Source organism: Medicago sativa, chromosome 5 (assembly GCF_051527215.1).
Source record: "Medicago sativa cultivar Bolivia chromosome 5, Bolivia_mono, whole genome shotgun sequence".
Lineage (NCBI taxonomy): Eukaryota > Viridiplantae > Streptophyta > Magnoliopsida > Fabales > Fabaceae > Medicago > Medicago sativa.
In genome coordinates this window covers 28,776,266-28,834,588 of record NC_140753.1, presented here as the reverse complement: position 1 = coordinate 28,834,588, position 58,323 = coordinate 28,776,266, and the positions used below count along the sequence as shown (strand labels likewise).

Below are 58,323 nucleotides of genomic sequence, written 5' to 3'. Positions count from 1 at the left end.
ATTGTTAAGCGTGCTTGACTTGGAGCAATTTTGAGATGGGTGACCTTCTGGGAAGTTTCCCAAAAAGCATGCGAGTGATGGCAAAACATGCTGAAAAGACTCGTGTTGGTATGTGGGGTCAGTCGGCAATCCTGAAAGCAGTGGGAAGTTTCCCAAAAAGCATGCGAGTGATGGCAAAACATGCTGAAAAGACTCGTGTTGGTTTGTGGGGTCAGTCGGCAATCCTGAAAGCAGTCTGTGATGTTACAACTGGTGTCAGAGCAGACTTCTCCCAGTACGATGTGGTTCGGGGACGAACCAAGTCAAAGCTTGTGGGCATGTAACGCCTCCGCTTGGTGGTAATGTAATGCCCAGGGCTGAAGAGGGCGAGCAGTGGTCCGGCTCCTGGTAGCTTCTAGGAAAACTGAATCACATCGGAATGAGAGGGATCCTAAAGTCGTGCAGGTATGAGACTATATGGTAGAAGGAAGGCTTATAAGAATTGTTTGATACTACCTATATCAACAAGATGCATCTTCTTTTCAGTAGCACGAACCATAATAACTCCACAGTTCAACGTGCTTGACCTGGAGCAATTTTGGGATGGGTGACCAATTCTGGGAAGTTTCCCTGAAAGCATGTGAGTGAAGACAAAACAAGCAGAAAAGACTCGTGTTGGTTTGTGGGGTCATTCGGCAAACCTGAAGGCAATATGGGATGTTACATCACCCCTTCTTGAATTTCCATACACCTGGTCTCCCCCCCTTCAATAATGAGCAGGGTAGAGAGAAATAAGGTGTTTCTTCTGATGCCACTTAGACAAGGTTTACACTTGAGAAGAACCTGAGAAAAATGAGAAGGGATATTCTAAAGATGTTCATAGGATAAGAGATCATCCAAAGGCTTATGCTTTGGGTCATCGAAAAGGATGAAGACTAGAAGGCATCGGTAACCAAAGAGGTTCTACCAAACTTGCCATACCAGATTAATCTTCTTGCTCTGACGTGCATGGAGACTTTGTCCAAATGCCAAAACCTTCTACTTAAACTTCGGCAGATAATTTATCTCCTTTCGAGTAGCTTTACTGCTTGTTGACAATTGTTTTCTTATGACAAACGGGGGATAACTTAAAGAGTATAAGGGAAAGATCAGGATTAGTTTTCTAACTCTGGTTAACTAATATCTTAGGATTTAAGCATAGTATGGTCTTATCTTGCTCTTCTTCAGCAAGTAACATAATACCTTGTTAACGATATTGATATTTGATCCGTGTACATTTATGAGAATACTCAAATATGTAATGGTTCCATTTTTTTATTAATTAGAATTACAATTACTAGAACCATGACCCGTGCTGACGCACGGATCTTATTTTCATGTAGAAACTCACAATGTTACCTAAGCCAATATTATACCATAGCAGAATAAGTCATAATAATTATAACAATAAGTCGTAAAACATATAGAGTACAAAATTTATGATACATTCCAACCCATGAATCATAGGAATAGAAGAACTTTAATTCTGTTAAATAATAGAAAGTGCACAACCTAGGGAAAATTGTCAGGCATAAATAATTAACAATGAAGAAGTTTAATTTCGGTCAATCCTTCCAAGTACACAATTTAGGATATATTGCGAAAAACTTCGTGATAAACTACATTAGAAGTTACATCAGTGTCTTCACCATCATCATCAGATATTAATATCTTCAAACCTTCTCTTGAAGTAACCCTTGACAACGCCACGTACAATTTACCATGGGAGAAGATAGGCGATGGCAAATATACGCCAACATGTTTCCGAATTCATGTGAATCTGAAATTACTTGCTAAGGTTTTTATTGTAATATATATAACAACAATGAGAGAAGGATGCAAGGTAAAATATGAAAAGATCTCTTTAATTTAAATTAGCGTATATAAGAAGGCAAGATGATACTTCGTCACAATGATAGTCAAGAACTAAAGCATCATAATTTTTGATTGACAAAATAAAAAGAAAGCATAAAAGATGAATCAAACTACACTCCATAAAAAGAAAACGTAAAGGAAAAAAACAGAAAGGGAAAACATAAAAATAAACTGGAAAATTCCATCAAAAATAAACCATCCGCACCCTCCAATCCTAACCAGCAATGATAGTTAAATAGATTGTATCATTCTCTCCAGCCATTGGCACACCAATTCTGATCTGAACCCCTTCACGAAGTCTGCGAGCATCCACAAAACGCTCCCACTGCCCACCAATCATGGCGTATTGGTATGGAGTAGATCCAAAAATCAACACGCATTCCCTGCCATTTCCGCAATCATCCACCAACTTGATAGAAGTAGTTCTGATATCCATCATCTGCGCAACTTCTCCTTCATAAATCAGCACCTAACACGGAAAATAAATCAACATGTCAACAACCTAACAAAAAAAGACAGGCGTTGGTAAATATAAATATTCTCACAACAAACATTTTCCATACCAAAAAACCCTTGGATACATCAAATTCAGTTAACTTCTTCACACACTCTATCTGAAAGTTGTTGACATCGTGATGATAAGAAATCAAAGGAGTGAAAGAAGGGAGATTAGGATCAAAAGTTGTCTGGACATTTGTTTTGTCAATCATAAAATGCATAGGAGGATCAAATACGGGAGGCTTAATCACTTTGCCAAACCTATCTTTTAGTTTAATCACGAAGTTCATTTGATCCACAAATATAAGAGAAACCCAAGCACCCAAGTTGATCCCATAAAAATCACGCAAGGATTTCCATCCCTTGGAGAAAAACACAGATCCATCAATTCTTTCAACCAACACCTCGAACTGATTGCTCTTTGCATCAATCAAAGTCGCAAATCATTGAACTTTGTCCCCAAAGTCGTTCGTGAACATGTTCAGTAGCATAACAACCCCCTGATTCAACAAAAAAAAACGATTAGACCCATTACAGATAACGAAAAAAAATATGAAACATGTCAGACAAAATCATCTTCACCTCTTCAACATCATACTCGACTATGTACGTCCTAAACTTCACACAATACTTGTTGACAGCACTTTCAAAGGATGAAGCTGGATTTTTGAGCAAAGGACCTGCAACATCATAAAGGTTTAAAAAATAGGAAAAGATATTAAAACACGTCGTAATTGTGAGAAAAAATAACCGCAACAGCTGTCAAGCAGTGATCGGACAGCAGAGTTTCAATATCACGACCCTCCATTGGAATCAACGATAGAAAAATGGAAGGAGAAAGGAGGCTGATTTTATAGACTGATTTTAATATGCAAACCGTATGGTTTTTTTTTAACTTGCAAACGGTGCTGTTTTTTTTTAATATGCAATCGTGTGACCTTGTTTTTTAAAGAAAATTTCAACCTTGTGGTTTTAATGCTAGTTAATGTACAATTGATTGGGTGTGATTTTATTTCCATTATGCAAACCGTGTGGTTTTCTTTTAATATGCAAAAGGTTCTGTTTTTTTTATATGCAACCGTGTCGCCTCCTTATTTTTATAAAAAAAAAAATTCAACCATGTGGTTTTAATGCTAGTTAACATACAATTGATTGTGTGTGTTTTATCTTGGTTTTTCGGGTGTCAAACATTGATGAAGTTTGAACCTTTTTAACCTTTGATATCTCATTTTTTCTTGGGAAGGGAAAAATAAGAAAAAACCCTTGAGAATCGAGGTCCGGGAGTTGTTTTCGTTACGAGAAGGTGTTAGGCACCCATAACGACTATAGTATCATATAGGAACCGTCTTTACTTTCTACGCGCGCGCCTTATTTTTAAATGCTATTTGAAAGTGTTATTTACACCTTAGGTTAAGAATTGGAGGGAAAGGAATGTGTTTGAATTTTTGTTTTATTAGACTTGGAGAAGTTTTGACTTCTTGCCTACATACCCTTTTAAGGGATCAAACTCCATGTAGTTCTCTTCCAAAAAAATGTTTTTGTTTTTGTTGGTTGATTTTAATTTTGAAAATGGAGTTTTGAAGAATGAGAGAGAGAGGCCTCAAGGGCATAAGACTTGGAAAATGTGAGGTGGAATTAGTTATTTTGCAAAGAAAGTCTTAAGTATGATTAACGTTCATTAAGGTTTTTGTTTAAGAAAATAAAGGGAAAATTAAATGGGATTTTGATCCCAAGGTTTCTTTGGAAAATTATTTGAATGAAGTTGTTCATGTTTTTTTTGAAAAGAGAATTTTTCTAAGTATCGTGATTCCTAAGCATACATCTAAAGCATGCATTCCCTAAACATACATCTAAAGTATCCATGTGATGTGTGTGCATGTGTCGGTGCTTGTGTCGGTGTACATCATTAGAGTCCATTGTCCTTTACATTGGCCCTAGTTTACATTCTATGGTCTTGCAAGGAATTAAAAGCATAAAGTAAAGTACAAAAATCCCTAGGTTTTTTACATGCTAAGTCTTGGCATGAAAATTAAAGTGCAAGAAGTAAAACTAGAGCTAAAGGATGAAATATGCTTATGGAATGTATGAAACATGAGATGAAAATGTTAGTAGAATAAGATGTAATCGGGTAAAGAGATAAGGCAAGAAAGTGCTAAACAAAAGTGGTAAAATCAACAAGAATAAAGTGTCAAAATACACTAAGAATTTACCATAACTTCTCAATATGCATATGGCCTATAATTCTTTCATCATAGCAATTTTCAAAAGACTTTATTGCAGCCACAATGTGGAAATTATAGGAACATATTCAAGCCAAGAGTTATGACACACTTTTAGACACATTTGACACTTTATTTTCACAAACAATTGTTTATATAACTTGTAAAACAAGTAACTCACAATAACACTTTCACAAATAGTAAAACACACATCAAAACAGAGATAAACTCATCACAAATTCACATATCACAATTCATTATCATACATCAAGATTAGAGATCAAGAACATGCAAGTTTCACAAATTTTCACACAAAACATCACAAATAAGGCAACAAATTATCACACAAATTTTTTTATCACTTTCCAACGGGTAAAAATCATCACAAAACTTCACAACTGTATCAAGAAACATGTAAGAAATTATTTAGAATTTTTTCACAAAATTTTGGCATCACAGAGGTGCAAATATCAAAACACAGTGTTGAAATAGTAAGAAAACAAATAAAACGAAGTCTATATACAAACAAAGCCCAAGCCCAAAGTCACTGATGGATCTGGACTATCCAAACGCCTCAGAGACGTTGGATTGATCCAGCTCCATCAAAGCCCTAGATCTGATGGTTACAAACGAAAGGTGTATGGTAAACACAAACAGGCACATAGAAACGTTGCATCTCAGCCGTACACATCAGCGAATCCCAGATCAGACGGTTAGGATTATGACAAGTGAAGACGAACCGGACCGGTGTGGTTCAGGTGAACCAATCGGTTCAAAAGTGTCTATAAAAGGACGAAGGGACCGGTTCGCTTCATTCCTCACTCTCCACTCTCTCTCTAGGTTTTTCTAGAGAGAGGTGCTCTGCAATTCTCTCATCTTCTCCGATCTTCTTCTCCGGTGACCTCAACGGCGCCGGTACGGTGGTTCGCCGGTGGCGCCACCGTACCGGAGTGGTTTTCAAAGCTTTTTACATCGTTGAGTTCGCCTCTTCTTCCTCTTTACGATTTTGAAATTATTTTTCAGAGGAGAAGCTTAGATCGGAGTAGATCTACGATTCTTTGATTCGGCCAAAACTTGAAACGAAATAGAAAAGACAGAAGGAAAGAGTTCTTACCTCGGTTTTAATCGGAGATTCGAGAAGAAAACGAGAGGAATCTTCACTGCTTCTCTTGATTCCGAAAATAAATCGGAGAAATCTTTTCTTCTTCTTCGTTTTCTGCTTCTTCTCTGTGAATTTGTCGAACCGGTTCTTCTCACTTCGATTCCTCTTCTTCTCACCTCTTCTCTGTGATCGTACGATTCGTCACTTCGGTGGCGAATTTATGCTATAATTGCATAGGCTAGGGTTTGATGATGATGATTCCTCGGTGAATCTCTGAGAACCACTTTGAATTCGTTGAAATTATTGAATTCTGTTGCTGGAGAATTAGGGTTTATGTGTGATGAAGATGAATCTTCATCTCTGTTTTTGAGAATGCACATTTAGATTCGGTTAGAAGAGAGAGAAAATGTGGAACGGTGTTTGTGATGATTTGGCTCGTAATGAGTGGTGTTGTTACTGTGCAATTGGTGATGTGGCCTTTTTATAGGTGACATGTGACTTGTAAGCCAGTGAGATGTTGACACCTGGACTGGATTGAAAATGGCTCGGCCTTGGACTGATTTGGACATAGGGACCTTTCTGCAATTTTAAAAACTAAAGGGACCAATCTGCAATTTTAAGAAAGGACTAAAGAAACAATTTTAACCAATTAGGGGACCTTTCTGCCCATTTTATGAATTTTTGCAAATAACATTGAAATAAAATGCAAAGAAAGATGCAATTGATTAGAGACAACTTCAAATGACTTGGAATGCAAGAAAACCCTTTTGGATGGCTTGAAATGCAAGAAAACCACAGACAAAATCACAATTGAAAATATTTTCAAAACAAAGACAGTAACATATGCAGATAAAGCATGGTGAAATATCAGGGTAAAACAAAATCAAGTTGGCAATCTCTCAAGAGTAATAGACATATATCAAAGATGGAAAAACATTTTGAACAAGTATTTTTAGGTCCAAAATTAGGGTATGACAGTGTGTTATTTTATTTTCATTATACAATAATGCTAGTTAATGTACAATTGATTGGGTGTTATTTTATTTTCATTATGCAAACCGTGTGGTTTTCTTTTAATAGGCAAAAGGTGCTGTTTTTTTTTTTTTATATGCAACCGTGTGACCTCCCTTTTTTTTTAAAGAAATTTTCAACCATGTGGTTTTAATGCTAGTTAATATACAATTTATTGTGTGTTATTTTATTTCCATTATACAATAATGCTAGTTAATGTACAATTGATTGTGTGTTATTTTAGTTCCATTATGCAAACCTTGTGGTTTTCTTTTAATATACAAAAGGTGCTGTTTTTTTATATGCAACCGTGTGGCCTCTTTTGTTTTTAAAAGAAATTTTCAACCGTGTGGTTTTAATGCTAATCAATATACAATTGATTGTGTCTTATTTTATTTCCATTATACAATCTCCATTATGCAAACCATGTGGTTTTCTTTTAATATGAAAAGGTGCTGTTTTTTTTAATATGCAACCGTGTGGCCTGTTTTGTTTTTAAAAGAAATTTTCAACCGTGTGGTTTTAATGTTAATCAATACACAATTGATTGTGTCTTATTTTATTTCCATTATACAATCTCCATTATGCAAACCGTGTGGTTTTCTTTTAATATGCAAAAGGTGCTGTTTTATTAATATGCAACCGTGTGGCCTCTTTTGTTTTTAAAAGAAATTTTCAACCGTGTTGTTTTAATGCTAATCAATATACAATTGATTGTGTCTTATTTTATTTCCATTATACAATCTCCATTATGCAAACCGTGTGGTTTTCTTTTAATATGCAAAAGGTGCTGTTTTATTAATATGCAACCGTGTGGCCTCTTTTGTTTTTAAAAGAAATTTTCAACCGTGTTGTTTTAATGCTAATCAATATACAATTGATTGTGTCTTATTTTATTTCCATTATACAATTTTGTACGTAATTCACGGGTCTAATTTGGGATGACAATTAATACAGCAATCGTGTGTTATTCTATTTCAAAAATTAAAATAATATGCAATCGTGTTATAAATGGCAGTTACTACAACCTGTAATGAAATGACTTTATGGCGTGTATTAAAGGTGAGGAGGTCAAGCGTCGATATAAATGCTTTAGAATGAGCGGGGAAATGCTAGCTTTAGGGTTAGGGTTAGGGTTAGCTTGACCTGACAAGCTTTAGTAAGTAGGATGGTTCAAACATTCTTAACTTTGCATCATTTTTTTCTCAATAATTATGTTTCAAATATTCTCAAGTTATGGGGGAAATTTTAAATTTTTAAAATTCCCTAAATATTGAATAAATTGAGGGGGAGTAAATTCATCGCATATTGCTGCATTATGTTATTCAGAATAAAAATCTTGATCATAAATTCAATAAGTTTTTCATCATAAAAATGGGGAAATTGTTGAGATAAATTTCAAAATCCTTCTTAAGTTGATGTTTTAAAGACAACAAACTTATTCGAATGAAAGAGGTCAATATGATTTTGATCCGTGTTAAATTCTAACAAGTTTTTTTTTAACAAGTTTTTTTAAGAAGTTTTATTATTTGGTAAACGGTTTGGTACACTTGCCTGATTCAACCATCATGTTTTTGGCGCTGCTTCCGGGGATTGTTGATATTTTCGACTAAACAATTCAAATTACTTATTTCTATCTTTATTTTTCTGTCATTTAATTTTCAGTCATTTATTTTTCCGCATTTTATTTTTCCGTTTTCAAAATTAAAAAAAAAACAAAAAAAAATCAAAAAAATAAAAAATACCAAAAAAAAAATTAGTGCTAGTTGAGTCATTTATTTTAGAGTCTAGTCTATCATTGATTTTATCATTACTAACATAGTTTATTTTTCTGTTTTGCATTTAGTTTATTTTTATCCATAGTGGTACTAACCATTTTCTTTTCTTTTCATTTAGGAACTAACCCATTTTAATTTATTTTTATTTCTTAGAGTCTTAGTGTAGGTTATAATTAGTTGCATTGCATTTTATAGAGTCGTAGTAAAAATAACGGTTGCTATAATACATATATTAGGACGAGTCTAGAAAAATTAGGTGATAAGAGTCGGCCCATTTAATTTGCATTTAGGATTAGGATTAGCATCTAGTAATAATAGTCTTATAGTCATGAGTAGTGTTAGGTTTTATTAGTAGTAATAATATGTCATAATAGTTAGTTTAGATCGAGTCTGCATAACATTTAACTATTAGGAGTAAATCGAATCTAGAACTTATTGAAATAATCCTAGGATTAATAATCATCTAATCAGCAACTAAAATCCAGTCAATAAATAATTATCATAATATTTGGCTAGAATACGAACTCGTTGTTTTATTGTAGCAGGATATCAGTTGTTGTTGAAGATGTCAATGGAGAACATTTCATCTCACGTAGGGGACTATCCTTGGGATCTTGATCAAATGGGAACACCAGAATATCATCCTGGACCTGAGGAGAATGTCTTTACAAAGAGAAAAGTTGCCATTCCATCGATTTTCTCTATGCATATGATTTACCTGACTAACCGGCAACCGCAAGCATCAGAGGCGACAGTGAATCAGCCCAGTACAACAAATAACACTCAATATGGAATTGTGAAGACTTTGACCATGAACAGGGACGAAGTCGAGGAAGACCCAAGTGAAGAAAAAGGTACTGAAGCTTTCGCAGCTGAAGGTACTGAAGCCTTCAAAGTAGGGATGGGAATAGGCCAGGCCGGTCTACAGGGGCCTACGGCCTGGCCTACGACAGGCCAGGCCAGGCCAGACTTTTTTCTTAAACAGAGAAGGCATAGGCTTTTTTAGAAGCCAATTTAGTTTAAAAGGCCAGGCCACATGCCATTCAAAAAGCCTCTTAGGCCTATTAGGTCGGCCTATTTATGTAAATATGAATATTATTTCTTATTATTATATTATATTTTGTACTTTGAATTAAAATAAAAATTTGATAACTTTTTCAGTAATTTAAGCTTATTAGTAAAGACTAATTTTTTGCATATATAAACGTATTATTACAAACTAGAATTTTATATGATACAATATATAATCAAATTCCCAAAAAAATCCTGCTAATTATCAAAAGAGAGTTTGATCTAATTGATACATTGGTTCGTTAGTCTATTTAAACATAGATCACATTGCTTATTTAAAGATGTTCATATGAAATAAGCTTTTAAATAGGCTAGCAGGTCGTATCAGGCTTTCAAAAGGTCAGGCTCATGCCTAAAAAGTAAGCCTATGACAGGCCACAGGCCAGGCTTAAGCATTAAAAAAAATTGGCAGGCCAGGTTCAGGCCTTGCAAAGCCTAGCTTGGCCTAGCCTATTCCCATCCCTACTTCGAAGTCAAGGGTATTGAAGCCTTTGAAAAGGAAAGTATTGATGCTTTCCTAGGAAAATTAAAGTCCAAAGCACGAGTAGATCAAGGTCAAGGAGGAAGCTTCGAGCAATTCCTGCAAAAACTGATGAGATTAAGGGTAGAAATGCTGGAGCAGAATCTTTGTTGCATGCAGATGTTACAAGATCTTGTGAAACTTAAAAATCAGCCAATAGCATCTGAATAGATAAACTTAGCCAAAGATTACCATGCCAACACTGAAGTGGAGACGCACATCATAATCAAGGATCCTGGAAGTTACGTTATTCCAATTTCTATCAATGGTGTTTTTCTTGGAGACCCTTTATGTGACTTAAGGGCCAGCATTAATCTGATGTCGATGGAAACATTTAAAAAGATCAAAGGATTAAGGATGATACCAGCTGAGAAGCTTGTAGGGGTGGCCGGTGGAACATTATATGAACCAGAATTAGTGATATTTAATGTGCAAGTCGAGGTTGAGAATTTTAAATTCTTGACGGTCATTGTAGTGATGGACATGGCTGAGTGTCTACTGACCTTAGGCAGACCTTTCTTAGCTACTTCCAAAGCTCGAATCAACTTGGAGTATAAAGAAATGGTGCTTAGGTCAAAAGATGAATACTTGATACATCATATCTCGCAGGAAAGCATGAGGTAAGGTGCAGGTACTGAATGTCATGCGGTTGAAAATTTCAAACAAAAAGAATCTCATGGAGTCAAAGAACCGACATTGGAAGAGCCATTAAAGGGAGAAAAAGGAGTCAACATGAACACAAAAGGATAAGTGTGGAAGGAGCTACTGGGGGTTTCTAGAATTATACAGAAGAAGACTTTGATGTTGGGGACCGTGTCATGCTTTGACATCCAACAGAGTTCTATGGTTTCTTTGGGAGGAAAGCTAGGAAAGGATGGGATGGACCATTCATGATCAAGAAAGTTTGTTCTAATAGAGAGATTGTGATTTGAGATGATGTCATGTGGTACTCATATGTTGGTCCAAGTGAGATAAATATGGTGGAGTATCATGTTGGTGAAGGTGAATCTGATGAAGATAAGCCAACACCAAAAAGGCTCATGAGTGGTGCATAGACATATTCGTCAAGCTTGAGACGTAAAACACGCGTTGAATAGGAGGCAACCTATTTCATCAAACTAATGACTCAAAAAAAGCGTTGGATAGGAGGCAACCTATTTATCGTCGAGACTAAGATGTTAAACAAGCGTTGAAGGGGAGGCAACCCATTAGTTTATCTTTTCTGCATTTTTATTTCCGTTGAGATTTCTTGACTGGTCAATTTCATTTCTTAAATCTGTTACTAATCATCAAATTTATCTTATAAAATTTTATTCTTTGCATTTACATTTACAATCTTTCCTTTTATGCTTAATTTTGTTTTAGTCTTAGGTAGTCATTTCAAAGCATTTACGGTGGAGGCTAGTTTACCCTTACATTCAAGAGTATGATACTTTCTGAGGCTTGCTACTTAAGGTACTTATAGGATCACCATCTCTTTTCTGAATAGCATAACCGGTGAGATTTAGAGCCAAATATTTTCATATCCATTCTAGGTTGTTAGATACTTAAATATTTCCAATTATGAGTGTTCCATATGAATGCTATTTTTGCTCGAATTCACAGTCGTACTTTACGGACGATCGGTTAGATTATTATACACGCGAGGCAATTTTTCTTTGGTACCTTGATCCTTTCAAGCCACCTTTTTTTTATTCTTATTATCCTTTGTGAAACCACATTGAGCCTCCAGATGAAAAATTTCTTTCTTTATTAGTGATGAATCATGTCACAGTCCTACACTTTAAATGCACCCTGTTTGATTTCACTTGGAGTTAGATATGTATTATTATGACTGCACATGCTTTGAAGCTAAATTTGGGGTTGCTCTTTGGAATTAGCAACATTTTAAGTTTGGGGTGGGGTAACAGTAGAACACATTTGTCAGAAAAAAGAACGAAAAATGAAAAAATGTGGTTGACCATGGATCTACACACAAAAAATAGAAAAAAGAAAAAAAAATCAAGAGCCAAAAATTTTGGTCTCTTCAAAAAAAAATGTATCTTTCTGTAAAAAAATAAAAAGACAAATAGTTCTACTGTTTTACTCATCTTGTCTGATTCAAGGAAGAAAGGTTGGCGGATCATCAATATTTAGTAGGAATCCCTAGATTAGTGAACTAACTCTAAGTTCTTCTGTTGGCCTACTTTCCCAAATATATCCACCCTTAACCTAAGCCAAGTTATAACCCTTAAAGTCCTCAAAGTGTGTAAATAATTTTAACTTGACTGTCTATTTAGAATTGTCTCAAATTTATAGCAAGGTACATTCATGTGACGACTGGAGTGGGAAAATGTCGTGACCAGCCCTACTGGCTTTACATGATACATACGTGTATCATGGAAAAAAACATGGCTGAGAATATAGGCTACTTTCTCCTAGCCAGACCCGCTTGAATGTAACGTGGTAAGTTAGTTGATGCTCTGCTATAAATGTGATGAATGATATCCTAAGCACAACTCTCGGAAAGGTATGTTTTTCCTGAAAAATGCATCGAATAACTTATGTTTTTATTTTTGTTACTTGAGGACAAGAAACAGTTTAAGTTTGGGGTTGTAAAGACAGGTCATCTTACGTTATTCTTAGCATGTTTTTCAGTCTATTTTAATAGGTTTTACCAACAAACCAGCGGAGTATTAGAGAAATTGCCTAAGATTTTGGGATATTTGTAATGTTTTCTATATTTGAGTATGTAATTCTATTCTTCCCGAAAACATAGCAATTTTAGGGGATTCTTGAAGTAAAACACGAAGAAATCAAGCAAATCAGACAATGCAAGACCTCATAAGATTATTGGGCTTTTGGGAGATGAAGAAGAAAGATTCAAGAGGCCTTAGAAGACTTTAAAACGGGAGGACTTATGTTCCCAATTTCCAAGACAACTTAACTATGAAGAAAACACCTCAACATGCGAAGAATTCAACAAAACAGGAAGTAATGCACAAAACCATCTGGCGCACAGAATGAAGCGCCTAGGCGCATGAAACTGAAACACTAAAGCACCTGGTGCATGGAACTAGGTGTTTGGCGCCTGAAAGTCCAAGGCACATGTGTCGGGCGCATAAACCTAGGCGCCCAACGCATGTGAGTTGCGAAAAAAGTCAGTTTTTGTGACTTTTTTACCCCTGAAAGCCCATGATTTTAGCATAAGTTAGGTGGAAAATTTCCCTATAAATACCGCCTTCCACATTCACAATTTCTCGTTTAAAACTAGATCAATTCAAGAGGAAGGCGATTCTAGGAAGCCAAAGAAGAGGTCTATCTTCTCCTATCTTTTCTAGGGTATGTTTTTATCTTTTAGTATTCTTGTCTTAGTTATCAAGTGTAACTAGAAATCTATAGGTTAGGGTTCTAAAATGAACCTGTGTTTACTTTTGTTGGATAATTATTTAATTTAATGTTGTTTATGTTTTAGTTTATTTTCTATTCGTTATTAAGTTTATTTAGGATTTATATATTTCGGCTAGGTGCAACCCTATATTAGATATTTAGGTTGTGACAGGGCTTGACATTGTTATTACTATCTGGAAGCTTATATCTTGATATTTATTTCCTTATACTAGTAATTATCTGTCTAGGAAGTAAGTGATTACTAAACTAGCGAAAGACACGAAAAGAGAGTTGACCCTAGTAGTAAGTACTTAGGAGGTGACATTACTAATATTGAGTAAAATCTATTGAACATAGGATATAACTAGTTTAGTAATTAGGGAAACAAGCACCGAGGGGAGTAAACCTAAATAAGACCATTATCCTCGACCTCTAGGTAAGGTAGACGCTGATAGGGCTGCCTGTTTGTAGAACTACTTAGAGGGAAAGGAGAGTGTTCTATGAGTGTCCTAAGATTCATAGATTGGCTGACCTAATGGAACATTGGCCTTCATTGCCCTTGGAGAAACTGGAACGACAATTTAAATCTATGTTTCAATTACCTTTGAATTTACAAGACCCCGCATGTAAGGATCACCGTGCGATCAACAGGTGCAGTTAACCATCGGAGCGATAGACCTAGATCAACCGAGATAGTATAGACCCCGCATGTAAGGATCATGGTGTGATCAACAGGTGCAGCTTGACAACCGACTAGGTTAGAACGTCCCAAAGGCCTCATCACTTGTATAGTCTACTTAAGATAACTAAACGTGACATGAATGTTATTTAATATCCAACAAAGTAAATAGGGGGATTCTTAGAGTCCTAACCGTTGTTTCCTTTTCTGCAACCAAAAACAGGTAATTTGCTCTGTTGCAAACAGATAAAAATTGCAATCTATAATCCTTAACTCTTTTATTTTATATCGTCAACTTAAAATAAGTAACGCGAGCTATTTAGATGAAACGACAATCCCTGTGGATACAATACTATACTTATCACTTTATTACTTGTTAAACGATTTGGTACACTTGCCTAATCCGACCAGCAATGCCTGGTGATCTTTTCTACAATCGAGATTGAAATCTTATAGGCCGGATTTAGAGGCAGTGGATAAGATAGGGGTCATTGTTTGCCTTCTTCTCTATTGTTATTGTGTTCAACACCGTTTGAGAGTGATCATGAAGCCATAATTAAGCAAGACATAACAAAAACACCGACTATACATGAGAACACGAAAAAGAAATCTATATATTTATAACAATATATAAAGGAAATAGAGGATTTTAGGCTGGATTTTATTCATTATTCGAATTATATTCTTTATTTAAACTATTTTATTTAAAATGCTATTTAATAATTTAAATAAACAAAACCAATTTAGTCCATTAAAATATGAACAATTCCATTGTAATAGTAACAAACATTCATAGAGTTTAATTTTATTTGCCAAAATTAATATTCCCTCTGTCCCATTATGAGTGACATATTTCAGCATTCCACATGTATTAAAAAAATTTGTATAAATGAAACAAATATAATATTAGTTTTACTAAAGTACCCTTATTATGTATTGAGGGAGTGACCATTGCAATAAATGTAAAGTCGAAGATATTGAATTGAGAGTGATGAAAATAGTATTAATTAAAGGGTACAATTGAAAAAGTGTGATTAATAATGCATTGAAAACTAAAGGGGTCATTTGATTTGGGACTATTTTTTTTACAAATGGATCACTCATTTTGTGGGACGGAAGGAGTAATAAACATATGCGACATATATATATATATATATATATATATATATATATATATATGGGGTTTGCTACAATAGACCCACTCTATTTTGTGAAGGTCTATTTTAGCAAGATGCACCTTTTGACTTGGACAAAAAACCCACATCTTTGGTTTTTGAGAGAATCAAATTTAAAGGATACAAGAGTCATTTCCACTTAAAGGTTGGTGTTTTTTTTATTTTCTAATTTTTTCTTGTCTCTTCCACTCCCCCACGTCCTGTTTCTCTTTCACCTTTTGTGATTGTCTTCCCAGCTACAACTACACAATTGATTTATGTTTAAAGCTTGCTTCTCTACATTTTCCTTCTATACGTGGAGAAATTAGTATTGGTGACTCAAACTTCATCTTCTTCTTTTTGTGTGCCATATATATATATATATATATATATATTTCTTCGTCTTTGAAAAACAAGTTCTTTAATATGTATGTTGAGAAATCATTTAACCGTGTAAAAGCAAGAAAAACAAAAAAGGAATTGTATCATAAGACAAAGATTGTATGTAGTATATCAAGATTGGAACATAGAACCTACTTCATTTTTCATAGACTTTAATTGAATAAAAATCATAATTTGCCTACTTTTGGAGTATGTTCAAAATTAGATTAATGGAAGTTTAGCAAAAGGAGAAGAAGGAGTAACAACAATATAGAGAGCTGTTAACTTACACCCACCTAAAAACACTATAAGAAAAAGCAAAATTAAAGTACTGCAGCTTGCTAACTTGCACCTTAGTGTTTTTAGGTGGGTGTAAGTTAGCAAGCTGTAATTTAAAATCATAGTTCAAAGACACGATACTTTAGACAACAACAAAAATGTATTTACTATTTCCGAACATACTCAATACTGGTTAGGAGAACCTCTTCATTATTTATCTATCACTTTAAAAAGATGGGGTGGAAGCTGAAGTGGTAGGTGTCCATGGCCGCTAGAGTTAGTTAAAATTGATGGGGTAGGTGCTTTAACTAATTTAATAGTATTACATAGTATAACCTGCTCCTTATGAAGAGACATTTCTCTTCCAACTTGTGGTTATCGTGACCGTACATGTCCTAAGCATATACAATTATGCATGTATCTACTCCCTTTGCACCCCTTTGAATAGTAATAAATTAAAGTTGGCCAGGGGTATTGACTTTGGATCTGGGAGTGTGCTCCTCCTCGAGGTCTCAGGTTTGATTCTCACCGATGTCAATTTGGGTGGGTTAATTTAGCTTCTTCAAAAAAATAATAAATTAAAGTTGTGGGATATGGTAACCTTGTAAAGTGATGATATTAAAACATGTATCTATATTAATATTAAAACACATATCTTTTTCTACATCAAAGACAGCTCATTAATCACTATAAAAAGAGATCGAAGAGAAATGATATTTGTACAACTATTTTTTAACAATTTCAGTGATAACTTTCTCTCTATTACTTACATTATGTATTTGTCTATTTCTTTGACTTTTGTATCTATACATCTTTTTCTTTGTAAATTTATTGTTATACTAAAAGTTATCATAACCATGTTTGTTTAATTAGCGCAACTCTTTTTAACATGATCTAAATTAACAAACACGAGGAGTGCTAGCAACACTCTCTTTTGAACACCCTCTCTAGCACTCACTCTTTTATTGGGTGAAATCAATGTAGGACCTACACTTTGGAAATGGAACCCACATAAAGTGGTGGGACATACATTGATTTCACCCAATAAAGGAGTGAGTGCTAAAGAGAGTGTTTAAAAAAGAGTGTTGCTAGCATTCCTCAACACAACATACTCAACTGAATTAACATATTGTTCTGGGTGATTATCTAGGTGTTGCATTCTCTAAATAACACAGGTGCACATGTGTAGAGAAAATCAGGCTTCCATGAAACATTTTTGGACCTTATAACGTCATTCCGACATTAATATGAAAATTGTCATAGTCAGTGGTGGAGCCACTTACAGTTTTGTGTGGATATGTACCTACACTATTAATTTCAATTTAGTATATAAGGGTGTTAGAACAACTATATGCCCCCATTACTAAGTAAAAGAAAATACTCATCTTACCAAACTAAAATTAGTACAATTATTCCTGACCAAAAAAAAAAAATTAGTACAATTATTTAATATCTCGTTTATTGATACATTGAACAATGAATCATAATATTTCAATGCAATTTTAATTAGTTTTTATTATTGTACATTAATAGTTGCATTATTCTCAAGTTAATAACTTCTACTTTGCATTTACGAAAATGTAAATACATTAAATATTTGATAAGATTAGTTTGTAAAAGTATATTTACTTCTCTTTCATTTATATATTCCTTCCTGTTCTTTTTGTAAGAAACAAAATACATAAACCATCAAGACCAATGAAAAATATTGAAAATAGTTATTTTTTACTTAATACTCCTGTAAATTTTAACTGATTCCATGGATACACCTATTTTTTTGGTTGATAGATGAAATGACAAGAGTCATTGCATAAACAAATAAATGAGTCGAGGTTTGAACCCCAGTCACAACATCCAGACTATCAATTTCGGCATTTTTTTTGTCAATTGACCTAAGACTTGTGGACTTTATACTACTCAATTAATTACTCTTAATTTCAATAACTAACTTACTTTTAATATTGTCTCTCCTAATAAACAATGACACAAATTAGATTAGTTTATAACACATTTGAAAGTTTGTCAATGATTTTGGTAAAAAGAACCAGAAATATTGGCACACTTGTTTTTTTTTTATAAAAACGATCGGAGGAAGTATAATTGTAAATGTTTATTTTACTTTCATCTTAAAGAAACCCAAATAATAAGCTTTTATTTTTTGGTAAAATAATAATTTTAGTGTTACAGTGTATGAATATTCCCCACAATCTTAAATTTCTGGCTCCGCCACTAGTCATAGTCATGGGCAATGCATCAATAATGTTTTTTTAGCTTTTTAATTGACTGCATTGAAGAATTAATTGTGTCCTTCAATTATGAATTTCTTAACCACTTCAAAAAAGTGTTATGAGGTGAATTTGGATATCTAAGCTAAGAAAGCATAAATGTTGAGATTCAATAAGAAAGTAGAACAAATAACAATGGCAACCAAAAACTAAAAAGTCCAAAAAAAAACTATAAATTCAACCAAAAACAAATCTTTAACTGATGTATAGAGTAAACAAACAAAAAAAATCCACAAAAAAAAAAAGATAAATGGAGTTGAGGATTCACACTAAGAGATTGTTTACTTTGTTCAACCCAAATTGACCTATGTTGAGAGAGAGCAGCTTTCCAATGCACTAGCAATAAGTCTTTACAAGAGATACAAAAGAGTTACAAAAAATTAACTTCAATAGCTCAATAAAAAAAACTTTGATTTCTACCATTTCTCTTTCTCTCGAGAGAAATTCAAATGTGACCAAGAAATTATCCCCAATTACTCACCAAGAGCAATTCCTAATTTCTTTCGTTTTGGGGTACATCTCAAAAGTCATGTATCAATTTTTTAGATCATTTGTTGTTACTTACTCCCAAAAGTTTGGGAAAGGTTGTTTTTTATTCTTGTGTTATAGGAACATTGATCGTGAGTCAAATCGAGGATGACACTCCACAATAGGCTCTTTGAAAATAAGAGGATGGCAAATAATTAACCTCACCATTGTATTATCATGTTTGGATCGTCACAAGAGACCACTCCTTGATCTTCACCCTAGAAGCACCAGAAAGAAGGAAGTAAGTTCATGGTTATAGGTAACAAATTTTCATATTGTGTCAAGGCATTCTATGTGAAATAATCTTCTCCTTACCTATTTACTTGTTAATAAGTTTCCTAGCATGTGTTCTTATCAAATTTATTTATACTTACTGGTTTGAATATTGCTTGATATCTTTCATGTCATAGTTGTTTACTTGTGCATGAGATCTTGTTATCTTGTTTGGTATCTATGTCTCTCCTTGCATGCTTATTTCTTTTCGTTGTGCCTTATCTTGCATACTTTCTTGTATCTAATTGTGATAGTATACTTGTACTTTGTTTCAACTTTATATATCATCTTTTGTCATGTTGCTTACACTGTCATATATGTTTATATATCATCTTGAATGCAAAATCAAACATTTGACTCCAAGCTAATACCCTATTCGAAATGCCAATTTAACCTCAATATTTTCAAAATTTAGAAGATTTGATTCTAATCAATTGATGCAAGTCAAAAACTTGATTCGAATCAAATGAATGGATTCATGATTTTGATGTTTCGAATCAAATGGGCCAGACTCAAAAAAACACCTTTCCATTGTGGTTGTCCATCCAAAACACCCTTTTTCAACTCCTTTTCTCTCATATTCGAACCACCCACTGTATATGAGAAATGATATTTGAACATTCATTTTGTGACAATTTTCTCTCTCTCATACTCACATTATTTTTTACTTTATCTCTTTATTGCTTTGATTTTCATGCAAATATCTACTTTTTTTGTAAATTATAGTTGTCCCATAAGTTGTCAACCAAATGATTGTTCAAATAACACTCCTCTTATATATCCACAATCATACTTAAAAAAAAAAAAAAAAAAAAAAAATCACTATCACATAACCTCCCACATCCAACCTCAACCCTTGTAAGTTTATTTTATGTTGTAAACCTTTTTCCCCAAACTATTTTAAAGATATCAATACAAGCATAACCCTTATTCCTCGAAAAATCTCTTATAGATGTTAAACTTCAACTCAATTGCTACTTGTGGTCAAAAACGTCAAACTTACGACAAAATTTGTTATGTGCAAATTTAAATTTTAAAGTTGTTAACTCAATGTCTCCTTTCTTGTAACAAACAGTTGCATTTCAATATTTTCACATCTCATTTTCGATTTAAAAAATATGATGTGTCTTATTTGTTTAGAACGTAGCAGCACTTATTAGGTCACACTGAATATCCAAGTCTGTAAAACTATGTCTAATAAGGAGACCAAAGTACATTTAGGCCAACTTTCATATAGCAAACATTCGATTACTTTTGACCTTTCTTGGCGCCAATGCAATCAAGGTTTAGTAAACCTTGTGAGCACAACATTTTCAACTAAACTGATTCAACGAATATTTTATGTGGCTCAACCATCCTCAGTTAGGAACCTTGCTTGGTTTTTTTTTCTTGTCCTACCTCTATATAGTCTATTTCAACCTATTAGATAGATTGATTGCAGAATGGTGAAGACATCAAAACAGTGAAAGGGTCCTAACTAACTAGTGTCGGTTAACTTGCTACGGACAGTGCAAGGGTCCTAGCTAACTAGCGTCGGTTAACCCGCTAGGGACTTAAACCGTTGATAGTGAGATAGTCTTTGTTGCATAAATTGTTTTTCTAATAAAAAATATTACTAAAATATAAAATTAAAAATAATTGCTAATAACTTTTTAAAAAATCGCAAAAAATTTGTTTTAAGCCTTAATAGATGCTCGTCAATCCTCTAATCTTATTGGTTTTGAAAATTAGTTTCAACAGGTATAATTTATTCCTAGCCCAAATGATGTTTTGGTCCCAGCATTCTAGAGAAAAATGGGTGAAATAATTAATAAAAATAAAGCATTAGATATTTACACAAACTGTGATTAAGAGGATGAGGTGGAATGATGTTTTTTTTTAGCCTCAACATTGATGGTGTCTGTGGATGATGATATAAAAAAATAAGTGTTCTCTTATTGTATACATCTCTTGCAATCTAAGTTTTGTCAAAAAAATCACTTACAATCTAAGTGAGTTTAAACTTAATTTATAAATAGAAGCGCAATAAACATCCAAATGTTTGAAATTCATTAAACCAAATAATTAAATACAAAAGTACTTAACTCAGCAACATAAGTTGGAAAGGCAACAAATAGAAGTAATTAAAAAATTAAATAAAAATGTTATGAAAAGTAAGATTGCATCATGCACTAAAATATGACCCGCCAAATTTGGTGTTCAGTAGTAATCGTTTACTCTTTCTAACACAAATAAAAAGACCACCTATCCTTTCATCAAAGCAGAGCAAAACAACAAATGCCAAACTTAATTACAAGCAAAAGCTAGGGGGCATCAAATGTCAGCCATCCGCACCAACTTGATATAAAGTATCCGATCGTCCCTCCCGGTGTTGCTCTCCAACAATGCACTCTGTACAAGCTCCTGATTTACAGAGAACATTAGATTAGAATGGTCATGGTGAACACAAGAGACAGGAAAATAAAATAAACTTCAACAATTTTCTCACCTTCACATCCCTGTGAGAAAGGAACATCCCCAGATTGTGGATTATTATTCTCATATCTTCAACCTGGAAAGAAACATAATTGTCATCTTACTTGAAGGAAAGAAAATAATAATAATAATAATAATAATAATAATAATAATAATAAAATAAAGGCCGAGGCAGTTACCCTAATGTAGCCAACGCGATTCCGATCAAAAAATCGAAAAGCCTGTAATTAAAAATAAATCAAACCATTATTTCGTTGAAACTAAATTATGACAAAGTAGATGACCAAATAGAAGCAATATAACCAAATGAGAAACTTAGTATAGAAGAAAAAACAAGTACCTTCAACAATTCTTTGTCTACAACAGCCTCCTTAACAGCATGGGTTTCTTTCTTAACTTTATCAACCTTGCTTTCCTTTACTTCATTGAGCTGAACATCATCCTTTGATTCTTTCACCTCTTCTTTAACCTTTATTTCCCCTTTAAAAGTTTCATCTGCTGCTTTTTCGTTGCTAGTAGCATTTTCAGATTCATTATTTGCATTGGCTTGTTCAGTATTTTTATCATTGGATGAGTCATGTTGGGGAGTACCATTTTCCATTTCCTCTTCTGGTTCCTCTTCTGGTTCCTCTTCAGGATCCTCTTCTTCCGGATCTTCATCATCTGATGCATTTTCCATCTTCACATCGTCATCCTCCTTATTACCAGAATTCTCAATCTCGGCAACAGTTTTCTTGTTATCTTCCTGGGTTGGATTTGATGCATCCACATCAGTTTCACTCTTAACAGACGGATCATCGCCTTTTTGACGTTTAGCAGGTGACTTGTTTGCACTATCCTTGTCAAGTCCATCTTCTCGCTGCCTCTTTCGCTGAGCTCTTTTCATCACAAATTTTTCGCGCAATTTCTGAAGAAAAAATGGTAAACCTAGTTAAACACCTTTAGAGAATCAAGTTAAAGCATGATGTGATAAAAAGCAACCTTAACCAACCTGAAGAAAAGTCAAAATCCTACTGCCCATTTGAAACTGAAGCATTTCATAAAATGATTCAGCAAATAATGAAAGCTGCAAAAATAACAACCAGAATCACGGATTCTGAATCAGCAACAGTCCCATGGAGAACCAACAGTCCGATACATAAATAATGGGGGAAAATGCTGCATTGAAAAATAATTAAATAAATAAAAACATGTAAACAGACCTCAAGTGTTGATTCATCAACATCTTTGTCAGTGTAATCCAACAATGAATCCAGAGACAGTGACAATGACCGTAGCTGTACAAGAATTGACGTTAGACTTTAAGTGTACATAAGATAGTATATGTATATGTTTCTAGAGTTAAGCTAAAAGTATGTACTTTAGAATCTTTAGTTGATTTTGTTTGAAGAATAAATCCAGGGTGCCGAGGAGGTTCATCGGACTTCTTCTTCTCTTTCACTTCTTTACTAGATTTGCTTTTCGGCTCATCTTTTCCATCTTTCTCTTTTGTTACTTTCTCATCTTTTGATTTTTCCCCAACTTTCAGTTTCCCCTTGACAATTTGAGTATCTTTCTCAGAGGTTTTCTTATCTATCTTGGATCCACTTTTTTCTCCAGTTCCTTTTCCATCCTTCTTGTCATCGTTGTCAGACTTCCTTTCATTTTTATTGGAATCACCTGCACCACCTACACCTTCTTGCTTTTCAGAGGTAGGCACCTTTAACTTTTTCTTAGGAACTACCTTCACAATTTTCTTTGCTACCGAAACAATTTTTGTATCTGCATTAGTAGCCTGCTTGTCAGTGCTCTGAGTGTCATCATTTGCAGGAGCTGCAACAGCATTTTCATCATCAGTTTTATCAGTGCTCTTTGCAACTTTTTTATTGGAATCAGTTGCATCATCTTGCACCCCAGAGGTTGGTGTTTTTAACTTTCTCTTGGTTACTACCTTTGCAGGTTTCTTGCCCTCGGTTGCTGTTGTGTCTCCATCAGCAGTCTGCTTGCCAGGGCTGTCGGTACCATCCTGTGCCTGAACAGCCACAGCATTCCCTTCATTTACTACAGTTGCATCATCTTGCACCCCAGAGGTAGGTGTTTTCAACTTTCTCTTGGTTACTACCTTTGCAGGTTTCTTGCCCTCGGTCACTATGGTGTCTGCTTCAGCAGTTTGCTTGCCAGTGCTGTCGGCACCAGCCTGTGCCTGAGATGCCACAACATTCCCTTCATTTACTACAGATTTAGATTCCTCACCAACCACCTTCTTTTTAGGTACCCGCTTGATAATTTTCCTTGTTTTTATTGTTTTCACGGTAGCATCATTGGTACCTGTATTATCTTCAATACTGTTTATTTCCTTACCATTTTTCCCTTCACCATCAGCTTTTCCAACAGGAATATCCTCTGCAACTATGTCCTTCCCAGAAGTTTGAATCCCAGTAGGATCCACAGAAGACTTGACCTCCTCAACAGGAACCTCTGACGAGGCCACTTTATCTGCAACATCCTTCTCACCTGGTTTGTCAGTTTCTCTCTTGGCAGTATCGTTTGTCTTATTGACAACTTTTTTCACAATCTTCTTTATAATTTTCTTCTTCACAGACTTTGCACTTCCTGTGGTTTGACCAGGGGTAGTTTCCCCTGGCTTTTTCTCTGCACTCTTTGCTTCAACTGTCCCCGAGGCATCATTTTTAGCAATTGTATTGTTACTCACTCCAGCTTTTTTTTCCTTTCCTTCCTTAACAGTATTATCTTTCTCCTTTTTCTTAGCATTTGACTTTCCAGATGCAGGAGAATCCTTCTTACCTAATTTATCTAAATTGTTGAAAAAGAAAAATAATCACAACTAGAGATAAGGACAATTCAAGTGAGAAAAAATGGTAACAAGCCATGCACAGTTGAGTTAAGAGCTATCAAAGGCATGCATGAAAGATACAAATATACATGACTGGGGTAAGAAAATGATACAATGTCATGTACAGGAGGTAGCAGTCTACTAACCATTTGCTTCCTTGATAGCCCTTGCTTTCTGAAATATTATCAAAACAATAATTAAAAAAGATAACACAGAAAATATGGAAAAAGATTTGCAATGCAATCCATCCAGAAAAATAAAGGTATTAAATTAAAATAATAATAAAGCCAAACCTCTTTCTTTAATGCAATTTGACGTTCTTTTTCAGCCACTGCTTTCTTGTGGGCAAGCCACTGATCCCGCCATTGATCCAATGAAGGGAGGCAGTCAGACAAATCAGGAACATAAAGTACGGTAATTTCCTTGTGGCTAAAGAAACCATCTTTACCGATTCTATCATAATGTATCTGGAAAACATAACACCTTTTAGTAACCAATTTTTTATGTTAAGTGAGATATTCTGTGACTAAAAGATATAACCATAATCTTGAATGAATGAAATATTCCCAAAAGAAACAAAGAGGCAACAAATGTTACAAAACTTATTAAACCAAGCAAATGTAAAAAGCTCATTAAGACATGAAGATATCTACACTCTTAAGCCACTGATCACGCCATCCAATGAAGGGAGACAGTCAGACATATTGGGAACATAAAGTACAGTAATTTCCTTGTGGCTAAAAAAACCATCTTTACCAATTCTATCATAATGTATCTGGAATCTGGAAAAATAACAGCTTAGCTTTTGGTAACTAGCTTCTTATGTTAAATGAGATATTTTAAGACCAAAAAAGATAAACCATAATCACGACTGAAGGAAACATTACCAAAAGAAACAAACAACCAACAGATGTTACAAGAATTATTAAACCAAGCAAATATAAAAAGCTCATCACTCATAAGACATGAATACATACATACACACACACACACACACACACACAAACACCACAACAGTATAGGTTAAAACTTTAAAGAAAAAACTTTTAAATAATAGTCATTGACATGCTTCTGTTGGTTACCAGTAAATACCAATAATAGTCAACAAAAAAAAAACTGGTACCTCAAGGAACCGGTTCCAGTGTTGACACTTCTGCAAATCAAGCTGAATAATATCCTTTGTGTATCTGTAACAAAAGGAAAAATATCCATTATTCAATAAAGGTAACAAAAGGAAAAATATCCATTATTCAATAAAAGAAAGCATAAATTTTCACACCAATAATCGTCTCATGATATTGTATATACCTAAGGGCTGTTCTGATCAAAGAGTTATCATCGTTAGATGGATCACCCCCATCAGCAGGTTCCCATGGACCACCAACTGCCATGAAAGAATGGTCCTTCTTAAGGATTGCAAATCTAAGGATATTGCAAACATGAGGAATGCGGTCATCCAAAAGTTTATCAGCTGACAGTTCCTCCAATGCACCCCTACTAAGCCCATTCATCAAAATTACCTGAAACAAGGCAAAAACACCACTTATTAAACAGTAGAAACACCAAATCTCTCAAGCATTAAACATTAAAATATCAATATCAAACAGCAGACCAAATATATGACGGCGTATACCCATAAATTGAATAATATCCATAATTATGAACTTGGTAGCAGCACGGAGCAATCAGCCCAATCAGGAAGATAGCAGTAACATGGGGGCCAGTAAACAAAAGACTACGAATATTATAAAAGTATAAGCTAAAAATAATTGCCCAAATCAAAAGGCCAAATAGCAAAATTGGAAAAGGAAACTGGGCAATGCTGGAAATAGAACCCTGGCTGGGAATTAGCAGCAACAGATAATAGCTTTCTCTTGTCATTCAAAGAAAAAGATAATAATTGTCTCAGGAATTAGGACCCATCAACACGCTCAAATTTAGAGGGAACAAAATAAATAGAGCTAGACCATTTTTTTGCATCAAAACATTCAAATATTAGGGGGAAAAACATTTGGAGCAAAAGATCTGAGAATAGAGACTGGGGTAGTAGGAAAAACAATGGGTTTAGCCAGAACACACCTCAGAATTCAGAGGTCTCTTGGCAATCATCACTTCTAAAGAATAATTATTTATGTCTCTTGTGACAACTAACAATAGAATTCAAAATCTACAAACCCTATTTTTGGTATTAAATCAAATTAATAATAAGAATAAACTATGCAGATCAAAAACAATCTACAAACCATATTTTTGGTATTAAATTAAATTAATAATAAGAATAAACTACGCAGATTAAAAAAAAATTATATATGGCACAAAAATAATGAAGTTAAGTAATACAATTTAGCGCAATTAAATGCATTTTATCATATAAAATAACGAGAAAAGTGAAGTTTATAAACTTATACGTTAAACCTACTTTGGCATTCCAAACTGTATTTCCTTGTCCAGTGCCTGTAGGTTGTCCCACCAAAAGCTTGCTGGACGAGTCTCTAGCACTTTCTTCTTCAACAAAATCATGCTCAAAACTGCTCAAAACCATATACATTCTACAATTAATTTCTCAAATGCAATAACAACATGACCCCCTTATGGTAGGGAATGCAAAAACAATTAGGAACATATTCTACACAATTAAGAATGCAGTTTTTTCTTTAAAAACAATGTAGACAATTTTGTGACTATTAGGAAAACAATATTGTGCAACCAAACATTGCAGAAATGTTCCCACCACCAATCAACTAAATGTCAAAAGACATCCCACCCAAATGCTAGTTTGCCAAATATTACAAAAACAGAAATAAATTTTCAAACTTTTGAACGAGAGAAGAGAAAAATATTAAAGCGATTGAGACATGAAGAGAGGTACCTGACAGGAGTATGTAAAGAGAGTTTAAGGTTTTCCTTCGGCCAGCTCACAACAGCCTAAAGCATTTGAAGACAATAATATCAAATCAAAATTGAGCCCTTACCATAAAGGAAGCAAATTGCGTTTGGATTATCTCCCCAATAATAACTATTACCAGACAAGTAAGAGTGTACCTTGGAGAATTCAGGAGAGATGAAGAGTCGCGGGTACCGTTTGTCTATTGAGAGGTAATCCCTCTCAATATTTACCAAACAAGAAGGATAAACCTGTTTGTGTAGTTGAGAAATGTAAACTCAATTAGTAGAATTAATACAACTTGAAAAATCATATTAATACAACTTGAAAAATCATGCAACAGTATATAATGTGTCTACGTACAATCAATAAGGATAGAAATACTCTTAAAAACACATACACTCTTTTAACAAGATTTGAGTGAAGGCTGCAAAGAACTGCTAAGAAGTGATTGAAAGACATCCCAAAACAAAAAGCTAGGTCCGAATATGTAGAAGAAAGAGAAAGGGAAAAAAATGCAAAGAAGCACCGAAGAAGAACTGCAAAAAGAACATGTGGCTGTGGAGAAAAGTAACAGAAATGAACAATTAAAACCCAACAGCAAACAAGACTTCTGAGGATTTACAATCAACAAGGACTTTGAAGAGAAAAGCAAACGAAAAGAACTGAAATGCCGCAGCATCATTGAATCAAATCATGTGGGTAATTAGAGATCAAGAGTGAACTTCTCAATAAACACGGTCCCCATGGCTTTAAATGGTAAAAGGTTCAAATGCAAAACTATTAGCTAAAACAGGAAATACTAACTCTGGTTATTATTATTTTTATATTATTAGGGAATTGTCCAAGGATCTCCAGAGGAAAAAAAAGCAGCAACATAACAGCCTCCTTGAAGAGGAATATTCTCATAATTATGGAACAGCTAAGTTCTCATTTCTTTTTACCTTGCAGACATATTCTCTCCGTTTTTCTTTAACAGGTGAACGGTGCCTTCAGTATAACAGAACATTAAGTTAGTTACAAAACGCTGCAAGATATACAAGCAGCTAGTTATTGAGAACCAGAGCAGGACGCAGAAATAGAAAATCATTAAGATCCACCTATGTAAAGCGCCACGATGTGGGGAGTCCCGTCGTGAAGATTTCCCCTCCTTTGTCAAAGACGACCCACGAGGATCCTTTGAAGTGCTGCGAGGATCCTTTGAAGTGCTGCGAGGATCCTTGGAGGATCTCACTGGAGTTCGTTCAAGCCTAACTTCAAGTGCTCGTTTGCGTTCTCGCTCCCTCTCCTTTTCACGCCGCTCCAAGCGCTCCTTTTCACGTTCCTTTTCTCGATCTCGCTCCCGCTCTCGCAATCGTTCTCGTTCTTTGTCCCTTTCTCTATCCCTGTCTTTATCACGCAAGCGGTCTCGACGTCGTTCTTCTTCCCTTAGTTCAAATTCTCGAAGATAACTAGCCCGATCATCCTTCCGATCATGTGACAGAAGACTTCCCGGGTAATCCAAATCCATAGCATTTCCATGAATACCTTTTCCGCTGGCATAGTCCCTACCGGGTGGGAGGCTCACTCCATAACCAGGATTTGACGCATTCTGGGAATACAAGAGATCATCCACATTTCGCCTAGGTGCTGCTCCTAATATTGATGGTGCATGCTGTCCACTATATGAAGTAGCACTTAGCATTGATGAAGCATGAGGATCAGAATCGATCCTTCCTCCATAAGACATGAGATCTTGGGTTGGGTGACGACTTGCAGCCGCCCTAGCTGCCAGATAATCAGTTTGTCTGCCAGAAACGTGTTGCTTCTTAGTGTAGGTAGAAATATTTTTAACCATTTAACACAGCTAGGCACTGTTGAACAGCTTCTGCCCAGTTTCATCAAAAACTTAAAAGATAAAACAACTGCTTTACATATAGACTTCAGAATAGAAAAAATGTACCATATTCAATAAGCAAAATTATATTATTTTCAAGTGATCATGAGGCAGCATTAGGCAAACATCATGCAAAAAATTTGAGAGATAAAATTCAAGAAATAAAATACCTGGTAGCCCCATCAAGTGAAGCAGCAGCTTGAAGAGACTGAGATTTCAGCAATTGCTCTTGTCGTAGCAAATTTGCCTGGTCAATGAGATCATAAATATCTGATTGCTGAATAATATAACGAGTGCAATATGATTACAATAAAAAAGCATGCAGGAAACCTATATAGTCCTGGGAGTAATCTATATGTTTCTAACACAGATTCTAGGGAAACAAATAAAGCAACCAACATATTTTCTGGGCTTAAACACACACCTGATGTTGATGACTATATCCACCAGCATCGGTAGCATAGCGGCTAGCTGGATCACTTGCTAAATCCCTACCAGTGTAACCACTCTGCCGTTCACCATATTGCCTTCTATCTAGTCCAGAATAATCCAAACTCTTGTCACCATACAATTGATCAGATTTGTGGCCATACCCATGCGTTGAGGACGACAAATAATCACTAGAAGCAAACTTGGGTGAATCTGATACACCCAAAGAGTAACTTCCACGAGCATCTAAAGCCGATGATGAACCAACTCCCTTGGCCGTCAAAGAAGGAGCCTGTTACATGAACAAAAATAAAAAAAATATAATCAATTTTCCACATTCAACACAGCAAAAATAATCAATTTTCCACATTACACGCATGGAAAGATTTATAAAACACTAACCTGCGGTGCGGTGCTCAACGCAGCTGAACCATAAACAGAACTATATTGTCCTCCATACTGAGCAACAGAAGCATGAGCCCTACTGTAACTACCAACATCAGCAGCTTCCTGAGAACTACCTAATATACCCGAATGTCTCGAAGCCGCAGAATGCTGGGTAGCATCATGTCCTCCAGCAGAAGCTCCAGAATAATTAGCACTCAACTACAGTCACAATATACAAAATCAACCCCATAATCTACCAAATTATATATAAAAATCCAATTTTTACACATCAAAATTTATTTACAAAACAAAAAAAAAGTGTCTTTTAATTAAAAAAAAAAAAATATACAATTCATGAAAAATTCAAAACCCTTACATTTTGGCCATATGCAGATTGACCTGTGTACGATTGGCCATAATTGCCACTCCCTCTGGAAGAATACATGTTTATTCTTCAGAGCAACCAAACCTGAAATCAAGAACAATTGATCAAATAATTCGTTAGAATCGCAACAACAACAACAAAATCAAATTGGGGATTTTTTTTCAACTTTTCTTCCATTTTTTTATTTGGATTTTGTACTCACCGATTAAAGAACAATCGATTTGGAATTTGTGGGGGAGAGTCGGCAGAGTAGAAATTGATGGAATTGAATTGGGTGAAAAAGGGGGAGAAGAAACCCTAGAAGGAGTAGAGAAGAGAGTGAAACTGAAACCTTTGTGTGTGTGCGTGCGTTATCTCGATTTCAAAGTCAAGAAAAAAAAAACTAAGTCGCAGAATGACGCAAGAGAAACGAGGGTTTTCACGCGGGGAGTAATCGGGTTCCGGGTATGGGATCCATAAGCCCAAGTGAGCAGAAATTACTCTTTTCCCATGCACTTTTGTTCATTCCCACCTTAAACTGCCTGAAAAGACTTCAACGTTAACTCACGTTCGGTACCATCAACGTTCGTTGCCTCACATTTTCTGAATTTTTTTCTGCCCCTATCACCAAATAAAATGATATGTGTACCCTAGTTGAAAATTATTGATGTAAATACCCTTGTTCTTCCTTTAACTTGGCGAGCATGTCAATTTTTTTAACCATCCTCTGCAAACTTGCAGGCTTTGCAGGGTCTGTCTGAATAACTCTCTGCGTTCTTGACTTATGTTGGCTAGCAAGAATTTTTTAAGTTTTTTTTTTCTTGTACTCACTTTCAATTGGCGAGCACTTATATTTTTTTTTTTTGCACCAGGCCCTTGTTCCATATATAAAATGGCGACCATGCCATTTTAGTTTAATTTTGTTTTTTTAAGGAAATTTAATTTTGTTTTTGAAAGAAGGTTCATCTAGTATATAACATAATGTAAATGTTGTGTATTATTTGTTAATGAAATTACGTGCATTGTATATAAATATTTTTAATGAAAAAAATTAAACATTATTAATAAATAGATGAGCAAAATGATAATAGTAATAATAATTATATTAAGATAATTCGGAATAAAATACAATACGAAGAAAATCAACTACTGGTGATTAACAGTTGGACAATTTCTGCGAATATGACCGGTCTTGGAACACAGTCCACATTTTCTCGGTGCTTTTTCCACAACATCCATTTCAGTCAAGATGCGAGTACTGTTTGGACGACCTTTCTTTAATCTTCGCATGGTTGGATCGTGGCAAAGCTTTGGACCTTCATGCAGGGGCCAATAACTTTTGTCATGGACTACTTCGAACCTTGTGTTATAGATTGTGTATACACTCTCATTTGTAAACGCAGCTGGTATAAGGGTTCGATAATCATGACGAAAACTAGAACACGCGGCTATAACATGAGAACAAGGCAAATGTAAAGCCTGAAATTTTCCACAGTCACACCACCCTGCCTGTAGGTCTACCTTGAATGTTCCCATCGGTCTTCCCTCCCTATAATTGATTGTTTCACGGACAGAGAAAGTATACCTTTGTCTATCGAATTGATCAACTTGGTGAGTGTTGGACTTAATCACAGATTCTTGAATCTCCTTCATACAATGATCCGTGAATGGATCACCAGAACCTACCCTTGCATACGCCTTCTGTGCTCTATTGGCAAATAGACACGCCAACCTATAGTAGGTTGATTGGACAAGAGTTGTGATAGGGAGGTTGCGAATTCCCTTATAAATGTTGTTCCATGACTCGACAATATTAGTTGTCATATGGCCCCATCGTCGACCCCCGTCATGTGCCTGAGTCCATTTTTCTTTGGGTATATTATCGAGCCAAGTTAATGCATGTTTGTTTGCCTCTCGAATTTCATTACGATAGTATTCGAATGAGGGTATGTTCATGGCATGCCCTGCATCGTTTGAAAGAAAATAATCAGATATATTAAGTAATTAATATCATATAAAATTCTAAAAAATAAAAATGTTTCATGTTTGTACCCATATTTGAAACTTTATCCTTAAGTTCTCGATCCTTGATCGCCCTGAGAAAATTCTGTTGGATGTGCCGAATGCAGAACACATGAGTTGATTCACTTCCGTGCCAGCCATTTTCGGGGTTATTGAATGCGCTTTTTATAGATTCATGTCTATCAGAGATCACGCAAACATCTCGTCCTGGTGTGACGTGCTTTCTTAAATTTCTTAAAAAAAAACCACATCCCTCCTTTGTCTCACCTTCGACCAACGCAAAGGCGATTGGAATTGTCTTGTTGTTTCCATCTTGTGCAACTGCCAACAACAATGTCCCTCTGTACTTGTCGTACAACCACATCCCATCAACGTGGATAACTGGTTTGCAAAATTTAAAACCTCTATGCAAGGATAGAAAGCCCAAAAGAGACGGTTGAACTTTGTGGTCCCGTCTAGGTTCGGTAGAGTTTTCAAGTCTACGATGGTTCCTGGATTTGAGTTTTTCATGACTATTAACCATTGTGGAAGTTCTTCAAAAGATTTCTCCCAGTTCCCGTAAATAGCCTCGACCGCCTTGTTCTTTGCCATCCATGCCTTTATGTATGTGATTGTGTAATTAAACCTTTCTCGAATATATGCAATAATCATACTAGGCTTAATCGACGCTTCCTTATGCACAAGTGACTTGATGCTCTCGCAAATGACATTATAGTCAAGCTTGCGGTGATCCTGTGACATTAAAGATGATGCGCAGTTGTGCGGACCAATAATAGTGACAATCTTCCATTTCCCACTCTTTTTACTAAGGGATGCTCGCAATCTAAATATACACGCTGAATTGGTACATCTAATGACATACCTCGTTTGATCAGATTTCTTTACGTCGTAATCTAGTGATTGTTTGACGTGATAATATCTGATCGCGACACACAATCTTCTTTGTTGTGAAACTACATTCCTTCTTCAATACCCCCATCAACTGGAAGTGGAATTATGCCTTCCCCGTCCATGTGTCTGTCAACAAGATCCATATCAAGGTCACGCATGTGGAGTGGAGGACAATATGCTTCTCTAATATGAGTGGCTTCCTGCTGCCCCTGTGATGGGTGCAAAATGTTGGCCCAAACATCGTCGTCATCGCCGTCTTCATCATCTTCGTCGTCTTCCACACCTTCTAAAAGATTAAGTAATTCCTCATCTTCTTCACTCTCATCGCCAACTTCTTCTTCATGTTGAATGTCCGGCACGTCTTCAAATTGGGATGATGGTTCTGTATACATGGGAGGTTGTGACGATGAGGGTGCATATTCATCGAATGGTTGTGGTATGTGACGGGGTTGTGATGTGTGACGGGGTTGTGTATATGTGTGTAGTTGTGACGATGAAGGTACAAATTCATCGGATGGTTGTGGTATGCGATGGGTTTGTTGTGTGTAAGGATTTTGAATTGGTGTTGATTGCTGGGTTGGATATTCTTGTGTGTAAGGATATTCATATGTGTAAGGATTTTGAATTGGTGTTGAAATGTTGTGGTGTTGAATACCATCCTCAATAGTGACATTTATCTCAATAGACTTTGCTACTTGAAGATTTCTATGAACTTCAAACATGTTCGCAACATCGTCGTTATCTCTAATACTTGTGTCTTCGAAATGAACTCCACCCCCTCCAAAAAACGCCGGGTTTCGATTGAAAATTCAAGATACCACTTTGTTATCTCCTAATTTTAGCTTTTCTTCTAATCTTTTTTTCAAGTGTGCAAAGGTACTTTTCACACTGATGTTGAAGCCAAATTTTTCGTTACTCTCGAAATAAACACCAAACTCATTTCTTAAAACTTGTCCATTGCAGTAGACAATTAAAAATACATTTTGGGGTGGTGCCATAACTGTTTGTTTATGTTGAAAATCAGGTTTGATGAATCACAGTATGCCATTCCACTGCATATATAGACCTCGCCAGTTGTTATACCGACAAAAATTTATGTTCTATGTTCAAAATGGGGAGTGCTTTACATAAGAACACTATTTATTTCTGATTTGAGATGACAATGCAGTGAGTGTTTTATATAACTATTTATCTCTGCTTTGAGATGACAATGCAATGCATGCTTTACATAACAACTATTTATTTCTGCTTTGACATGACAATGCAGCGAATGCTTTACTTAAAGGAGCAATTCTTACATAGAAACAAACCCAAATGAGTAAAATATTTAGGCACACGTTCATAAATGAAGAGAATTAAAAGAAAAATAAATTAGTCACATTATTTTTTACTTTTATCTTTGAATTTTACTCATCTATGTGTGTGTGCCTAAGTCATTTTTATTTGTGTTTGTGACCAACTTAGTCTTTCTTTACTTAACAACACTATGAATGGATTGTATTATTGCATATGCATGGACTTAACAACACGGGTTAAATCAACTTTCATGCTAGAATCTTTCCTTTTTCAGACCTCTCATTTCATGAAATTGTTTTCTTTTTTTAGACCTCTCATTTCATTTCATGCATGCAGCTAAAAGAGAGCAGCTTTCATGTTTAATTTCCTACCATTCATTTTGAAAAGAGAGCAATGTTTGAATATTTAAAAAGGACACCATGCATGCAGCCAAAAGAGATTCCCTGCAAATTAATTTTCTGCCATATTCTCTACATGTAGCCATAAAGAATAAGCCAAAAGAGGAATGCTTGCATTTTTAACATGGCGAGCACTCATTGTAAATTATTTTTTAAAAAAAATTGCGAGCACTCCTTGTAGAAAAAAATTGGGAGCACTTATCATGTGCCTGTGCATGCATCCATTCATAGTGTTTGCATATTGGAATGGCGAGTTTACATTGTTCGCCTCTCGAACTATATAAACTCGACACTTACCTCCCAAATTCACAACTTACAAACTCACTTCAATATTCACTTCAAACTCAACACTTTTTCATTTTAATTGTAATTTCAACATGGACGTAGCTAATTTTCTTTGGATGGGAATGGCTCATAGATCATGTCACGTCTCTAGCAAATCAAATGTATTTATCATTTTCCTTTATTTATTTGCACAATAACAATTTATGTTTATTATGTTTTATCTATTAGTTTTAATATACTAACTAATGTTATTTTGTGTAACCAAAAAAACTAATGTTATTTTGTAGGAAGAAAAAAAAACATTACGTGAGACCCCGTTGTCACAAAATATTAAAGCCACATGCATGCATAAGACCATATGTAGAGAAAACCGGTCTTTTGAGGCCAACGGAAATAATAAGTTTTCAAACTGATTCCCGTTTAATTTGTGCATTACTTGAACGGTGGCGACCTGAGACGCACACATTTATTCTTCCAACAGGTGAATGTACAATAACGTTGGAGGACATTCACACGATATTGGGTTTAAAAGTCGATGGTTTGCCGGTCACATCTGACAGACACATTTCATGGAATGACTTTGAAAATTTGTTAGGAAGAAATATTGATCAAAGTTCAAGGGAGCGCAAAACTGTGAAATTAACATGGTTAAGAGATTACATGGAACAACTGGCAGATGATGAAAGTCCCGAAACACTTGTATACCATTTTAGAGCCTATTGTCTATATTTAATAGGCTCGGTATTATTTCCTGATAAGACAGGCAACTTAGTACACATAAAATGGTTGGCAATGTTAGAGAAGGAACCCATTGAGTTTGGAACTTATAGTTGGGGTTCGGCTTGTTTGGCGTGGCTATACAGAGGAATGTGTGACGGTGCATATAATGGGGTGCATGATATAATGGGATGCACAATATTAATACAAGCATGGGCTTATTCGAGAATTACGTGCATGGCACCTAAGCCAAGGACTAATATACCAGATAGGTTCCCTTTCTTTAACAGACATGTACAATAATTTTTTTAATTTTTTTTTAAAACACAAGCGTGCTTATATTTTTTATATTACTAATTATTATATATTTTTCAAACTTTATCGGATGGTGTGATACTGGGATGGAATACGAAGAGGCGGGCCAACACAATCTTATCACTTATCGGTGGAGGATTGATATGATGACAGACGATCAAGTAATTTATCATCAAAATAACTTTTTTTATTTTTTATTCAAAATATAAAACTAACACACATTTTATATTTTTTCAGTTCATTTGGAGACCGTATCTCAATTTACAAACTCCCACACCAGAAGAAAGTGAAGTATGGTCTGCAACCACCTATATTATCTGCTTTCACGTTGTAGAGATGCACCAAGCAGATAGGGTGAAACTACAATTCGGCTTCGCTTAAAACCAACCAGACGTTCCACGTAATTTGAAGGGTTACCATGATATCACTATGAAGATCATAGGGAAGGTATCCTTGTCAACCAAATTTCAACAAGAAATTGCTACGTGGCACCAACGTCGTCAGCTAGTATTGACCGGGGTCCCCTTTACCCATGAAGTGCGACCAAATCGTCACTATATACATTGGTATTGGGGATTTTTCGGAAACAATTTGTTTGTCTCTAGAGCTTCGCTATTAGGAGACCCAAGGGCATGTCTAAGGGTCATTCCACAAAACCAACCAGATTACCCACACCACAACCCAACACACAAAACCAGACACACCCCGTACACAGACCACAACCAAACCACACCTATTACACCCCACAACCCAACACATTTAACCAATTTCAAAACACTTTCCAATACACACCACCCATGTATCCATCATTTCAAAATTCTCCCATTCAATTTGGAAGCTACCCCGAATCTAGCCACCATAGCCAACATTCCCATCATTTATTCACTCTCCAGGCAGAATCTAGCCACCGCTTCCACCGACCATCACCTAATGAAAGCTTTAACCTACCACCAGCATACATGCAATCCTCCTTTCCAGAATCATCCCAACAAACACAATGGTCTCGACCACCAATACTCACAACGACACAGATGGGCAATGATGCGATGAATAGTTTGTGGGCATTTCGTCGTGATGAACCTCATAGTGAGGAAGATGAAGAGGTAGTAGTAGAAGAAGAAGAGGTAGAAGTAGAAGAAGAATATGAAGACGTAGTACAACAAGAAAAGGATGTACAATTAGAAGAAGAGGAGGAGGAGGAGGATGACAATGATGAGGACGAGCCACAACTATAAATAGCGCCACCTAGTCGACCTCAATGAAAAATCAAACCTGTTGGATGTGGTACTCATGGGCACAAAATTAGGAGAAGATAAATGTAATAGATGTTTAGGTTTGTAACAATGTTTCATTTTAATGTATTTTTGTTTAATGTTTAATAAAAAAAATCATTTTAGGTTATTTTTTAAAATTCAAGAAATATGGTATTTTTAATAAAAAAAATTAAAACCGCAAAAAAATATTACAAAGGCATGTTCGCATTTTTTAAATAAAAAAATGGCCTTGCTCGCCATTTCAAAGGAATAGCAAGAAAAAATACTTAAAAAATCATGTATGAGCAACAATAATGGCATGGTCGCCATTTTAGATATGGAACATGGGAAAAAAAATTAATGTGCTCGCCATTTCAAATGAAGAACAAGAAGAAAACTTAAAAAATTCCTGCTCGCCAACTTAAATTAAGAACGCACAGAGTTGTACAGAGAAAGTTGAAAAAATGACATGCTCGCCAAGTTAAAAGAAGAACAAGGGCATTTACAAGACATATCATTTTTTTTGGATAGGGGCAGAAAAAAAAATTCACATTTTCTTCTTTTGCATTAGCTTATATAGCTCCTTTTCTCAATCCAATGTCCCCTCCACTAAGTTAATCACGTCATCTCCTATTGTTTTCCACCAACCACGTTATTCCTTCGTGTACACGTGTCAAATGATTTGTTGTTGTGGGGTCGCATGAACAAAAAGAGCATTACATTGACCAATGAGAATGCACTTCGGTTATGTATAACAATTGAGAAAGAAGTCTCATGTTACCTTTGTGTTGGATTTATGTTGGATAAAATGAAATACACCTCCATTATGCAACGTGAGTTAACTCACGTTGGACATTAAATGTGACTTAACTCACGTTGATGGTGCTAAACGTGAGTTAACTTATTTTTGGGTTATTTTAGGCAGTTTGATGAGGGAATGAGCAAATTTGATTGGGAGAAGAGCAATTTTCAAATAAGCATATCAAGGTATCTCATTCAAAATTACAAATTAGGGAATTTTTTTTCATTCATCTCTTCTCACTCCCACTCTCACGTGTCCTCCAATGAAATTTTTATTTAGTTAACTATTTAACATGTTTTTTGTATTTTGTATTGATTGGTACATGTCGATGTTGATGCAGGCTTGGATATTACAAAAATTGAAGGGAGTTAGATTCATATATTATTGGAATGCTTACAAGGAGGATTGACAACCTCGTGTTATGATGTTTTCTCCAACGAATGGTCTACATGTCACAAATCCTTACAAAGCGCACATGGATCGCATCAAAGCTATTGATTATGTCTTCTACCTGTACAAGGTACCCCCCCTACACACCCGTTCCAACACACACTGTCTAGTCAAGCTAGCTTCGTATACAAATCTTGCATGGTCCTTTTATGTTGTAGTGTGTTGCGCCAGTTTGGATATGTGTAACACCCTCAATCCCTGATACAACATTTAAATAATAATTCAACAGATTTCACTTAAGTTCAAGGTGTTACTTCATCATTTAATCCAAAACAATCATCAATCACAATCAACATAAACAGTCACAGCGGAATAACATCTCAAATACTCAGATACATCATCTTTGACAACTCAAAGGTGTTGTAATTTTATTATTAATTTATTTTAAAGTTATAATATTATAGTTTAATATTAATTTGTTGTTATTAATAATAAAGTGATATTTGCCTCTTGCTTGGTCAATGTTGTTACCGTTACACCTTTGGCACGTTGCAATTATCCTATACTTGGTCAAGCACTCAAGCCTATTTTTTTAGCTATTAAGGTTGTATCAATTATGAAAATTCCAATGGTATATATATATATATATATATATATATATATATATATATATATATATATATATAGCACAGTTGTGTATTAAGTGCGTACACAAGAAGAAGCATTTTCACTATTTTCTCACAATAAGAAACCCCTTATTAAGTTAAACACATGTCTGTTTACACTGATTTTTGGTAAACAATCGCTGGTTTGAAAATAGTTACTTGCAAGATCAACCAGTAAATCTTAAGGACATATTTGTGCTTTGTTGTTTCCAAGAAAGTTATGATTGTTCTTTGAAGAAGTAAATAAACAAAAGTAAATGAAGCAATCGAATTCAACCCAGTTGAACTCAATCGAACTTTGTTAAGTAAAGTAAAATGAATTGCTCAAAAGAAACAAGTAAAATGTAAAGACATTTAAGAAAATAAACTTAAATTGCATTGATTGAATGTAAATTGGTACACAGATTCATACATTGCAACTTGTGACTCGTTTCTCTCTTTCATATGGATAATTTGAGTGTAAGTTTTTTGTATGATTGAATTGTGACCACTTTTCCTTGGGAAAAACTACTATTTATACAAATAGAAATAACTACCTAAATTCGAATTCAAACCTATAACTGCAGTAAACTAACAAGTCCTATCCATTCGATTTGAAATTCGAACGCGCCTTGGAAATGTCTGCTACTTATCCTTAACCGAAATAAAAACTGCCCTTCGATAGCCTTTTGTCCGTCGAACTGAAATACGTGTTTCTAGCAAGCTCAACTTCGATAAAGACATATGAGCAATCCTTTATTTCTTCGATCATAAGGTCAACTCACTTTGACTGCATTTATTGATAGCCTTTAAAAATATAGGCTAACAAATTGCCCCCCAGAAACGTCATTTTCGACTCATCTTGATAGGGAGAAAAATATGTTTTTGACCCTAGTAAACATAATTTGTTTCAGTCAAGATAGAAGTTTTATGACGTCATTATCCAGAGAAAACAATTCAGAAGAAGTTTAGTGTCCCCACTTATGGTTAGTGGGCCACGTTTCCAGTCATTGGGAACTACCACCTTTGTTAAAAACTGTCAACGTAGGATGTTGACACATGTCCAGATCAAAAGGCTATAAAACAAAAAGTTTTTTACCTTTACTTTTCAACTTTCCCCTTTCCAAAACTTTTCATTGTTCCTTCTCCTTCTTCGCAGAAAAGTTTGTTGAAAAAACTTTCAAAAAATCTCAACTTTTTTTTCAGAAAATCATATCATTTCCTCTGTCGTTTTCATCTATCAAACATTGTCATCATGACGAATGCAGAAGGATCTTCTTCAAAGACTTTTAACCGCGATGAACCCATAAATTTCTCTAAAGAACTTCCCAATGGTGATCCTTAGTTCATAGAAGAACCAAACATTAAGGAGGCTGAAGATAAAATTTGGAAATCCCAGGTAATCATCTCATGCCCTAAATCACCACATGCATTCTTATGACCTTTTCCAGACGACTAAGAAAACCTAGAAAAGCTTGGCGCCATTTTCCCTTGTTTTGAAAGACAATCGCCTTTGATTTTTACCAAAGGTTCATATGACCTAAGCTTCATGAAGTCTAAATTCAGAACAGAGCCCAAAATTGATAACAACGAGAAATATATCTGCTGGTTAGACAAAGTAGAAAAGAAGAAAGGTCAGTTTTGGAAAGAAATAGGAATCTTCGACCTTATCCAGCTGTCTAGGCAAGGGCCCAAATACCATAATGAAATGATAATTGCTGCTTAGCAGCCTTCATTTGAAGTGTGGTATGCTCACACCCACTTTGCTAGATGTTGCAAGTCTCACTAGCCTCAAACCTACCGGCCAAACCTTTGATCCTGACAATCACTTTTCAGAACTTTCATTTGACTTTGCCAGACCTGCGTATGGCAATTTTATTATAGATCACCATGATACTTCTAGTGCTGAAGTATCTGACATAGAGCATGTCACCTTCCTAACTTATTGGCTATCTAATGTTCATTTTTTTGCTCAAGATCCATTCAAATTCCCAAAAAGTTCACAACCCTGGCCATCCAGTTACATGAAGGGAGAGACATTTGCCTAGGCAAACTCATCTTAGGATCTCTGTATGAAAATTTGAATCAAGCAGTGGCTAGTATCAAGGAATGCCCGTCTATAGGCAGCCTCATTATACCTGGTCCTATTTGGTTGTTTCAACTGTGGCTTTTAGCCACTTTTAGGACAAAACTAGCAATCAGCCTCCCCGCCCATCTTTCGAAAGCATATGAAGATAGACCCATCGTGGTGATGACATCCTGTCATTACGTAATATTAGGGACTTATTGTGACATTTTGATAGAGTTCTCATGCAATTTATACTGTTCTGGAGTGCAAAAAGCTTAAAATTTGAAGTCTGTTCGAAGGAAATCGCGCCACGCCAATTTCAAGCCGTGCTGCGATTTTTGAAGCAAAATTACACACTTCCTGTAAAGAGGAAATCGCGGCACGCCATTATACAAGGCGCGGCGCGATTTTGATGGGTCAGGCCCATGACTTCTATAAATACTGCACTCAATCTGAAGAACAAGGGTTACGATTTTGGAGAGCAAAGTGCGATTTTGAGACATCGGAGACGGCTAGAAGGGCGATTTCTTCATCCTTTTACCAATTCATGTATGTTTTAATTATTTCATTGATTATGCTATTTGTAAACTCGATTATGAGTAGCTAAATCTCTTAGAGATTAGATCCGAGATGAATCTTTGTAACCCTAATTGACACATGTTGCTGTGAAACTCTATTTTGTTTATGAATTCAATTCTAGTTTATTCAATTCAATTGTTCTTAATGCTTTTTATATCTTGATCACATATAACTTGATTTCGTGAGAATGAATGACCACTGACCATGGCTTTCAACTTAGACCTAATTGAATTGTTCTAATAAACAGGGTTAGTCTAGGAATAGATAATCGTTTGTTAGTGATAATAGGTTAACGTTCGGTAAAACCTTCAAGAATTATTAGACCACCTAAGGAATTAGGGGCTGTAGTTTAAGAAGAGGGTCCTAACTCAAGGGATTGATTAGGGCTAATTTGTTAATCATCGTAAACTAGAAGAGGGTTCATAACAAATAGGTGCAGTAGACCAATTAGGGGAACTTAGAGGATTCGACGGATCTGATCTCATCTTTCTCTCATATTTTCTTAACCAAATCTTTATTTTCTGTTACTTGATTTAATTAAAATCAAACCAAATCTACCGCCTAGTGGCAAATCAAAATAAACCTTTACACATCCTAATTATATAACGAAATTGAATTATTGAAGTTAAAAACAGTCCTCGTGGGATCGATATTTTTACTACTTCGATAGTATTTGGTGCACTTGCCAAACGTCTATCAAGTTTTTGGCGCCGTTGCCGGGGACTGTTGAATTATTTCAACAAGGCAATTACGTTATTATTTAGGATTTCTGTCTTTTATATTTTTGTATATATATTTATAAAAAAAAAATATATTATGCTCTTTGTTTTCTTCTCATTGTACTGTGCTACTGAAAAGTTTATCCAAGTTTTGCAGCTATGACAGACAGGTTACTCCTCTATGACACAGAAGAGATTGCTAAGTTGCAGTATGAAAAATATATGCTATCTTTTAAGATCAAAATTTTGGACAACAAAATCTCGAGTTGTGGTCGTTATGAGGCGAATACACCAGGTAGTGATGGTGAAGGGAAGAAAGAGGTGATCAACATCGATTACAATACTCAACTTCAGAATATTTTAGATGATTTCTTGGTGTCAAATCAAGTTTTATTTGAAAAGTTTGATGTTCAGTGTGGTGATCTTGTTGAGAAAGCACATGAGTCTCAGAGGAAGCTGGTTCAGATGGAGAGTGAGTGTCACAAGGTTGAGGTGGAAGAAAAACCCAAAGTGAGGAGTGTTGATATATTCCCAAAGTCTGAACCAACGGAGGTTGAGGAAATCACTCGTGTGCAGATGGATGCACGTCCTTCTCTACGGTGGGAGAGCTTAAACTCTAAAGGTTTAACAGTGAGAGCATGGGAGCATCTACTTCTTTGCTACAAATTCATGGAATTCCTACCAAACAAGAAGAAGAAGAAGGATGATATATTCTTTCTGACATATTTGCCACCCTAACAGTGGTTGAAGCGTCAAGCTCAATGACGTAAAAGAAAGCGCTGGGTGGGAGGCAACCCACTGTTTAATTTTCAGGTATGATTTTATTGCTTTCAAAAATAAAAACACAAAAATATTTTTCTTTTCTTTTTAATACGAGGCAGGAAAGTTTTAAAAAATTGTTCAAGTATACCTCCTGCAAAGAAAATCATGCAAGGTACTGATGTCTTGCATGATTCTTTCCTCAAAAGTTTTTCAAAAATTCAATGAACTCAGGCATTTTTCAAGAAAACAAAATTTTTGGCCTGAGGAAGCAAAGCATGCTCCCTGTTTGATCAAAATCGCGCCGCGCCTTGTTATATGGCGTGCCGCGATTTTGCCTACCAGTCTATAAAAACCCAGCTTTTCCACCATTTTTCCCATTCCATTCTTCCTACCTTTCTCTACCAAAACTTCCCTAAACTTCCCATTCACGAATTTTTCTCATATTCATCTCCTTATTCACTTACTAAACATCATCAAATTCACCAATCCAAACCACCATCAAACCACAATCATTCCAAACCTTCCCAAACTTCACAAAACTTTCCTTTCACCATCTTCCTATACCACAAATGGCCTCCAACCAAAGAAACACCCGCTCAAAGAAAGCCACCAACCCCACGCCATCCATTTCATCAATGACCAAGCCCAAGAGTTTCATCAATCTATAAAGAGTTTCGAGGTCATAGGGGAGAGGAAGTTTGATTTCACGAAGCTTGTGAAATATCCTTTCTTTGAGTCTGAATTACGAAGGAGGGGGTGGACGAGGTTGAATGATATGATCGACGAAGCAAACAACAAAACGGTGATCGTCGAATTCTTTGCAAATGCAAGGGTTTCCGATACACCCTTTCAATCTTTTGTTCGGGGTAAGACCATTGATTTCAGCCCTGAAGCGCTTAATGAATGGCTGAATGTTCAACCACCGGAGGAGTGTTGGGTTGAGAAACTGAGGAGGGAGAGATTTGGTATGACAGAGGATACATTTGAAGACATCATTACCACGATGTGTAGGCCTGGGTCTACTTGAAAAAAGTCCCGGATGCTTACCTATGCTGAGATGTTACCATGATGATGTGAACATGGGCTGATCTACTGATGGATTAGCATTTTCTGCTTTGTATTTTAATTTCAGTTATTTTTCTTTTGATGTATTTTCTTTATTTTCTTTTTAATGTCGAAGTCCATTGAACTTATTTCCCTATTGTAATTGCTCCTGCACTTGTTTATTATTAATGAATTTGTTTTGTTTCATGTGACCTATTCCAGTTTAGTAACAGTTGTTTGATGAAACGGTATTCCAAAAGTTCTAAAGGAGGGGTGACTTGATTCAAAGGCGAAGTGTACGGCGTTGCTAGGTAGTCACATACTCCCAGAAATCTCAGCCATAAGGTTCATTGCCAAATTTGTTTTTCAATTTACTTATATTTAGATTAGTTTTCCATGCAACTACATTTCTAGAACTTGCATTGTTTCTCTATTATTGATTGGTCTTTGTCAATTACTCACTGAGGCAAAAGTGCTTGGTCCTGTGAGCCTTTTTGAAGCCTACCCTGTTTTAAATTGTTAAATTTATCCTTTCTTAACCAATTTTGAGCCGGTAGGATTAGAACTTTTTGTTCGGTGACAAACTACATTACAAACCTAGAGACTTTTAGGATTTGCCCCTTAATGTATTTTCTGAGTTAAGGCATTGTAGTATGTTGCTAAAGATTAAGTTTGGGGTTGCTATTGGAATTTGCAACCAACTAAGTTTGGGGTGGGGGTACTAGAGAATTAGAGAACAAAAAATGAAAGAAAAAGAAAAATTGTCATGCAAAATATACACAAAAATGGTGTATGAAAAAAAAAATGAAAATGAATGATGAAAAAGGGACAAAACATTGAAAATCCGAGTAACTTCAAACTCGATTGTCCCTAAATGTTAAAAATATTCTCTAGTACCTTTACATTGATTGTTATTCCAAAAGGGTGAATGAATGATGGATTGAAATTTTGTGCTTTAACTTCCGTAGGAATGCCTAACTCAAATTTTGTGTAGCCTACTTATCCAAATATATCCCACCTTTCACCTAAGCCCCGTTATAACCCTAAAGACCTCAAAAGTGTGTAATGATATTGACTTTGATTGATATTTAGAAACTTTTCAAGCGTATGGTAATATGTAGACCTGCATGTCGACTGGTAGAACCCTGTTTCAATTTGATGCGAGGAGTTGTGAATTGGTGGATGCGAACAAGTCAAACTAGCTCATCTTTAGCTAGAAGGAGAATGAACTTTTGGGTACTATCGTTTCGTCAGGTAACTGTTATTTTACTGTCATTTGTCACTGTTGCAAGCAAATTCCTTGAGGACAAGGAATGGTTTAAGTTTGGGGTTGTGATGACATCCTGTCATTACGTAATATTAGGGACTTATTGTGACATTTTGATAGAGTTCTCATGTAATTTATACTGTTCTGGAGTGCAAAAAGCTTAAAATTTGAAGTCTGTTCGAAGGAAATCGCGCCATGCCAATTTCAAGCCGTGCTGCGATTTTTGAAGCAAAATTACACACTTCCTGTAAAGAGGAAATCGCGGCACGCCATTATACAAGGCGCGGCGCGATTTTGATGGGTCAGGCCCATGACTTCTATAAATACTGCACTCAATCTGAAGAACAAGGGTTACGATTTTGGAGAGCAAAGTGCAATTTTGAGACATCGGAGACGGCTAGAAGGGCGATTTCTTCATCCTTTTACCAATTCATGTATGTTTTAATTATTTCATTGATTATGCTATTTGTAAACTCGATTATGAGTAGCTAAATCTCTTAGAGATTAGATCCGAGATGAATCTTTGTAACCCTAATTGACACATGTTGCTGTGAAACTCTATTTTGTTTATGAATTCAATTCTAGTTTATTCAATTCAATTGTTCTTAATGCTTTTTATATCTTGATCACATATAACTTGATTTCGTGAGAATGAATGACCACTGACCATGGCTTTCAACTTAGACCTAATTGAATTGTTCTAATAAACAGGGTTAGTCTAGGAATAGATAATCGTTTGTTAGTGATAATAGGTTAACGTTCGGTAAAACCTTCAAGAATTATTAGACCACCTAAGGAATTAGGGGCTGTAGTTTAAGAAGAGGGTCCTAACTCAAGGGATTGATTAGGGCTAATTTGTTAATCATCGTAAACTAGAAGAGGGTTCATAACAAATAGGTGCAGTAGACCAATTAGGGGAACTTAGAGGATTCGACGGATCTGATCTCATCTTTCTCTCATATTTTCTTAACCAAATCTTTATTTTCTGTTACTTGATTTAATTAAAATCAAACCAAATCTACCGCCTAGTGGCAAATCAAAATAAACCTTTACACATCCTAATTATATAACGAAATTGAATTATTGAAGTTAAAAACAGTCCTCGTGGGATCGATATTTTTACTACTTCGATAGTATTTGGTGCACTTGCCAAACGTCTATCAGAAGGAATAGGCTTGGCTATGCATCAGTATGGTAATAGAAGTTCCCAAGATTTGTTCTCCATTGCTTATAATGCTCTCTTAGGGTGTGATGTTTTCACTCCTGCCATGGCCCCATTCGCCATCCGATCTCGAGGGCCAACTTGGTTTACAAAAGAATTTTCGACAACCTCCATCGAAGATGAGGCAGAAACCAACGCCATATGGGAAGCTTATTTAGCCCCCACATTTTTATCAGCAGTATAACAGCTGGTAGTCCCTACGGGGTGTACGGTTATCGGCCAAATCATGCTGCCAGACAATTTGGTTTGGTTCAACCAAAACCTAGCTCCTTGTATAAATGTGTAGATGACCTGAGGCAGCCCTTGATAGAACATGTGTGGAGATCAACTTTGCGCAAAGCTGAGAAACAAAATCTCATTTTCAAGCCCACTTCCTTTGTTTTATCTTATGCATGCACTGAGGCATTCTTTCGATGGTGGCGAGACTATTATAAGCGCCAAACCAATCAAGTGAATCCTGACACTTTGCTTCCTCAACTGATACTTGCTTTTAACACTATGCAGAGCAAAACAAAGAAGAGCAAAGGTACGCATATTCAAGAAATTCAGGCTTTTCAAAAATTCTTTCAAACTGCATATGACCCTTTGCATTTAAAAAGGGCAGTTCACTATGCCGCCCACACTCTAAGAGATAAAATTTATGACAAACTTCCTTCAATGAAGTATCCACCTTTTACTCCCAGTAAATACCTTTTTGCATTACATTTTAAAATGAAATTTCCACCACTGCCAACCAGTGACTTGGCGCTAGCTTTTAGGCCACCATATCCAAAATGGCTACCTTGTGATTCTTTACTGGGAATGAAACAAAAACTAATAAAGAAAGATGAAGATAAAGTGACTGCATCTGAATGCAATCTATACACATTTAGAGGTCATCTTCATTTAAAGCTACCTCACATTCGAATCACTTCTCCAATAGGAATAGGTATGAAATCTTTCAATTTTTTAGAACAAACAAATAATTTAAAGAAAAAAAAGAATCGCTACTTATCTTTCTGTCCATTTGCTCGCAGCTGACCCTCTAGAGTCAGGAGACGGAGATAAGGGTGATGGTGAGAGCTTGCAAAAACCATCGACGTCCAAGTCAGAGAAATCATCCAAAAAGAAGAAATCTTCTAAATCAGAGAAAAAGAAGGCTGCACCTTCTCCTGAACCATCTCCCAAAGAAACTGAAAATTCCACAACTGAAGACAATGTAAGTCCTCATGTTTCGATCAGTCTTTAAATACCATATTGTATGATAGTAGCTTAACGTCGAATTTTGAGGTTCTTTTCAGCCTGATTTTCCTCCTGAGGCCATAGAAGTCACCACAACGTCTGAAGTACCCAAGACCAAAGAGGGTCGAAGAAAGAGGAAACAAAAGGTCCAGGAAGTCACTGTCGAGACAACGCACACTGAAGGGTCTCCTGCCAAATCAAGCTCCAAGAGGAGGAAACGCAGTCACAAAGACTCGAAACCCAACAGTGCTCATTCCTTTGTAGGTGACAATGTATCGAAGGTAATTGTCGAATTAATGCTATATTCAACAAATTTTGATTTTATCCATGTCATTTCGACAGCTGCCCATAAGGCTCGCTCTGTTTTTCTTTCCAGAGTATCGATCATAGCGTTGCTGATACATCTCAACATGGTCAGCTTCCATCTGCTGACCTAGCAACTGCATCTCCCATTGCTGAAGGAGAAGAAGGTGTCGAGACCAGCACCCCTCCAAATGTTGAGATAACTTCTCCTAATCAACCACCAGAGGCACATGATAAAGAGTTAAGCTTGGAGAAATCGACTGAAAATGAGGAGCCAGTCTTAACAAAGAAAAACTCTAATCATGGTGACTATTCATCGAAAAATGTCATGCCAATAGCGAGCCCTCATCCAATTGATACGATCATCGGTCAAGAAGAACTGGATTGTCTTGAGAAGGCCAATCCTCCAGACGCTTTTGATTTCTTAATAAAGAGTGACGTTCTCTTCTCGAGGAGTGGTGGGAAATCTTCAAACGTCTCCACTGATGATCCATCAGAAACTTCAAAAGAAAATCTCTTGACGGAGTTTCGGAACAAAGTTTTGAGAGCCAACCTGTTGGAGGCCATTGAGCAAGATGACAGTGTCATCGATGAGGTGAAAGAACTGCTTCGCAAACTAGGCAAACTTCCTTGTGGCTCGAAATTTCGAGACTTTGATCAAGTGTTGGAACCACTCCTCGATGGTATTCGCCAAAGCTTTCAACAAAAGAAAACTAGTCAGACCCAACTTGAAGAACAAACGCAGCGTTGCAACCAACTTCTAGCTGATGTTTCTGCTTTTCAAGTAAAGTTTGATGCCTTTTGACAAGAAACCCCAACCACTCAACAGAAGGTTGAAGAGATTGATGCTACCATTGCAAAATACAAAGCAGAGATCCAAAACCTGGAGACCCAGGGAACCAATCTCTTAAACAAGGAGAAGTTTATGAAACAAGAGGCTCTTGTTGCCATACAAAAGGCTAAGGATTTGAAGTTGTTCCAACAACAAATAGCGGTCCTTACAGACAATGGCAAGGCTCTCGATGAAAGGCTTTCTGAATTCAAGGGTCAACTCGACAAACTCACCTCCGAATTTGTTATTTAAACAAACTCTTTGTAATTTTCCTTTTAAAATACTTTGTTCCTTTTAATTTTGTATTCTATGACGGTATTATCACCGTTTTAATGGCATTTTTACTTTTTATCTCTTAAAATATTCAATTGCCAATTTATTTTCTTTAAAATATCACAAAATTACTATTTGGAACAAGTTTCAAGAAAAAGTAATGATGAGAAACTAAAAAGTCTCTTTTGTTTAACCAAACAAGTTAAACTGCCTAGGAAACCGTAAAGTTTCCTTTCAATGATGACATTTGAAGAAAATAAATGAAAATAAATAAGATTTTACAACTTCCCTCTTTTTCCAAGATACATCTGCAGATGCCACTATGCCACGTCTATACATTTTTGCAAGGTGGGAAACCGTAAAACTGTAACTTCTCACAACTGCTTCCTTCACTATAAATACCTCAAACTTCTCTTGAAAGTTCTACCATCTTCCCTATTTTCCTCTATCTCTTTTGAAAAGAAAAACTTATCAAGCGTTTCCTCTTACTTTCAAAAATGGAATTTCTGGGCGATGATCTCATTCTCAACATTGTTAAAAAGGTCGCTGTTGACATTTCGTATGCTCTTTGCAGTTTCATGAGAACCAACAAACGGCATGCAATCCTTTGCAGGTCTGACAAAGTTCTAAGGGTTCTCAACAACAACTGCATCGAGTTACTCATTGATCTCGACCTGACCCCTGACAGTCTGAGGTTCATGTGGCGCTTGTGGCATGCTGGTCACCCCATGTTTTGCATTCTCCGGTGTATTCAACAGATGCTTCATCCCAGGCCACGCCTTGGTGTAATAAAGCAGTTGCTCAAGAAAGCTTCGGATGCTGGCTCCAACAGCGCCAAGTATTTCGACGTTTTGATAAGGGCTACTAGTTACCCTGCCCCTGACTATGAACAACTTTTTAAAGATTTCTGGGAACTCTTGATGACCAAGAATCTTTCGCAGTATCGGTGTGACATCTTGGGAGGAAATACTAACTTTCGATTTCATTGTCATTGGTACAAAAGGTGGTTTCCCCTGCACATGGTTCGTCGCGTCTACTGAAACAACTGGCACAACTGCCCTGGTGATGGAAGAAGGGGAGGTTATCCCGGATTTCTCCCCGCTATCAAAACTTTTGTGTCCGTTGTCGTCTTGATAGCAAAATTAGGTGGCTGGTCGATGTCTTTGGCTTTGACCACAATGCCTAGAGCATTGAACTTCAACTCTTCGCATCTTCCAGCCTTTTAAACTTTTGCTTAGTTTATTTTTCTTGCACTTTTATTTTGTAATGGTTAGTTTTATCCATTTTAGGACTTATGATGTAACATGCCCGTTAGTTGACACTTATCTATTAATGCCATATTTCGTTTCTTTTCGAACTACTCTTGTATGATTTTGATTTCTTGTAACATCGATTTATATTTTTTTAAATACTTTCCGTTTATGCGCAGAATTCTTTGATCATCGTTCAATTCTTCGATTTCATACGCATTATTCGAAAAAACTCTCCGAATTTCCCATGGTCCTTCCCAACTGGGAGACCATTTCCCGAAAACTCAACTTTTCTTATCCATTAGTAAAATGACTTTCCACACTAAATCTCCTTGAGCGAAAAGTTTTGACTTAACCTTTTTGTTATAAGCCTTGGCTACCCTTTCTTTCTGTTTCGTGAGAACTTCTAATGCCATCAATCTTTCTTCATCTAAATCAACTAACTCATCTAGGATCATATCCCAGTAATGATTTGTTGGAATTTCGAATTGTCTTTGGATTTTAGTCGATTGAAGTAAGATTTCGACTGGTAATACAACATCATGGCCAAATGTAAGTCTAAAAGGTGTAGTATTTGTCGATTCTTTGGGAGAAGTTTGACATGCCCATAAGGCCTCACCAAGAACTTCATGCCAATTCTGGGGTTTTCTTTTGGTTTTCCTTTTAATGATGGAAATAATATTTTTATTCGCTACCTCGACCTGACCATTTGCTTAGGCATAATATGGTGTCGAAGTTAATAACTTAAAACCTGTGTTTTCAGCAAATTTTACCATCTTTCTACCAGTAAAGACATATCCTTGATCTTTAGTAATAATCTCTGGAATGCCAAATCTTTCTACCATCTTATTACTTCATCTTGGGTAACCTCTTCTAGTGGGATTGCCTCTATCCATTTGGGAAAGTAATCTATCCCAACCAAGATATATTTGTGACCTTTCGATGATTTAAGTTTGATTTCCCCAATCACATCCAAAGCCCATCCTCTAAATGGCCAAGGTTTGACAATCGAGTGTAGTTCAATTACTGGCACGCGTTGTATCCCGGCATGCTCTTGGCATTCCTGGCAACCCTTGGTAAATTCTATGCAATCTTTTAGCATAGTTGGCCAGTATACACCTTGTCAAAACAAAAGCTATTTCATCTTATGACCTGCTTGGTGTGTGCCACATGCTCCACTATGAGTGTTGGAAACAACCGAGTATGCCTCCGTTTCACTGAGACACTTGAGTAAAACTCCCTCTGGAGTCTTCTTGAACAATTCATTCCCCACAATTACATAAATCAGAGCCCTATACTTTATCTTTCGACAAGTTGTACCATCAGGATTTTCTAAATAATTAACTATGGGCTTTCGCCAATCATCATCAGTTAAATTGTTAATAACCAAAATTTCGACCAAATTCATACCTTGTATATGTTTGCGAGATGCCTCTATGCCCCCAAATTTTGGTATTGACAATTTCTTAAGAGGAGATTCTTTCAAACTACGCTTATTCCTGATCTCAATTGGCTCATGCCCTTGGTATTTCGAAACTTTGTACCCAGAAGGCATCTGAGCTAGATCGTTCGCTTCTTGATTCTCTATACGTGGAATGTGTCGTATCTCCATATGGGTAAAACGTTTGAGCAATGGGTTCGCTGCAGTCTAGTACAAAAGCAAACTTTCTTTAGCATATACCATATTTGCGCAGGATCAGCCAAACTGTCTTAGAAACAGTGGATTAGTAAAGGTTCATTGTCCTTATAAGCTGTCATCTTCCTCGCATACATGATTAAGTGATTTTGTGAGCAGGTATCCCCTTTGTACTTCTCGAAGTCTTGTGTCTTGAACTTGGGAGGTATCACCACATTTGGAACCAAGTAGATATCGTGCACATTCTGACCAAACACATCCTTACCGCGGAGAGTCTTTAACTCTTTATGTAACACATCCTACTTTTCTTCCAAGTTACCCATCCTATCATCTCCCGCCACACTATCAGAGTGATAGATCTGTCCCTCTTCCTTCTGGGCTGTATGAACGAGAGGTCCTGCATAAGTCATGGCATCCTGAGGAAATGGCTATCAGGGTTGAAAAAAAGATGTTGACTACTGACCAGAAGGAAACGACATTTCTATAGCACCAGGATGAACACCTTCGTTAGTCATGAGTGGCATGCACCATGGGTAACCTTGAGGCATGTAGTTCTGAGGAGTAAAAGTGAAACCAGGAAGACCAGGAGGACGGAAGCCCGCATTGTACATATTCCTCATTTCACCAGAAGAAACTTCAGTCACGAGAGGCTGTGTAGTACCAACACATGCAGCAGAGACAGTAATAATTGGTTGTGAGGTACCAGCAGGTGCAACAGTAACAGTAGGAATAACAGTAGGAATGGGCTGGGCAAGAGAAGTGCATCAGGATGAGGAATTGCAACTTGTGCCTGAGCGACCTGTGCTTGAGAGGCTTGTGCCTGAGCGGCCATCATGGTAACCATCATGGCAATTATTTTCTCCATTCCTTCCTTGAGATTTCCAACCTCCTTCTTAAGCTCAATGTTTTCCTGATCCGCAGCTGCCATTCTCTTCTTGATATAGGCTCGAGTACGGTGAGTGCGACTAGGCTTGTACTGAATACGCGGGGTCACTTTGCTTCTCTGAGGCTGAAAGGAGTAAAATATGAGACATGGTTTTGACACTTATGAATGCAATATGATGCATGATATGCTAAATGCAAAAATGTGCAATTTTATTTTTTTATCGAAGGACTTTTAAAAGCAATTTTGTAAACATAACAACTAAAACAAATCATTACAAGATAATTCCCTTTCTAACAACAAAGCCAAAGGATAGACTTACAAAGTAAAACAAGATAATTCCCTTTTTACAATAAAGCCAAGGGATAGACTTACAAAGTAAAACAAGATAATTCCATTTTTAACAAACTGAGCCAAAGGATAGACTCCAAAGTACATAACAAAAGGCTAGAAAAACATAAAAAGATAAAACAACTAGGAGGCTCCCAAGCTCCTGAAGTAGACTACTCCTCGAAATCTGGATGTGCGCCGGCAAAGGAATCCATGCGCTTCTTCTTGCTCCCGAGGATTTGGTCAAGTATAGCATCCTTCGCCAGATCATCTTGTTCAACAATTTTCTGTTCTTTCTTGTGGAGTTCCCAAGCTTTTTGCTCTAGTAAGCCCATTATGGTATCAACCTCAAGTTTCTTTTCTCGATACTTTCCTTCCAGACTCGCATTCTCAAGGGTTAACTCTGCTATCCGCTTCTGGTACTCCTTTTCGGTATCAAAAGTCATAGGTAGAGGTGGTGCTGGAGTCATCGCAGATAAGAACTTTGGTAGTTTGTAAGGTATCCCAAATTGGATAGCCCTATCTATGATCCATTGAGTGTAGGATTCATGGATGACACCTGTCTTCTTTCCCAACTGGCCTTTATCCCTCATGCGGATAATGTTCCAAGCTCGCACAATTTGTTCTCTCATACCCTGACTGTCATTCTGGTTGTGGTAATACACATTCTCTAGATAAATGTTGTGAGGATTTTCTTCCATGGGGTACCTAAACTGGCGTTTGGCAAGAGGTACATTATGGAATTCCCCACAACTGTCAGTGATGGTTCCCTTGTCATAAGCCCGGTCGTACCACACTACCTCAGCTGGAGTAAGGGACATGAGCCTTTTAGACCAAAGAACATTTTCTGGATTAGTTGTGAAGCGAGGGGATTGGGGTAAGTGAGAGATAATCCACCTATATAGCAAAGATGCACAACAAAGGATGGTTCCATGACCCGCTATGGTACGTTCATGGATGGAATGGTATGTATCGGCTAACAAGGTAGGGACGGGGTTCTTTGATAGGAAGATGTGGATGGCATTAATGTCAACAAAGTTATCAAGGTTAGGGAAAAGCACAAAACCATAGATGAGCAAGGCAAGGATAGCATCAAAGGCATCAGCACTGGACATTTCGTCAAAAAGGTGGCTTTTTGGTAAAGGAAGTAGGTAGACAGGCCTAAGAGTTTCCCCTCAGGGATGAGATTGGCTTTCACTTCAGCTGTTGTAAGGTCGAGAGCTGCAACAATGGTTGAATGTTTAAGGGTTTTTTCAAGGCCGTTGAAGGGTACTTTGTCAAGCACTGGTAAATCGATCCAATAAGAGTACTCCTCAAGGGTGGGAACCACCTGGTAATCTGGGAAACCAAAGCAATTATAGATCGGGTCATAGAACTGAACTAAAGTGTGGAGGAGCCCCCCATCAACATCCGTCTTGACGATACCAAGCAAATTTCCATAGTGTTCGTGAAAGTGCTCCGAACAAGCTACCTTCCTCCCTAGCTTCCTTAATCTCAAGAGATCCAGCTTCCTGAATCTATACTGCCTAGCGTACCTCGTTCGAAAAGTCATATCTACGATGTTTACAACAAAGCTTATATAAGTCCTTCAATATTTGATGAATGAAAAATATTTATGGATGGATGCATACATGTATCATTATGCCAAAGAACAAAGAAAACATGGTGATGTTTAAGTTCCACAATGTTGGAGTTTAAGGGTAACAACGCTATTTTGGTAAGGACTATGGATTCATTTGCCATTGTAACAAGGGTTCTACCAAGTTCCCAAAGTTTTCAACCATGTTGGATATTTGTATGTTGGCTTCACTTTTGCCTAAAACAAATATTCATGGGAGATGTTGGACACGATGTTCCAACATCCTAGCATGGTTCAGTTGATCTGCACCTTGTCTTGTTTTTTGCACGCGTTATTTTATTTAAGGAATCCACGCCTTTATTCTTGTTGGTCAAGTTGCGTGCTTTTAGTACAGAATCAGATCGTTTGTGATTTCCTAAGATTGTGCTATTTAATTAGGAAAGTTTTGGAGGTGATCAGGATGTTCCTATTTATGTGCCTACATATTAGGAGTTTCCTTTTCTGGTTCTGTTGTTTATGAAATGGATCATTGATTGTTCTGAAGCCCAACAAGATATTATAACCCATATTGCTTCAGTATAAATACAAGACTACAAGACCTAATTCATCACCGAAGCCGTCAAACTAAAAAGGTTTAGTTTTTAGGGTTTTAAGTCTTTATGTGTTCTACTCTTGTATCATGTTGATGTAAGTTTAGTTCTGCTTTATTGTAAGCCTTTCTTGTATCATCTTGATACATGCTAAGGACTGTTTGTTGAGCTGTAAACTCGTTTACACTACACCAAAGCTGTGAAGCACGATGTTAGGTAGTTTGTTTGAAGGTAACTTCAACTTTTGTTTTGGTTTAGGTTTGATAGGTCACAAGGGCTGTAACTGACCATTAAGGGAGTGAGATGGGATCTCAGATCTAGGAGTTCCTACGTTGAAGTCAGTACGGGTAGGTCCTAGGTCATTAGTGCAAACGAGGAGTTTGCTGAGAGCTATTGAATAAGGACTACACTAGTGGATTTCCTTCCTGGCTTGGTAGCCCCCAGATGTAGGTGAGTTGTGCCGAACTGAGTTAACAAAATCTCTGTGCCATTTACTTTCCTGTTGTTTATTTTGTTGTTTGTTTATGTTTACTGCTAGTATGATGTTGGAACATTAAACGGAACATCTGCTTTCTGCGCATCTGGAATTGAAACATCACATAAAAACAGCTTCTAACTAACGCGCTAAAATTCAACATCTGTTATATTTGTCTTGGTCTGCCTGTTTTCTGGTAGCTCAATGTTAAAACATCTTACTCGACATTATGTTCATATTTGATGTTGAAACATCGTATAAAACATCTAAAAGCTAGCCTGCCAGAATTTCAATTGGTATCAGAGCAGGCACCCGACCTGCTACTGGGTGAGCTCCAGGGAAGATAAATTATGGACTCATGGACAAATTCAAGGAAGGAGGTAATTGAGTTGTTTATTATTTATATATGCATGTTAAAAGGGAGTATTACCTGAGGGGGAGCATTATTTTTAACTAGTCTGATGATGTCATGATGCTAGTTTATGTGATTAATGTATGGATGGATGTGGGTATGTTATGTTTCTGGTGTACTGATGTCTTACCAGATGTTCTGACATCCTATTGCGAGAATTTATTTTTCTCTGAAGTTGGTTGTTTGTGGGAGTTTATTTCTCCCTTGATTTTTCTGTGAGGCTGGGTTCTATCTATATTCTGTTGTATATGCCTCTGATATTCTTGGAAATGTTCTAGATTGTCCAACTATGCATTACTATTATTTTTGAAGATGTTCTTTTGAGGTAATGCTGAAGTTTGTTACTTTCTTTCAAGATGAGTTCTTGTGTTTAAATGAAAGAAGATATGATTGTATCCCACTAGTTTGTCTATATGATCTCATATTGTTCTATTCAAGAAATAATCAAATCTCTTTGTCTGTGAGAATCATTATTGTGTGTCCCAATCTACTGTTGGATCTGAGTACTCAGAAGCTGGTGGCAATTGTTCTAACCGTGTGTGGATGAAGGAAATGTTAAAAAGTATAATGTTGAACAAGATGCTCCAACACTGTGTTGTGTCAATTTGAGTACAATTGATATTCTCAAGAATACTATGCTGAATAGTGGGATGCTAGCCCTGAAAAGAAATCTGATGAAGGAGTTTCTGGTGTATATCTCTCATGTTTTTGACTATCCTATTAGCAAGGAGTTCGAAAAAGCCTATGTTAGAAGAGAATGTGTCAACTTCTCTCACAACACCATCAACAAGTTTCCTGGGGTTGAAGAGATCAATATATCTGAGCTAGAGGTGACTGACAATCAGGTGTGCAAGGAGATCACTGCCAATCAGGTCAAAGTGTAGTCTAAGAAGAAAAAGATTTCCTCTGCAAATTGTCTGTGAAATATGCTATTCCCAACAGGATTGCTGCATCAAACTAGGTCCCAACCACTCATTCCTCTGATATTGCCATATGGTTGGACATTGTTGGAACATTTGAAGGTGAGAAAAACACAAGAAGGGGGGTTGAATTGTGTTTTTAAAAATTCTTCGTTTCTTCTAAAAACTGAACACACTGATCAGAAGCTAGGTGAGACAGCTTCTGAAGTGATAATCAGAATCTAAATGCAGCGGAATAAAACAGAGAGAGAGAAGAAGAACGACACAAAGCAATTATACTGGTTCCTTCCACAATCCGGAAGTAGTCCAGTCCCCCTTGCACTTCCAAGGAGATTTCACTATGAGTAATATCTGATTACAAATGCTCAAGCACACAAGCAAGAGACTTCCTTTGCTCAAGCACACAAGCTAGAGACTTCCTTTGCTCAAGAACACAATCAAGAGACTTCCTGCTCAAGCACAACTGCAAGAGACTTCCTAACTAAACAAAATTACACAGAAAATTGTTTAAGGTTGAACACTTGATATACAATCAGAGGTGCTCACAATACAAATCAGATACAGACTCAATGAACTTAAGAATTTCTAAGATATGACTTTGAGACACAGAAATTCTAAGTGAATGCAGAACAATTTCAGCAGAGGTTTGGTACTTGT

General features: G+C 36.2%; 3 protein-coding genes and 2 pseudogenes across 3 annotated transcripts; all 5 read right to left on the bottom strand.

Annotated features, from left to right (window-relative positions):
* Positions 1–2,107: 2,107 nt before the first annotated feature.
* Positions 2,108–8,293, bottom strand: LOC146921572 (uncharacterized). The gene is made up of 5 exons (XM_085711335.1): positions 8,278–8,293; positions 2,974–3,071; positions 2,889–2,891; positions 2,457–2,801; positions 2,108–2,362 (listed from the first exon to the last, which is right to left on the bottom strand). The coding sequence occupies exons 1-5, from the start codon at positions 8,291–8,293 to the stop codon at positions 2,108–2,110; spliced, it is 717 nt and encodes a 238-aa protein (XP_085567461.1).
* Positions 8,294–21,066: 12,773 nt separating this feature from the next.
* Positions 21,067–30,698, bottom strand: EMB1579 (ATP/GTP-binding protein family). Its single transcript, XM_085714944.1, has 21 exons — positions 30,512–30,698; positions 30,301–30,393; positions 29,940–30,143; positions 29,533–29,829; positions 29,279–29,355; positions 28,333–29,019; positions 28,177–28,222; positions 27,391–27,483; positions 27,218–27,273; positions 26,768–26,876; positions 25,657–25,868; positions 25,472–25,535; positions 24,642–24,815; positions 24,495–24,522; positions 22,876–24,308; positions 22,718–22,792; positions 22,507–22,581; positions 21,856–22,422; positions 21,695–21,736; positions 21,529–21,591; positions 21,067–21,443 (listed from the first exon to the last, which is right to left on the bottom strand). Exons 2-21 carry the CDS (start codon positions 30,367–30,369, stop codon positions 21,354–21,356), a joined length of 4,461 nt encoding a protein of 1,486 aa, XP_085571070.1. The 5' UTR covers positions 30,370–30,393; positions 30,512–30,698; the 3' UTR covers positions 21,067–21,353.
* A 736-nt stretch (positions 30,699–31,434) lies between these two features.
* LOC146921570 (uncharacterized) lies at positions 31,435–33,051 on the bottom strand (annotated as a pseudogene).
* Positions 33,052–51,976: 18,925 nt separating this feature from the next.
* On the bottom strand, positions 51,977–52,453 carry LOC146921569 (uncharacterized). Its single transcript, XM_085711334.1, has one exon. The coding sequence runs from the start codon at positions 52,451–52,453 to the stop codon at positions 51,977–51,979; it is 477 nt and encodes a 158-aa protein (XP_085567460.1).
* A 1,410-nt stretch (positions 52,454–53,863) lies between these two features.
* LOC146921568 (uncharacterized) lies at positions 53,864–55,242 on the bottom strand (annotated as a pseudogene).
* Positions 55,243–58,323: the final 3,081 nt, after the last annotated feature.

Excerpts from the sequence above, each read along its gene's own strand:
- EMB1579 (XM_085714944.1), bottom strand. The coding sequence starts at position 30,369 with ATGTATTCTTCCAGAGGGAGTGGCAATTATGGCCAATCGTACACAGGT. Across the intron at positions 22,793-22,875 it reads AATCAACTAAAGATTCTAAA|CTACGGTCATTGTCACTGTC; the intron begins GTACATACTTTT and ends ATTCTTGTACAG. Across the intron at positions 21,737-21,855 it reads TAGACAAAGAATTGTTGAAG|GCTTTTCGATTTTTTGATCG; the intron begins GTACTTGTTTTT and ends TTTTAATTACAG.
- LOC146921572 (XM_085711335.1), bottom strand. Across the intron at positions 2,363-2,456 it reads ATGTATCCAAGGGTTTTTTG|GTGCTGATTTATGAAGGAGA; the intron begins GTATGGAAAATG and ends TTTCCGTGTTAG.
- LOC146921569 (XM_085711334.1), bottom strand. The coding sequence starts at position 52,453 with ATGGAGATACGACACATTCCACGTATAGAGAATCAAGAAGCGAACGAT.